Source organism: Myotis daubentonii, chromosome 21, assembly GCF_963259705.1.
Source record: "Myotis daubentonii chromosome 21, mMyoDau2.1, whole genome shotgun sequence".
Classification (NCBI taxonomy): Eukaryota; Metazoa; Chordata; class Mammalia; order Chiroptera; family Vespertilionidae; genus Myotis; species Myotis daubentonii.
In genome coordinates, this window is record NC_081860.1 from 2,264,740 (window position 1) to 2,336,828 (window position 72,089).

The window sequence follows — 72,089 nt, forward strand, 5'->3', positions numbered from 1 at the left end:
TGCAGCCTGCTCACAGCTCCCTCCACCCGTCCTGTTCAGCAGCCCACGTCTGCTGTTCACAGTCCTCCTCACCTCGGACGAGTCACAGGGACTCCGGCACAGGGCCCTTGGAGTGTCCTCCACGAGGACCTTCAGCTTTCCTCTTCCTCTGAAGACAGTGATGGCCAGTGAGACCCCCCTTGTCAGCCATGACTCGTCCCTTGGCCCCAGGCCTCCTGGCGCTGACCTTGGAGCTGGGGAGGGGACACCACCGGCTGCGCCTCTTTCAGGTGGAACACAGCCTCCCTGCTGCGCTGTGTGTTCCCATGGCGGCAAGTCCAACAAGCCTTGCTGACACAGAGTTCCAGTTGCTGCACTTATCACTGGGGGACTTGGGACACGTCAAATGGAAACATTACAGGAAGCTGTACTTGCTACTGATGGGATGGGCGAAGGAAGTAGATTTCCTTTGGCAAATTTCAGTCCATTGTGTTAGAAATTTAGCTGCCATAGTGGCCTTCAAGTCTAACCGAAATAGGAAGCCATGTCATGAAGCACTATCAAGTGTGCCCCTGTCTGCCTTGGGGGAACCCGAGGGCAGGAACCCCCTATGAGGTCTGCAGTTGCTCAGCACTGCCTGTGGCCCTGAGGCGAAACTGTGTCCCTGTGCTGTGCTATTTCAGTAGAAATCGGCACGGGGACTCTTCTGATGGCTTGGTACCTTTGCTTTAAGAAACCTTTTATTCAATGCTGTTTTGTATACTTTTTATCCCATACTAATAAAATTCTGCAAATTATGTCATGCTGTGATTGCGTTTCATTTCTGATCACTTCCAATGACTTTTGGTACAACGGTTGGACCATTTAGCTCAGGTCCCTGAGGGTAGATTGGAGTCAGATGTAGTTTGAAAAGACCATAGATTGGGCTTCACCTTTACCTTCCTCCCTAATCCCTTTTTCTACACCTGTAGCTCCCTGCCTAATCCCTTGTTCACATTCAAGCTCATCCCTACCCTAAGAGGAACTTAAAAATCGTAGGAATTCACCCTCAAAAGGATCAAGCAATCCCAAATGGAAACACAGATACTTAGTTAGATTTTATATTAGAAAATATGAGGGCCTGTGTGTTTGTGTGTACTGTGTGTGTGTGTGTGTGTGTGTGTGTGAGTGTGTGTGTGAGTGTGCCTGTGAGTGCGTGTGCCAGTGTGAACACTTCTGTAAAACAATGGGAAGTGGCAATTTCAGTCATTTTTTACAACTTTGATGTCAGTGTAATTGATTTAAAATATACATTCAAAAATATATTTTTATTGACTTCAGTGCGGAACGGAGGCGGGATTGAGAAAGAGAAACATGAATGATGAGAGAGAATCACTGATAGGCTGCCTCCTCCAGGCACCACTATATGAATCCAGCCTACCACCTGAGCATTTGTCCTGACCAGGAACTGAACAGTGACCTGCAGGGTCATAGGTAAACATTCAACCACTGAACCGCACTTGTCCGGCTCTCCTACGGTTTTCAGGGATCACAGTCAACCTGAAACCAGGGTAGCAATGAGCCGTGGCAGCTCATCCAGGCCTAGCCCCCTGAATCTGCACTCAAGGCCTCCTTTGCAGTGAATGCCCAGTGAGTTAACTGCTGTTCACTCACTTTTCTAGAGAGTTAAAGCAGCCTGCTTTAATCTCTCTGCTGCTCCCTGTCCTATCATAAGGCCTACATCTTTTTTCATTATCCACAGCTTCAATCACTGTACCCTCCCAATCTGCTGAACTTGTGTTGTGAAATAGTTTCTAACATGAAGCAATGAGCTCAAACCCTACAGATCATGCTGAGGCAGATCCGCTCCAGGCTGCTTCCTTTTCCTGAGCACAGTTCTGGCTGGGACATCCTCTATAAAGACCAACTAGGCATGATTTTGCTTAGAAGATTTGGGAGAAAACATGATGGTCCTCATTCACATTGGTGGTGTTGAGTCAAATCAATTTTCACACGATTCTTTTTTGTTGATGTTTTTAGAGAGAGTGGGAGATGCAGAAACAGCAATGATGAGAGAGAATCCTTGATCAGCTCTCTCCTGCATGCCCCCTACTGGAATGGAGCTCCCCAACCTATGCATGTGCCCTGACCTGGACCAACCAAAGAAACCTTGATTCATGGGTCCATGCCCAACCACTGAGCGATGCCATGTGGGCAAACTATGTTTTTTTTTTTATTGTTGACTCTTTTACTAATAGACCCAATTTTCCCCCATCCTCATCACCCTTTGCCTCCCTCTACCCTGTCTCCAAACTATTGGCCATCAGTCAACCCCAGTCAGTGTCTGTGGAATGAATCCATGAGCCAGGCTTCAACCTTGCCCCTCCCTAGCTTTCTGTCAATGCGTGTATTGTGCAGAGAGGCGATAATCCCTTTAGGATAAAGGGATAGAGACTGGGGATTGTGATTGGATGTTAGCACCTGAGAAGGTGTATATAAAAACCCCAGGCAGCAGAGGAGAGATTCAGAGTCCTCCAGCTCTGGAGTCAGTGTCCTGCTTCTCCACCAGGTCTGAGATCTGAGCCCCAGCCAACCGGGTCACAGCAGGAGATTCACAAGTTCCTAGCGGAGATCGAAAGACGTGAAGGTCGTAGGTGGTGTGGCCAATGGAGGCTCGTCACCCAGAACGGGGGCCCTGCAGACCCTTGAAAGTCCAGAAAGGGAAGCAGCCACAGAGGGCCCAGAAGGCACCAAGGTGTTCCCTACCAGAGGAGATTTTTGTCAGGCGTCCCACCCGGCCGATGCCCATCCCCACGAGCAAGAGGAAGCCTGTGCAAGACCCCCGTCTCAGCCCTGCGTCACCTGGCATGAAACCTGAGTTAACAACACCAGCACCTCCCTTCAAAAAAGCTGAGGGGAACGCCTGCTCACCTTCTCGGCTAGATCGTGGACGGGCAGTTCCTGTCACAGACACCCCTCAGCCAGCAGGCGCGCGCTTTGTCCAGGAGGCCACCCGCAGTGTCCAGCAGACGCACCACCAGCCCCATTCTGTCTCCAGCACCCATGGCTGGAGCCACACCCTCGTGCCTCAGGCACCAGCCAGGTTCCCTGATGGGAACTCGCCCAGCTTGCCACATCCTGCTGCACAGACTGGGTGCCAGGAATCCAATCTCAGCACCAAGGCACCACGCAAGAGAGCGGCCCCGACTTCCATCCAGGTTGGCCAGAAGGCCAGAAAGAAACCGAGACTCGGGTCCTGCCAGTCCCCCCAGAACAGCTCGCACACAGCCCACCTCCAGCCTCCACACGTGGGCCCTCTCGCCAAGACCCTGCAGCCCTGCCAGCTCCCACCAAGTCCCCCGATTCCATGCCAGCCCATCACAATGGCATTCAACAGATTACAAGGAGCCCAGTGGAGCTGCAGCCTGCTCACAGCTCCCTCCACCCGTCCTGTTCAGCAGCCCACGTCTGCTGTTCACAGTCCTCCTCACCTCGGACGAGTCACAGGGACTCCGGCACAGGGCCCTTGGAGTGTCCTCCACGAGGACCTTCAGCTTTCCTCTTCCTCTGAAGACAGTGATGGCCAGTGAGACCCCCCTTGTCAGCCATGACTCGTCCCTTGGCCCCAGGCCTCCTGGCGCTGACCTTGGAGCTGGGGAGGGGACACCACCGGCTGCGCCTCTTTCAGGTGGAACACAGCCTCCCTGCTGCGCTGTGTGTTCCCATGGCGGCAAGTCCAACAAGCCTTGCTGACACAGAGTTCCAGTTGCTGCACTTATCACTGGGGGACTTGGGACACGTCAAATGGAAACATTACAGGAAGCTGTACTTGCTACTGATGGGATGGGCGAAGGAAGTAGATTTCCTTTGGCAAATTTCAGTCCATTGTGTTAGAAATTTAGCTGCCATAGTGGCCTTCAAGTCTAACCGAAATAGGAAGCCATGTCATGAAGCACTATCAAGTGTGCCCCTGTCTGCCTTGGGGGAACCCGAGGGCAGGAACCCCCTATGAGGTCTGCAGTTGCTCAGCACTGCCTGTGGCCCTGAGGCGAAACTGTGTCCCTGTGCTGTGCTATTTCAGTAGAAATCGGCACGGGGACTCTTCTGATGGCTTGGTACCTTTGCTTTAAGAAACCTTTTATTCAATGCTGTTTTGTATACTTTTTATCCCATACTAATAAAATTCTGCAAATTATGTCATGCTGTGATTGCGTTTCATTTCTGATCACTTCCAATGACTTTTGGTACAACGGTTGGACCATTTAGCTCAGGTCCCTGAGGGTAGATTGGAGTCAGATGTAGTTTGAAAAGACCATAGATTGGGCTTCACCTTTACCTTCCTCCCTAATCCCTTTTTCTACACCTGTAGCTCCCTGCCTAATCCCTTGTTCACATTCAAGCTCATCCCTACCCTAAGAGGAACTTAAAAATCGTAGGAATTCACCCTCAAAAGGATCAAGCAATCCCAAATGGAAACACAGATACTTAGTTAGATTTTATATTAGAAAATATGAGGGCCTGTGTGTTTGTGTGTACTGTGTGTGTGTGTGTGTGTGTGTGTGTGAGTGTGTGTGTGAGTGTGCCTGTGAGTGCGTGTGCCAGTGTGAACACTTCTGTAAAACAATGGGAAGTGGCAATTTCAGTCATTTTTTACAACTTTGATGTCAGTGTAATTGATTTAAAATATACATTCAAAAATATATTTTTATTGACTTCAGTGCGGAACGGAGGCGGGATTGAGAAAGAGAAACATGAATGATGAGAGAGAATCACTGATAGGCTGCCTCCTCCAGGCACCACTATATGAATCCAGCCTACCACCTGAGCATTTGTCCTGACCAGGAACTGAACAGTGACCTGCAGGGTCATAGGTAAACATTCAACCACTGAACCGCACTTGTCCGGCTCTCCTACGGTTTTCAGGGATCACAGTCAACCTGAAACCAGGGTAGCAATGAGCCGTGGCAGCTCATCCAGGCCTAGCCCCCTGAATCTGCACTCAAGGCCTCCTTTGCAGTGAATGCCCAGTGAGTTAACTGCTGTTCACTCACTTTTCTAGAGAGTTAAAGCAGCCTGCTTTAATCTCTCTGCTGCTCCCTGTCCTATCATAAGGCCTACATCTTTTTTCATTATCCGCAGCTTCAATCACTGTACCCTCCCAATCTGCTGAACTTGTGTTGTGAAATAGTTTCTAACATGAAGCAATGAGCTCAAACCCTACAGATCATGCTGAGGCAGATCCGCTCCAGGCTGCTTCCTTTTCCTGAGCACAGTTCTGGCTGGGACATCCTCTATAAAGACCAACTAGGCATGATTTTGCTTAGAAGATTTGGGAGAAAACATGATGGTCCTCATTCACATTGGTGGTGTTGAGTCAAATCAATTTTCACACGATTCTTTTTTGTTGATGTTTTTAGAGAGAGTGGGAGATGCAGAAACAGCAATGATGAGAGAGAATCCTTGATCAGCTCTCTCCTGCATGCCCCCTACTGGAATGGAGCTACCCAACCTATGCATGTGCCCTGACCTGGACCAACCAAAGAAACCTTGATTCATGGGTCCATGCCCAACCACTGAGCGATGCCATGTGGGCAAACTATGTTTTTTTTTTTATTGTTGACTCTTTTACTAATAGACCCAATTTTCCCCCATCCTCATCACCCTTTGCCTCCCTCTACCCTGTCTCCAAACTATTGGCCATCAGTCAACCCCAGTCAGTGTCTGTGGAATGAATCCATGAGCCAGGCTTCAACCTTGCCCCTCCCTAGCTTTCTGTCAATGCGTGTATTGTGCAGAGAGGCGATAATCCCTTTAGGATAAAGGGATAGAGACTGGGGATTGTGATTGGATGTTAGCACCTGAGAAGGTGTATATAAAAACCCCAGGCAGCAGAGGAGAGATTCAGAGTCCTCCAGCTCTGGAGTCAGTGTCCTGCTTCTCCACCAGGTCTGAGATCTGAGCCCCAGCCAACCGGGTCACAGCAGGAGATTCACAAGTTCCTAGCGGAGATCGAAAGACGTGAAGGTCGTAGGTGGTGTGGCCAATGGAGGCTCGTCACCCAGAACGGGGGCCCTGCAGACCCTTGAAAGTCCAGAAAGGGAAGCAGCCACAGAGGGCCCAGAAGGCACCAAGGTGTTCCCTACCAGAGGAGATTTTTGTCAGGCGTCCCACCCGGCCGATGCCCATCCCCACGAGCAAGAGGAAGCCTGTGCAAGACCCCCGTCTCAGCCCTGCGTCACCTGGCATGAAACCTGAGTTAACAACACCAGCACCTCCCTTCAAAAAAGCTGAGGGGAACGCCTGCTCACCTTCTCGGCTAGATCGTGGACGGGCAGTTCCTGTCACAGACACCCCTCAGCCAGCAGGCGCGCGCTTTGTCCAGGAGGCCACCCGCAGTGTCCAGCAGACGCACCACCAGCCCCATTCTGTCTCCAGCACCCATGGCTGGAGCCACACCCTCGTGCCTCAGGCACCAGCCAGGTTCCCTGATGGGAACTCGCCCAGCTTGCCACATCCTGCTGCACAGACTGGGTGCCAGGAATCCAATCTCAGCACCAAGGCACCACGCAAGAGAGCGGCCCCGACTTCCATCCAGGTTGGCCAGAAGGCCAGAAAGAAACCGAGACTCGGGTCCTGCCAGTCCCCCCAGAACAGCTCGCACACAGCCCACCTCCAGCCTCCACACGTGGGCCCTCTCGCCAAGACCCTGCAGCCCTGCCAGCTCCCACCAAGTCCCCCGATTCCATGCCAGCCCATCACAATGGCATTCAACAGATTACAAGGAGCCCAGTGGAGCTGCAGCCTGCTCACAGCTCCCTCCACCCGTCCTGTTCAGCAGCCCACGTCTGCTGTTCACAGTCCTCCTCACCTCGGACGAGTCACAGGGACTCCGGCACAGGGCCCTTGGAGTGTCCTCCACGAGGACCTTCAGCTTTCCTCTTCCTCTGAAGACAGTGATGGCCAGTGAGACCCCCCTTGTCAGCCATGACTCGTCCCTTGGCCCCAGGCCTCCTGGCGCTGACCTTGGAGCTGGGGAGGGGACACCACCGGCTGCGCCTCTTTCAGGTGGAACACAGCCTCCCTGCTGCGCTGTGTGTTCCCATGGCGGCAAGTCCAACAAGCCTTGCTGACACAGAGTTCCAGTTGCTGCACTTATCACTGGGGGACTTGGGACACGTCAAATGGAAACATTACAGGAAGCTGTACTTGCTACTGATGGGATGGGCGAAGGAAGTAGATTTCCTTTGGCAAATTTCAGTCCATTGTGTTAGAAATTTAGCTGCCATAGTGGCCTTCAAGTCTAACCGAAATAGGAAGCCATGTCATGAAGCACTATCAAGTGTGCCCCTGTCTGCCTTGGGGGAACCCGAGGGCAGGAACCCCCTATGAGGTCTGCAGTTGCTCAGCACTGCCTGTGGCCCTGAGGCGAAACTGTGTCCCTGTGCTGTGCTATTTCAGTAGAAATCGGCACGGGGACTCTTCTGATGGCTTGGTACCTTTGCTTTAAGAAACCTTTTATTCAATGCTGTTTTGTATACTTTTTATCCCATACTAATAAAATTCTGCAAATTATGTCATGCTGTGATTGCGTTTCATTTCTGATCACTTCCAATGACTTTTGGTACAACGGTTGGACCATTTAGCTCAGGTCCCTGAGGGTAGATTGGAGTCAGATGTAGTTTGAAAAGACCATAGATTGGGCTTCACCTTTACCTTCCTCCCTAATCCCTTTTTCTACACCTGTAGCTCCCTGCCTAATCCCTTGTTCACATTCAAGCTCATCCCTACCCTAAGAGGAACTTAAAAATCGTAGGAATTCACCCTCAAAAGGATCAAGCAATCCCAAATGGAAACACAGATACTTAGTTAGATTTTATATTAGAAAATATGAGGGCCTGTGTGTTTGTGTGTACTGTGTGTGTGTGTGTGTGTGTGTGAGTGTGTGTGTGAGTGTGCCTGTGAGTGCGTGTGCCAGTGTGAACACTTCTGTAAAACAATGGGAAGTGGCAATTTCAGTCATTTTTTACAACTTTGATGTCAGTGTAATTGATTTAAAATATACATTCAAAAATATATTTTTATTGACTTCAGTGCGGAACGGAGGCGGGATTGAGAAAGAGAAACATGAATGATGAGAGAGAATCACTGATAGGCTGCCTCCTCCAGGCACCACTATATGAATCCAGCCTACCACCTGAGCATTTGTCCTGACCAGGAACTGAACAGTGACCTGCAGGGTCATAGGTAAACATTCAACCACTGAACCGCACTTGTCCGGCTCTCCTACGGTTTTCAGGGATCACAGTCAACCTGAAACCAGGGTAGCAATGAGCCGTGGCAGCTCATCCAGGCCTAGCCCCCTGAATCTGCACTCAAGGCCTCCTTTGCAGTGAATGCCCAGTGAGTTAACTGCTGTTCACTCACTTTTCTAGAGAGTTAAAGCAGCCTGCTTTAATCTCTCTGCTGCTCCCTGTCCTATCATAAGGCCTACATCTTTTTTCATTATCCACAGCTTCAATCACTGTACCCTCCCAATCTGCTGAACTTGTGTTGTGAAATAGTTTCTAACATGAAGCAATGAGCTCAAACCCTACAGACCATGCTGAGGCAGATCCGCTCCAGGCTGCTTCCTTTTCCTGAGCACAGTTCTGGCTGGGACATCCTCTATAAAGACCAACTAGGCATGATTTTGCTTAGCAGATTTGGGAGAAAACATGATGGTCCTCATTCACATTGGTGGTGTTGAGTCAAATCAATTTTCACACGATTCTTTTTTGTTGATTTTTTTAGAGAGAGTGGGAGATGCAGAAACAGCAATGATGAGAGAGAATCCTTGATCAGCTCTCTCCTGCATGCCCCCTACTGGAATGGAGCTCCCCAACCTATGCATGTGCCCTGACCTGGACCAACCAAAGAAACCTTGATTCATGGGTCCATGCCCAACCACTGAGCGATGCCATGTGGGCAAACTATGTTTTTTTGTGTGTGTGGTTTTTTTTTTATTGTTGACTCTATTACAAATAGACCCAATTTCCCCCATCCTCATCACCCTCTGCCTCCCTCTACTCTGTCTCCAAACTATTGGCCATCAGTCAACCCCAGTCAGTGTCTGTGGAATGAATCCATGAGCCAGGAAACCCAAGATGGCAGCATAGGTTAACGCCGGAGATTGCTGCCCCAAACAGCCACTTCAAAAAACAACTAAAAGATGGAATTGACATCATCCAGAATTACAGGAAAGCTGACTGAGTGGAAATTCTACAACTAGAGGAAAGTGAATATCATACCCAGACTCAGATGAGGCGCAGTGCTGAAGTGAAATACTAAGGTAGGGATTGCACATGGAGTGGGCTGGAGGCGGAGGGCACGGTTGTTGTTTTCAATCGACAGGTATTTTCAGTCTCTGTGCTCCAGATCCGGGCGAGTCCTAGGGACCCAGACTCAAAGGGGAGAAGCGGGACTGTCTGGCTTCTGTTGGAACTCAAAGGCAGCTTTCTCTCCGAGGTTTGCAGTGGTTGCTGCGACTCGGTGAGGTAGAGCCCCTAGGGATGGAACTGAGACCAGCCATAACTGCTCGCTCCGCACTCCCTGTAGATCCCCGGGGACCCCCTCTGCCCAAGCCCTGCGCAGAGCCATTTGCCAGATAGCCTCAGGCAAACGCTAGATTAGCACAGCACAGAAGCTCTCCCACTGCAGACACAGTGGACTCTCATAGCCAGTTAGCCTGGAGGTCAAATCACCCCCAGTATTGCCGACAACAATCAAGGCTTAACTACAACAAGAATGCACACAAAGACCACTAGGGATGGACCAAGAAAGCATAGAAAATGCGGAGACAAAGAAACAGGACAGAACTGTCAATGGAGGATATTGAGTTCAGAACCACACTTTTAAGGTCTCTTAAGAACTGTCTAGAAGCCGCCAATAAATGTAGTGAGATCCTCAAGAAATCTAATGAGACCCTCGATGTTATGTTAAAGAACCAACTAGAAATTAAGCATACAAGGACTGAAATAACGACTATTATACAGACTCCCAACAGCAGACCAGAGGAGCGCAAGAATCAAGGCAAAGATTTGAAATGCGAAGAAGCAAAAAACACCCAACCGGAAAAGCAAAATGAAAAAAGAATAAAAAAATATGAAGATAGTGTAAGGAGCCTCTGGGACAGCTTCAAGCGTACCAACATTAGAATTATAGGGTTGCCAGAAGATGAGAGAGAGCAAGATATTGAAAACCTATTTGAAGAAATAATGACAGAAAACTTCCCCCACCTTCTGAAAGAAATAGACTTACAGGTCCAGGAAGCGCAGAGAACCCCAAACAAAAGGAATCCAAAGAGGACCACACCAAGACACATCATAATTAAAATGCCAAGAGCAAAAGACAAAGAGAGAATCTTAAAAGCAGCAAGAGAAAGACAGTCAGTTACCTACAAGGGAATTCCCATACAACTGCCAGCTGATTTCTCAACAGAAACTTTGCAGGCCAGAAGGGAATGGCAAGAAATATTCAAAGTGATGAATAGCAAGAACCTACAACCAAGATTACTTTACCCAGCAAAGCTATCATTCAGAACTGAAGGTCAGATAAAGAGCTTCACAGATAAGGAAAAGCTAAAGGAGTTCATCACTACCAAACCAGTACTATATGAAATGCTGAAAGGTATCCTTTGGCTCCTGTACCCTGTCTCCAAACTATTGGCCATCAGTCAAACCCAGTCAGTGTCTGTGGAATGAATCCATGAGCCAGGCTTCAACCTTGCCCCTCCCTAGCTTTCTGTCAATGCGTGTATTGTGCAGAGAGGCAATAATCCCTTTAGGATAAAGGGATAGAAACTGGGGATTGTGATTGGAGGTTAGCATCTGAGAAGGTGTATATAAAAACCCCAGGCAGCAGAGGAGAGATTCAGAGTCCTCCAGCACTGCAGTCAGTGCCGTGCTTCTCCACCCGGTCTGAGATCTGAGCCCCAGCCAACCCGGTCACAGCATGAGATTCACAAGTCCATAGCGGAGATCGAAAGACGTGAAGGTCGTAGGTGGTGTGGCCAATGGAGGCTCGTCACCCAGAATGGGGGCCCTGCAGACCCTTGAAATTCCAGAAAGGGAAGCAGCCACAGAGGGCCCAGAAGGCACCAAGGTGTTCCCTACCAGAGGAGATTTTTCTCAGGCATCCCACCCGGCCGATGCCCATTCTGTCTCCAGCACCCATGGCCGGAGCCACACCCTCGTGCCTCAGGCTCCAGCCAGGTTCCCTGATGGGAACTCGCCCAGCTTGCCACATCCTGCTGCACAGACTGGGTGCCAGGAATCCAATCTCAACACCAAGGCACCACGCAAGAGAGCGGCCCCGACCTCCATCCAGGTCGGCCAGAAAGAAACGGAGACTCGGGTCCTACCATTCCCCCCAAAAGAGCACGCACACAGCAGGCCTCCAGCCTCCACACGTGGGCCCTCTCGCCAAGACCCTGAGGCCCTGCCAGCTCCCGAGTCCCCCGATTCCATGCCAGCCCATCAGAATGGCATTCAAGAGATTACAAGGAGGCCAGTGGAGCTGTAGCCTGGTGATAGCTCCCTCTATTCATCCTGCTGAGAAGCCCACTTCTGCTGTTCAGAGTTCTCCTCACCTCGGACGAGTCAGAGGGACTCTGACACAGGACCCCTGGAGTGTCGTCCACGAGGACCTTCAGCTTTCCTCTTCCTCTGAAGACAGTGATGGCCAGTGAGACCCCCCTTGTCAGCCAAGACTCGTCCCTTGGCCCCAGGCCTCCTGGCGCTGACCTTGGAGCTGGGGAGGGGACACCACCGGCTGCGCCTCTTTCAGGTGGAACACAGCCTCCCTGCTGCGCTGTGTGTTCCCATGGCGGCAAGTCCAACAAGCCTTGCTGACACAGAGTTCCAGTTGCTGCACTTATCACTGGGGGACTTGGGACACGTCAAATGGAAACATTAGAGTAAACTGTACTTGGTACTGATAGGGTGGGCGAAGGAAGTGGATTTCCTTTTGCAAATTTCAATCCATTGTGTTAGAAATTTAGCTGCCATAGTGGCCTTCAAGTCTAACCGAAATAGGAAGCCATGTCATGAAGCGCTATCAAGTGTGCCCCTGTCTGCCTTGGAGGAACCCGGTTCAGGGCCCCCCTATGAGGTCTGCAGTTGGTCAGCAGTGCCTGTGGGCCTGAGGCGAAACTGTGTCCCTGTGCTGTGCTATTTCAGTAGAAATCGGGACGGGGACTCTTCTGATGGCTTAGTACCTTTGATTGACATTATTTCAGATTCTATGAAGCTCAGAATTCTCCTTGAGGTGAAAACTAGTATTTCACTGATTCCTGTAGACTACACATCTAAATGTATGTATATATATATATGTATATATATATACATATAGATATATATATATAGTTATGTATTTATGATTTTATATGAATTTTATAGAAGAAAGAAGATGGAGAGAAACACTGATCAGCTGCCTTCTGCGAGCCCCCCTACTGAGTACCCTCACCAGGAATCGAACTGGCAAGGTTTTTGTGTATGAGAAGTTGCTCAACCAATTGAGTCACCCCAGTCATCAGATTTTTATTTTTTATATAAAACTGTGATATTATTAAGAGAAAATGCAGGAGGGTAGGAGAGAATATATATGATCCTGTCCTATTACTTTAAAAGTAGTATTTGAAAGGATACAGAGGGCAACAGGTTGACGTTTCCTACAGTGTCTGAATGTCTGCAGTCAGTGCACATTGTGACGCGGTGGAGCTAACAGTGACTGAATGTTCACTACGTGTGCCAGGCCATGAATTTAATGCCGTATATATATATTCATTATTATTATTTCATTTAATCCTCTCCACACCTGAGATGGTTTAACCGACTATTTTATGGGGAGGAAATCCAGGTTCAGATACTCAACATAAATTTCCTGATTGTAGAGTTAATAAAAGGCAGGGCTGGAAGTCAAACCCATGCATCTTCAACCACAGAGATCTGGTTTCTAATGTTAGGCTCTGCTGTCTGCTAGAGGGTAGAATAGGGGTTGTGTTCCCATTAGGAGAGGCTAGATGTTATTGCAGGTAATGAACAGCCCCAAAGCTTTAATGGCTTACACTAAAGAAGGTATGTTTCTCATTCATAATGCATGTCCACCCTGGTTCTCCTGGGATGGGAATAAAGGAGAAGCACTATATAGGTACCTGCTGGGTGTTATCAGAGATGGACAGAGGGGATGCCAGGCTCAGTGCTTCCAGACTCTTGTGTCAGAGGTAACAGCTTCACTCCCTCCACATTTCATTGATCACAGCACATCGTAGGCTGCAGCCAACATCCGGGTTCTGCAGCAGAACCTGACAAATTTGATGGGCCAAGTAGGTGGACCACATGGCGCCAGCCCCTTTGGGTGACTGTGCAGAGCCAAGGAGAGGCATGGGGATTGGCAGGAAATGACAGTGGAAGTCAGTCTGGATGGGTCCCTGTCTCCTCATCCAGGTAGACATTGTCCCGGAGCTTCCCTCAACTGTCACTGGCAAGATTCAAAGGCGTGAACCTCAGAAAAAGGAGTTTGTTCATATGTCATTGGCAGCAAACTCAGAACACACTGGTGAGTGTGACCCTGGTAAATCCATGGCTGCCTGGGCTCCCCACTGTGCTCGAGGTGAACACCCACATGGTGTGTAGATTGGGAAGGTACAGGACTGCAAGCACCCGGCAACCATTTTCTTTTAAATAAACATCAGGCACTACCTTGATTACAAGTCTCACCTTTTGCGTTACACAAGTGAGTGCTTCATCAGGTGGTAAAAATGCTGACATTCACATCAATGGTGAGTCTGTGGTTTCAATTCACTCTGTGCATGAACCTGTGGTGAACTAGGAACTGTTCTTATGAAGATTCACCCAGGTTTCTAATGTCAAACATCCCTGCCAGCGACACAGAAAGTCGAATGGTAGTTTTCTTAAACCAGAGAATCCGGTGGAGACCATGTGGAGGTTGTAGTTGATTTTCTAAAGATGATTTCTTGAGACAGATGTAAGGCTCTTTATTCTCTCAAATATTATTTCATCTATTGCATATCCTGCCCCGTTATGGTGACTTTTGGACAGATTTTTTGAAATTCTGTGGAAATGAACCATCATGACTGTCTCCTTGTAAATTCCTGTATTTGTCATTTACCTCTGGAGAACTATCCTTGCTGACTCTCTTAGCATTGATGCACACTGGGCCAGCCAGGGTGGATGTTTACCCATTAAGGGACATTTTTCCTCCATACATTGATAAATATCAATGTAGGGCCATTTTCTCTCCCTACATTTATAAATATCTACAATCTCCTTCACTTTCTAATCTTCAAGACACTTCCAATCCAACAGAGGACCAGGTGGCTCAGCAGCTAGCAAGTGCTTCTGCTGGGCAGACAGGGACTCAGCCTCTGCAGAGAGAGCTCCTCTCCCTCCCTGGGCAGGTCAATGGCTGGAGCACCTCATCATTGTGGACTAGGTTGGCCCTGCCTGGGTCACTAGTTTTCTTGGAGCACATGCTCACTCCCAGGAGATGACACCCCCTTCCCCAGAACTCATGTAGCAGGGCTTGCTCCATCTCCCACTAACCATGGCCCCAAAGAACAGAGCGGTCACTAGCCTGGGCTAGGACTAGAGAGGGCCTCAGAGCCACACACACGGCGCAGCACCAACTCTCCCTGGGAACTACCTGAGTTTTTCTGCCCACACCAGCTGCCCAGCTGCCACCGCTGCTCACAGCCTTGGCACCTGAGAGGAAACTGAGCTCCGCAACCACCTGAAGGTGAAATAGCCCTGGATCAACACCCAGGTGGAAAGTGCAGAGACAACAAGGGGCACGTCCAGGCCCAGAGCTTCTCCCAGCTGCTTTGGTTTCAGTCCCAGGAGAGCACACTGTGTCATCGTCCCCTGTGGGTGCTGGTGCAGCTCAGCCCAGGCCCCCCACCTGCTACCCTGATAGCCCTGGCACCGCCCATACTGCTTTCTGCATCATTGCCTGCTCGGCCCCCATAAGAACCCTGGCTGCTGGTCACCACAGGGTCCCAAGGCAGCTCTGGTGTTCACAAGTGTGTGGACTGACTGGGTGATTATAGTATATATTGATATTACAGAAAAAGAAAAAATAGGGAAATAGAGATTCATCAATTTTTTAGTTCCATTATTTTTATACCTTCTTTGGCTGATGCTTGTAATTGTCCTGACCCGAGATGAAACTTGCAACCTTGGTGTGATTGACATGATTCTCTGACATGATTCTACCTCACACAATGTCCCTCTTTTGTTCAGGACCATCCATGGACCCAGTTTCCTGAGAATGACAGCACAATTCCTCACGCAAAACTTTGCCTTTTCTTCTTTGTTGCCTTTAATCACAAAATGAGGCCTGGATTCCCAAATCCTCCTCACTCAGACACACTGCCATGTCCTTACAAGGTGGCATTGCAGCCTGTCACCCTCCTCCCCAACCACACCCTGTCATCCGCAATCGACTCGCTGTTCTGGATGCTGTGACCTGGGCTACAGGACCTGAGAGGTGCCCACACCCAGGCTGGAGGGTTACATCAGGTGAGGCGGAGCCAATCTCTGTGAGCAGACAGGAGTCTGGGAGGCACAGAGGCCCGATTCCCTGCCTGTTTGTGCTCAACAAGCCTCACACACACCACTGCACAGGGTGACAGTCTCTGATGCCTGGACTTAAGGGAGGCCTGGTGCTCTGAAGCTCCGTCTCTGTCAACAGACCAAAGCTGTCAACTTGCCCTGACCGTGTGCACCTGGATAATATGTCCCTCCCCTGGCTTTCATTGGCTAAACCCAGCCATCATTAGGTGCATCGCCTTTTGTGTAATGTACTGTTTGAGCTTCGCAGGTGGAATTCGGATCCCAGTTTTATCAGGAATGGTGAGCCGGGATTTTTCCTGCAGCCTTGTTTTGCAAAGCCGAAGAATGAAATCACAGACCAGAAAATAGCAGCAAAAGTGTGATAAATTCATGAAGCATTCAGACTCTCCGCATGGGGATGGTGCCGCAATAATAGGTAACCCATGAAGCTTTCTAGTCTAGGGGTATATATTTGCTACAAGCCTGCTGTCTATCTATCCTTGTCATCACCTGATTGATTCCCTCTATTATTATTTCCCAGCAAGGAACCCGAACTTTCCCTGTTCCTATGGCTCAGTTCACTTTATTGTTGCAGAACCTCCCTAGTTTCCCTTGCCTCCCACTGTGAGTCCAGAAACATTTCATTACCTCTGCACGGTTGGTTCCTGTCATTAGGCTTGCTCAAACTGCCCTGTCTGCCCCTGCATAAGTTCACCTGCCTTTTTTTGAATTGGAACCCTGCCCTGTGTGTCAAGCTAACGAACGTCTCTCACAGTCACTCAATGACAACTGGGAATATTGTCGTTTGGGGGCCTGAGTAGTGCTGGGAACTGAGACTGTTAGGCTTCAGTGGCTGGTGGCAGGGGTTAGGGGAGTGTCGTAGAGAGTCTCCTAAAATTCACGCAAGATTTGAATTTTGCGTGAGGAATAACACACACACAAAAAATAAAAGCCTAATTTTACTTGGTTTATTGAATCAGATTCTAATATCTGTTGCCCTTTGATTTCAATCCCTTCAATTTGATAAGCATTACCAAGTACCAATTATGGCCCAGGAGCAGGGACAATGAAGACCAATGAAGACCACGGCTTTGCGTATGCACCAGCAAAGCTGTGGAGGCCATTTCCCCGATGTGCTATTCCATACATAACCCTATACTGTATACTTTATAATCAATAAAAAAATTACAATTCTTTCTTTTTTTTTAGAATGAGAAACATATATGATTTTATTTATATACTGCAAATAGCCTCATGTATGCCAAGGACCAACATACTATAACATACTATTATTGAAACCACTTAGAGAGATTTTTACTGGAAGCTTTGGTAATGACGAAAACCAAATAAATATAATTTTCTATATTCATACAATAATAATTAAGATCTATTGTGTCAATTTAACTTCCATAATATGGGCCAACTTTATAAAAAAAAGGTTACAGGAGCTCATATATTTAAGACTCAAACACATATATTGTGAATTCTTCACAGGAAAATTCATAAGGCCCATGAATGATACATTCAATGACAAATTCTCCCTATTACTCAAATGATTTACTTAAAACAGAAAACCTAGCCCCATTGGTGTGTCTCAGTGGTTAAGTGTTGACCTATAAGCCAGGAGGTCACAGTTCAATTCCTGGTGGGGGCACATGCCCAGGTTGCAGGCTTTTTACCCCTTGGGGGGGCAGGTGTAGGAGGCAGCCGATCAGTGATTCTCTCTCATCATTGATGTTTCTGTTTCTTTCTCCCTCTACCTTCCTCTCTGAAATCAATAAAAATGTATTTAAAAAGAAAAACGTATGGTAATTTTAACATAAACACATGCTAACTATAAATGATAAAAAACAACAACAACAACAAAAAACACCCAGAAACCCGCGGAGCCCCAGCCAGAGCCCGCAGCTCCCTGCCGCTCAGCGGGCGGCCGCCCGACGGGCTCCCCCCAGCCCGGGCCTCAGGGCGGGCGCCACGGGGCCGCCAGGCGCTTCTTTTGGGGTCGGAGCCGCGAGGTGTCGGGCGCCGCGGGGCTCTCGGCAGGGAGAGCGCGAATCTCCGCCCCGGCGTTTCCCGGGAGCGCGGCCGGCGAGTGGGCGCTGGGAGGCCGCCGGGCGCCTGGGGAGGGCATGTTCGGCGGGGCGTCCGTGCCGCCCCCTCCGCGCCGCCCCGGGATACATGCGGCGGCCGCGCTTCGTGAAGGGAGACCCGCGCTCCCGCCGTCCGCCCGCCCGCGCGCCCGGGCGGCGATGACACAGCGCTGGCGGTGGCCGCGAGGCGCCGGGCGGGCCGTTGGTGGACCGTTGGCGGACCGTTGGCGGACTGTTGCCTGACCGGAGAGCGGCGGCCGCCAGCAGGGGCTGCGCCCGAGCCTCCACATTACTGAGACCCAGACCGTGGACCCGGGCGCCCGGGAGGCCGAGGACGCGCAGGACCCCGCGGCGCTGCACCCGAAGCCTTGGCCACCACCAGCGGCGCCTCCCCGCGGACCCCGACCCTGACCCGAAGAGACCAACCTCTCACGTGCATTGTGGCCCCATGAGGCTTCATGCAGATCAGCAGGTACTTGGAGCGTTTGTCAGACGATGGCCAGTGTAACGGACTCCGTAAGGTGTGAAAAAGCGGGGTTCAAGGGCACGGTGCCCGGAGGTCCAGGCTGTCCTGACCTGTTTCCTGGCTGCCGCCGCCCTGGCCTCATACCGCAGGGAGGAGCGCGGCCCGCCCCACTCGCCCGGGTACCGCCTCGTCTTCAAACCACTGGCAAAGTTCCTCAGGCGAGCAGAGCAGTCTCCGAGGTCCAGTTTCGGACAGAAGGAGCCTTCTCTATTTTGGTTCAGGAGGTGGTCGGACGCCCCGCAGCTTCATTTCATCGAGTCCTCTCCAGTATTTAAAATTGTTGTCCAGGTGCTGCGGTGACTCCTGTAGGTCTACACAGTCGTCCCAAGCAGCGTGCATGTCTGTGACGAAGGAGTCGATGGAGATCTGGGACTGGGGGATGCTGCAGGTGTTTCGGTCAAAAGCTGGCGTCGCCGCAGGTAAGTCCAGCTTCTTTCCTCTTCGGTCTGAGAAAACACTCCTCCGAGATGCGTGCGGCCCACCCGATGCACTGCTCCAGGGCCGGCAGGGGCTGGACACGTCCGCGCACTTGATCATCATCCGCTTGATCGGAGTCCGGTTCTCTGGAGACCGGAGCATCGTGTCTACGTCACGAGGGTTGGGCTCACTCCCCGCGCTTTCCTCCAGCTCTGCCAAGGGCTTGACGACGCTGTTGACAAACTTATTGATGTGCTCCAAGCGCCTGGTCATCTCTGTGGCCGAGACCATGTCGATGATGGCCTGGCGCAGCGTCCGGTAGTCATTCTTCTCCACATTCTTGAAGATGTTGCTCTTGTCCTCCCTGGTGGTCAGCTGGAAGGCCAGGGCTGCGTGGTGGCTCTCCCACACCGCACAGTCGTTGTACAGCACGGCCAGCGGGCTGCCCGTGTTACACAGGAAGAGGTTGGTCCGCCCCGGGTGGTCCAGGTCGTGGATGGCGGCTGCGATGAGGGCGGGGGCCTCGTCCATGAGTCTAACTCTAACCTAACGCTTGCTTGATCCTCTCCTGGTAGAGGCAGTAGGCGGTGGCGTGCAGCATGTCGGCAGCTGCGGTGGAGTTGTGGTAGGGGTTGGAGGAGTGGTAGTTGGCTTCCATAGTCTGCAGCCACAGCCTCAGCGTCGTCTCTGAGCACCTCAAGAATTCACAGACCCCAAAGCGAGCGAAGATTTTGAGACCAAGGAAAGTCAAAGGCCTTTTCTGAGTGGCAGTCTCCAGTTCAAAGACATTAAAGTCCCAGTCGCCATCGTTTTCCATGGCCTCAGCTATGCGCGGTGGGATATTGTGAAGGGACTCGGAGGTGAGTCAGCTGCCCGAGACATGACGCAGGTTTTTTGCTGAGAGAGTATACTCATTCCCAGATAGTCTTCGAAAACCGTCAGACATCAGGCCCCAATGAGGTCCTTGGTGTGAGGATCCTCCTCCTTCGCCCGGAACTGTGGTGAAGACAGCCCCGAGGTTCTCAGAATTTCCAGGACGCGGGCTAAGGCTTCGGTCACAGGCACGGAGCTGTCCTCCTGGGCAGCACTGATGATACTGATCACCTTGGTGATGGGCGCCTCGGTGGTCATGGAGTGGATCCGGGCCATGGAGGAGTGTCGCCTCTGGCTGGCCACTTCGCTTGCTCGTGAGGCAACACTGCTGACGTCCAGGGAGCTTTTCCTCTTGTCTTTATGTTTACCTGATGGATTATCTGTGGGAGGGTCAGAATGAACAGACTCCGTGATCTTCTCAGTCTTACTGCTGCCGTTGCTCACTCGGATAATGGACACATAGCGTCTAATTTTTCCTCCCCGTCCAATGACAGGAGTTATCTTCACATTTTGTTGTACATTATCTCCGTTTTGGGGCGGTAAACGCCTTGCCACTCCTTGCCCATCTTCATGCATGAATTTATAGTACTGAACAAGTCAGCCTTTTTCTCATTTAGAGGCATTTTTGCTAACTCCTTCCCTAATAATTCACCCGACTCATAGCCCACCGTTGTATCAAATGCTGGATTTACATACTGTATGTAGTTGTCCTCTCTCGTGATTTTAATGGCGTCTTGGCTGTTCTCTAGTGCAGTGAATACTGTATTACAAGCCCTGAGTTTCAGCTGTGACCGCCCCTCTCCAAACTCCAGCTGCAGCAGCTCGGCGTACAGGCCTGGAGGCTGGGGTTCTCCACGTACCAACTCGTAAAGCCGGCACTAATGAGGGACATCGCAGACTCTTCTCCATCCCGCCTGCTACTGCAGTAACTGTGTTTTCTGAAACTTTTGTTGCTCGAATAGACTTGTCCAGCTGCTGGGGGTTTCTTGGTCAATGATGATGATGTCGTGATTTGCAGCCAGGAAAAATTACAATTCTTAATTATAAACCTGTGCTTTCTTTGTTTTTTAAAAAATATATTTTACTGATTTTTTACAGAGAGGGAGGAAGTGGAATAGAGAGTTAGAAACATCGATGAGAGAGAAACATCTATCAGCTGCCTCTTGCACAGCCCCTACTAGGGATGTGCTGCAACCAAGATACATGCCCTTGACTGGAATTGAACATGGGACCCTTCAGTCCACAGGCCGACGCTGTATCCACTGAGCCAAACTGTTTAGGGCTAAACCTGAGTTTTCCATCAAAATTACTTCTTGCATAAATTTTGGGACACCCTATATAAAACTGTCTTTTTGTTTGGAGATGTTATTTCAGATTCTGTGAAGCTCAGAATGCTCCTTGAGGTAAGAGTATTACTGCAATTAGTCCTGAAGCCCACAAATAGCAATGGATTTATATGAGTAACATTTCAATTGACTTTTAAAGAGACAAAGTGATAGAGTAATAGGGAAATATGGATGAGAGACCTCTGCAAGCCCCCACACTGAGGACTGAGCTGGCCTGCTCCACTTACTTGTGTCATCACTGGGAGTCGAACTGCAAACATTCCTGTGAATGGGATCACGCTGAACCTATTGAGGTCGATTTTTTATTTATTATTAAAATATCACATTAGTACGAGAAAACGCAAGCTATGAGTGAATATACACAATCCTATAGTATTTAAAACCAAAATTTGAAAAGATATAAAAGACAAAACTTTGACATTGTTAGAATGTTCTTAGACAATACACATTGTGAAGCTATGGAGCTAACAGTTTGAAAGTTTACTACAGGTACCAGGACCTGGAGTCAATGCTTTATATGCATTAATCCTCTTCCTAACCTGATACAGTTTAAACATCTGTCTTATAAAGAGGAAATCCAGGGCCAGAGACTCCAGGTAGATTGCCTGATTGTAGAGTAAATAAAAAGCAAGGTTAGAAGTCAAACCCATGTGTCTCTAACAACAGAGGTCTGGCTTCTAATGTTAGGCTCTGCTGCCTCCTAGAGAGTAGAGTTGATACTTCATAACCATTGGGATGGGCCAGCTGCTGCAGTCCCAAAGCTTTAGTGGCTTAGCTTAAACAAGGTATCTATCCTGTTTATTCCACATGTCTACCCCTGGTTCTCCTGGGACTGGCATAAAGGAGGAGCCATCATGTAGATACCTGTTGACATTATCAGAGATGGGCAGATAGGGTGGCCAGTCTCAGTGGATCCAGAGTTTTCTGTTAGTGGTGACAGGCTTCACTCCCACCACATTTCATTGGTTAAAGCACATCACAGAGCTGCAGCCAACCTCAGGGGGTGAGCAGCAGAACCTGGTATACTGGATGGGCCTCATTAAGGTGACCATATGGTGCCAACCTCTTTTGGGCTGTGCAAGGGCAAAGGAGAGGAGTGGGGACTGGTAGGAAATGGCAGTGGTAGTCAGGATGGTTCATTTTCTCCTCACCAAGATGGATTTTCTACCCAAGCTGCCCAAAACCATCTCTTTCAAGATTCAGGGAAACCAAGATGGCGGCATAGGTTAATGCCGGAGATTGCTGCCTCGAACAACCACTTCAGAGATATAACTAAAGGACAGAACAGACATCATCCAGAACCACATTAAGGCTGGCTGAGTGGAAATTCTACAACTAGGAGGAAAGAGAATATCATACTCAGACTCGGAGGAGGCGCAGTGCTCAAGTGAAATACTCAGGTGCAGAGTGCGCGCACAGAGCGGGCTGGAGGCGGAGGGCGCAGTTGTTGTTTTCAATCGGAAGGGAGTTTCAGACTCTGAGCTCTAGATCCAGGCGAGTCTCTGGGGACCCAGACTCAAACGGGAGAAGTGGGACTGTCTGGCTTCGGTCGGAACTCCAGGGCAGCTTTCTCTCCGAGGTTTGCAGCAGTTGCTGGGACTCTGAGAGGCAGAGCCCCTAGGGACGGAACTGAGACCAGCCATAACTGCTCGCTCAGCCCGCATGTAGATCCCCTGGGACCCGCCCCGCCCAAGCCCGGCAAAGAACCATTTGCCGGATAGCCTCAGGCAAAGGCTAGATTAGCACCGCCCTAGAGATCCAGCACAGAAGCTCTCCCACTGCAGACACAGCTGACTCTCATAGCCAGTTAGCCTGGAGGTCAAATCACCCCTGATATTACCGACAACAATCAAGGCTTAACTACAAGACTGCACACAAAGACCACTAGGGGGTGCACCAAGAAAAGATAAAAAAAATGCGGAGACAAAGAAACAGGACGCAAATGTCAGAAATGGAAGATATAGAGCTCAAAACCACACTTTTAAGGTCTCTCAAGAACTGTCTAGAAGCTGCCGATAAACTTAGTAAGGCCCTCGAAAAGACTGGTGAGACGGCCGATAAATGTAGTGAGATCCTCAAGAAATCTAATGAGACCCTCGATGTTGTGATAAAGAACCAACTAGAAATTAAGCATACACTGACTGAAATAAAGAATATTATACAGACACCCAACAGCAGACCAGAGGAGCGCAAGAATCAAGTCAAAGATTCAAAACGCGAAGAAGCAAAAGACACCCAACTGGAAAAGCAAAATAAAAAAAGAATCCGAAAATACGAAGATAGTGTAAGGAGCCTCTGGGACAGCTTCAAGCACACCAACATTAGAATTATAGGGGTGCCAGAAGATGAGAGAGAGAGCAAGATATTGAAAACCTATTTGAAGAAATAATGACAGAAAACTTCCCCCACCTGGTGAAAGAAATAGACTTACAGGTCCAGGAAGCACAGAGAACCCCAAACAAAAGGAATCCAAAGAGGACCAAACCAAGACAAAGAGAGAATCTTAAAAGTAGCTAGAGAAAGAAACCGAGTTACCTACAAGGGAATACCCATACGACTGTCAGCTGATTTCTCAACAGAAACTTTGCAGGCCAGAAGGGAATGGCAAGAAATATTCAAAGTGATGAATACCAAGAACCTACAACCAAGATTACTTTATCCAGCAAAGCTATCATTCAGAACATAAGGTCAGATAAAGAGCTTCACAGATAAGGAAAAGCTAAAGGAGTTCATCACCACCAAACCAGTATCATATGAAATGCTGAAAGGTATCCTTTAAGAAGAGGAAGAAGAAGAAAAAGGTAAAGATACAAATTATGAACAACAAATATGCATCTATCAACAAGTGAATAATCTGATGAACAGAATGAACTGGTGATTATAATAGAATCAGGGGCATAGAAAGGGAGTGGACTCTCTATCTTGGGGGGGAAAGGGGTGAGAGGAATGTGGAAGAGACTGGACAACAATCGTGGACCTATGAATGTGGACAGTGGTTTGGGCGTGAGGGAGGAGAGTGGGGTGGGAACTGGGTGGAGGGGATTTATGGGGGGAAAAAAGAGGAACAACTGTAATAATCTGAACAATAAAGATTTAATTAATCAAAAAAAGGGGGAAGAAGAAGAAAAAGGTAAAGATACAAATTATGAACAACAAATACACATCTATCAACAAGTGAATCTGAAAATCAAGTGAATAATCTGATAAACAGAATGAACTGGTGATTATAATAGAATCAGGGGCATAGATAGGGAATGGACTGACTATTCTTGCCGGAGAAAGGAGTGAGGGGGATGCGGGAAGAGACTGGACAAAAATCGTGCACCTATGGATGAGGACAGTGGGTGGGGAGTGAGGGAGGAGGGTGGGGTGGGATCTGGGTGGAGGGGAGTTATGGGGGGGAAAAAGAGGAACAAATGTAATAATCTGAACAATAAAGATTTAACTAATCAAAAAAATTCAATAAAATATGCATTCAAAAATATATTTTTATTGATTTCAGTGGGCAAGGGAGGGGGGATAGAGAGAGAGAAACATGAATGATGAGAGAGAATCACTGATAGGCTGCCTACTCCAGGCACCACAATATGAATTCAGCCCACCAGCTGAGTATGTGTCCTGACCAGGAATCGAACAGTGACCTGCATGGTCATAGGTTAACACTCAACCACTGAACCGCACTTGTCTGGCTCTCCTAAGATTTTCAGGGATCCCACTCAACATGCAACCAGGGTGGCAGTGAGCAGTGGCAGCTCATCCTGGCCTAGCCCCCTGAGTCTGCACTCAAGTCCTCCTTTACTCTGATTGCCCAGTGAGTGAACCGCAGTTAACTCACTTTTCTAGAGAGTTAAAGGAGCCTGGTTTAATCTCTCTGCTGCTCCCTGTCCTATCATAAGGCTTACATTTTTTTCATTATCTCCAGCTCCAATTAATGTACCCTCAAAATGTTGTGAACTCGTGTTGTGAAATATTTTCAAACATGAAGTAATGAACTAAAACACTACAGATCAAGATGAGGCGGACCTGCTCCAAGCTGCTTCCTGTTCCTGAACACAGTTATACTTGGGGCATCCTCTTTGAAGACCAACGAGGCATGGCTTTGCTTAGAAGACTTGGGAGAAAACATGATGGTCCTCATTCACATTGGTGTTGTTCATTCAAGTAAATTTTAACACAATTATTTTTTATTGATTGTTTAGAGAGAGTGTGAGATGGAGAAACATCAATTATGAGAGATAATTGTTGATCAGCTCTTTCCTGCATGCCCCCTACAGGGATGGAGCTCCCCAACCTAGGCATGTGCCCTGACCTGGACCAACCAAAGAAACCTTGATTCATGGGTCCATGCCCAACCACTGAGCCATGCCATGGAGCCAAACTATTGTTTTTTATTGTTGACTCTTTTACAAATAGACCCAATTTCCCCCATCCTCATCACCCTATGCCTCCCTCTACCCTGCCCCCACCATTTCTAGGCACTCAGCACATTATTGCCTATGACCATGGACTATGCATATATGGATATACTTTTAAAAATATTTTTTATTGATATTGGAGAGAGGAAGAGGTGGGAGAGATACATACATCAATGATGAGAGAGAATCACTGATTAGCTGCCTGCTGTGCATCCCCACCCTTACCCAACTGAGAATTGAACTTAAAATCCATGTATGTTCCCTAATCTGCAATAGAACCATGACCTCATGGATCAGAGGTCAATGTTCACTCAGTGAGCAATACCAGCTGGGCTATATTGTTCTGGTTTTTTTTTAATTAATATGTATTTATGATCATTGATAATATTACAGATGTCTCCCATTTTTTTGCTTGTGCATATATTCTTTGGGGGATCTCTCCCGGTTCTCCCCACACACCACACAGCTCTTCTGGGAGATCTGTCAGTCTGTTCCAGTTAACCAGACTCTGGCCCCATATTGTCCTTCCCCAGGGCTATTTGCTGAACCACATCCCTTTATTCACCAATGTCATTGGCTGGGATGCTAGTCCTCCCCTGGGTGTTGAGAAAACTTCAATACCCAGAAAGGAATGCGCCCCCCCATGGGCGGAGCTAAAGGGCAATTTTGGATTCAGCGCATTTTGTTAGGGCGGGACTTCCGCCTTCCTCCTCCTGGCGGGCATTTTGACCTCTCGGTTTCTCCAAGGACTCACAGGCTTCAGCCCACCGGTCGTGAGGAGGAGGAGGCCTTTGAGGCAGCGTCCTTGCTGTGCTTGGTGTGTCTCAGGCTAATTGAGCACCAACAGGCGGGGATTGGGTCCTTCGTGCCTCCGGGACTGCTCTCTGCCCACAGCACTCAGTCAGCCTGACACCATTAAACCTCCAGCCTTGGGGACCGGCGCCTCTCTGGTCCTGCCGCCCAGGGTGCAGCCTTCAGAACAGTAAGTCACTCGGGGGTGACACGCGGTTGATGGGGAAAGAGGGTGAAAGGCTGCAGTGCCACCTTGTAAGGACACGGGGGAGGGGCTGAGCCTGGAGGATTAGGAAAACCCGGGACTCTTTGGGTCCAAAGGCAACAAAGAGATGAGGTGTGGTTTTGCACGAGGAGTTTTACTTTCACTCTCAGGAAGCTGGGAGGTAGATGGTTGTGAAAGAAAAGAGGGACATTTTCTGAGGTAGGTTCTACGTTTTGCTAAATTTGCTCAGAGGAAGAACAGACTAGAAGACAGGACAGCAGCTGTGGACAGGAAGGGGAAGTCCTGCAAATGGTAAGGTAACTGGCAAGAGTGAGCACTGAGGACTGAGCCCTGAGATAACACAGGCATCTGGAGGGCACCTGGCCTCTGGGCTGGGCAAGGGCACTGAGCAGCCTAAGCCTATAGATCCCAGCGGTGTTTGCCAGGCTCTCAACCGACCATTTTCATTCCACAAATTCCTGCAAATGCAGAATGAATTAGATGTACCGGACGGTGAAGCTTATTCCAGAGCCTCACACGCTTGTGGCCTCTGAGAGAGTGGTGTCCTGGGACTGTCAGCCGCTCTTGTAGCCCTTGGACCTGGGTACTTTGAACAGATACTAAGCCCAGAATCCTAAGGCCATGACGAGGGCTTCAGGAAGTGGACCTTGTTTCTGCAACCAGTGTAATGAGTGGGAGGTCCTATAGGACATAGGTTCCAGAATGTGCAAAGGCTTGGAGTGAAGAGTGAGCTGATTCAGGAACTGGCAGGTATGTTTTTGGGAAAATAAACAAACAAAATGTATATCTATCTATCTATCTATCTATCTATATCTATATATATCTATATATGTCTATATATGTCTATATATATATCTAAATATATCTATATATGTGTGTATATATAGATATAGATATAGATGATATAGATATATGTTGATTTTAGATATAGGAGAGGGAGAGAGACAGAGAACAGTGATGAGCCAGAAACAAGGTTTGGTTGCTCCCTGCACAACCCCTACTGTGGATCCAGCCTACAATCCAGGCATGTGACCTCACCAGTGCATGGGTCTATGCTCAACCAACTGAGACACATCAGCCAGGTCTGTGGATCACTTTAATACAGGGAGTCATGGTCAGGTTGGTAATGGTAGTATTAGCTCAGAAGGGACAGCGTGAGCCTGGGGGCTGGCTTTTCTGCTGGGGCCACTGTTTGTGGGAGGTTGGTGTCCAACAAAGCATAGGGACAGAAGTTGTCATGTAGAGTTCTGGGAGAGATAATGGTTTTGTAGTGGCCAGGGCCTTTAAAAGATGAGTTGACTTGAGATTAATTGGAGGCTGATGGGTAATTCAAACAAGATGAGATGGGTTGGTACATACTTACTTCTCTAAACACTCACCAGGATTTTGTTGTGACCCTTGATGTGGCCTGGCTATGGGGAGTTGCAGTCAGCTTTGTGGATTAGCTCAGAGGCTTGAGTGGGCATCTGTGAGACTCCCTGGGCATCGTGTAGAGGGCCATAGGGGCTGTGACTTGAGTGAAGGTTAAGTAGACAGATGTTGTCTGTGACTAGTGAAGTGACATGAAGTGCGGCACCAGGGGAGGTGGGCTTTGGATATCTCAGATCAGATTGTGGTTATTCAGAGGTTAGATTAAAGGATAAAAACAGTCATGGAGAGAGGCCTTCATAGCAGAACTCAAGCCTGCTTTTATGAGGTGGACGATCAGAAACTGGGCAGTACTTGATATTGTTTGAATTTGGCAAACATTGTCTGGACCACACATGCTGAGTAAGTAAGAGGGCGAGGACATGACTATGGGGGCTGTGACGTAGGAGTGCAGGTGTGAGAGACGTGTAGTAGAAAGGGGGATGTGAACTTGAGGGAGTGTGACTTCATGGTCAGAGCACCCTGACATTGACATAAGAATGAATGAAGAGCCCTAGCTGGTTTGGCTCAATGGATAGAGCGTTGGTTTGCGGACTGAAGGGTCCAGGGTTTGATTCCGGCCAAGGGCACATGCCTGGGTTGCTGGCTCGATCCCCAGTAGGGGCCGTGCAGGAGGCAGCCAATCAAAGATTTTCTCTCATCATTGATATTTATATCTCTCCCTCTCCCTTCCTTTCTAAAGTCAATAAAATATATTTAATAAAAAAGAATTAATGGAGCGTTGATTTCCCGTGGAGTCTGGATGATAAAATAAGGGTAATTTTTGGGTAATTGCCTAAAAAGAGGGGTGTTTTGGTGCTATCTGCCAGGTTCAGGGCTTAGATGACATTTATGTACACACCTGCCTTTTCCTGGGGGTGACACCCTGATTGTTAGGAATGAGATAGCATTCATCAGTGTTGCCTAGGCTCGACAATCTCCACAGGCATGGGTAAGGGAGAAGGCAAAGAGAGAAATGGATTATGGAGGTGCTAATCTATAATTTTGGAAAATAAGGTAATTAGGAAACAACCCGTCCTCACCATGGCAAATTTGTGTTACCGTTGAAGTTGTGCATCTGGGAATGAAGCTGTGAGAGATAGGTGTTTTTCAAAGAACTATGTGCAGCAGGTAGTACAAAGCTATGGCCTCAAGCACCCTGGGATTTTGGTTGTAGGGATCAAGTGTGGTGTCATGTTCTTGGTATCTTTGAGGAACAATCTGAGGGACTACAAAGGTATTGCCTGACAAGACCATATCAAATCACTCACACTCCCTTTCTGGCCAACATCTCTTCCTACCCTATATTCTAGAAACTCACTCTACTGTCAAGAGGAAATATGGCGTATGTGTGAATCCCAGAGCTCAGTTATCTTTTATCTGCTCAACTGCCTTTATTGTGGGAAGACCAAATATCAGTAGAAATATAAGATGACAGTGACTTTCATGTGATAAAGCCCTGGTATCTTCTCTGGTGTGTGCAGTGGAGGGGGCAGACTAATGTGGAGGGTGGGACTATGACAGATTTGGAATCTTAGGACTGAATCTGGTTCCGGGCTGTACTGTCCCCATTATGACGGGATATGAACTTCGAGGACATGGACATTGTCTTCTCTCAGGAGGAATGGGGGCTCCTTGATGAGCCTCAGAGACTTCTCTATTGTGATGTGATGCTGGAAGTTCTTGCACTTTTATCATCTGTAGGTAAGACCTTCACATTCTCCCATGTCCTGAGATGATCTCCGCTCTTCCTTTATTCCTCTGACGTAGCTTTCACTCCTCTACAGCCAGACCATGGGCTCTGCTGCTTTCCCCAATGTCTTGTCAGATGTGCTGTGGCTGCCATGGGTGAGGTCTGTGGAGAGCCGTGAGCCAGGGACTCCACAAACATCCCTAACACTCATTGCCTCAGACAGTGCAGGATGTGTCTCAGAGTCAGGAATCTTACAGACAACTCAGTGCGTCCCATCTAATATTCCTCTCCCTGGCAGGGTGACTATGTCCAAATCCATGGCTTCCATTTCTACCTCCTTCCTCTAGCCAAAGGTCCTTGGTGACTGCCTCTTCCAGGTTATGGTCTTTACTTACATGAACCTTGAACTGTTCTTACCAGAGCACACTTCAGTTGTTTGTAATATTATCTTCTGTAAATACGATTGCAAGCCAAATTGCTCTAGGCCAGTGCTGGCTGCCCATCTCTGTCATCTTTCATTAACACTTGGAATATTTCTGTTGTACGTATTTGTAGAGAAGAGGGTGCAGGATGAACCCTGATTTTTTTTACAGGGTGAACATGCAGGATGGTCTCAGAAGATGCCTGCCCTGTTGAGTTGCAACTGCGGGCTGGATATGATGTAAGGGTGGTGTTTAGACGGTACCAAGCACCTACTCATTTCCATCATTGTTTAGGTGCAAGTACCATGGGCAATAGCACATTTCTACCTTTTCTTTGTCATACTTGACACTATCCTAACTTGTCATTTCACCTGTGACTTCCTGGCATATGACTACCTTTAACTGTGTGGCCTTTTTGCATCACCTGTTCCTCTGCATTGCCCCATCTTCAATATTCTCTAACATTGACCTGTACATGTGTTATGAGATGCACATATAAGCTTAAATAGTTCTTGAAAACCAGCTACTAATTTATTGAATACTAGAGGCTCCGTGTCTGAAATTTGTGCATGGGTAGGGTCTCTATGCCTGGCCGGCGATCAGGGCCAATCAGATTCCCTACTTCCCCACCTCCTCCATCCTTTCCATCACGCGCTCTGCCACCTCATGGTTCCCCTTGCCTCCTCACCTCCTCCTTAGCTCCCTCCCTCCCTCCCTCAGCGCCCTGCTGCTGCCATTGGTCACCCACCATGTTCCACACCGCCCCCTGGTGGTCAGTGCACGTCATGGCAAGCGATCGTTCTCCTGGTCGAACTCCTGAGGGGACACTTCATATATATATAAATTTAAAAAATATATAATTAAAAAATTTTAAAAAATATATAATTTATTGGAATGAGAGACATGACTATATTTCAGCACAGCTTTCCATGTCACAGCAGACACTCCATGCTGAACACTCTTAGCAGAAGAATCAGCTGACGATCCTGCTTCTCCTCCACGTGCTGCTTGCCACGTGTGTGATATTTTGTTTGAGGTCTTCCTTGTTTTGTGATCTCGAGTAGCCCAGACCTTCATGGCAGTATCTTATAATCCTTCCTACAGATCTTTTATTGTCAGTCAATTGCACAGAACCAACGTGTTAAGTGCCACACATTTTTGTAAAGGGACTTCCACCTGTCACTGCAGTCAGCATTCAGTTCCTCACCATTTATTTTATTTTCACGTTGTTGGCATAAAACGGATGATGAGGAGACCAATTCTGAGCAGAGTGTGTACGTTCCAAGAGAGTCACAGGTCAGGACATTTAAGAGAGCTCCTGCAACCCAGACTACCCATCTTTTTCTCAGTCTTAAAAGATATTTAGCACCTGACTGAGTTACAAGCAGCATACTTTGAGCAGAAAGCCTTCATTAGTGATACATGTGTGAGAATCTTCTGTTTCAGTGCGAACCCACACCAGCAACAGAGAGATGCCAGTTGACAGAAGCCCTGGAAAGAAGATATGGACAGGGCCTCATTTGTGTCCCAGTGCAGCTTTTACTTAACGTGGGTGCCTTCAACCAATGGGATGTTGGGAAACTTGCCAGCCATCTCAGGCATTCTCCAGCAGCAGGCCACTTTTATTTCATTTTATTTTTTAAAATATATTTTTATTAATTGTTTACAGAGAAGAAGGGAGAGGGATAGAGAGTTAGAAACATCAATCAGCTGCCTGCTGCACACCTCGCACTGGGGATGTGCCCGCAACCAAGGTACATGCCCTTGACTGGAATCGAACCTAGGACCTTTCAGTCCGCAGGCCGACACTCTATCCACTGAGCCAAACTGGTCTGGGATAGGCCACTTTTAACACTGGGAAGCCACACAGTGGTAGTGACATTTCACAGGAATTTCTCAGTGGAAGAGGTCATGACGAGTGGGGTGAATGTGAAAAAGCTGCCAGCCACAACCAGAAAGTTATTCAACATCAGGTTGTCTGCTCCAGAGAAGTGAATTATAAGTGTAAAAAATATGGGAAAGCTTTTAGATAAATCTTTAACCCCATTCATCATAGAAGAGTTTACACTGTAGAAAAACCATACAAGTATAGTGATGGTGGGATGTCCATCATCCTGAGGTCCCATCTCATTCAACAACACAAAGTCCACACTGGAGAAAAGTTGTATGAGTGTCCTGATTGCAGGAAGCCCTTCAATCAAAGCAGTATCATCACTCCACACCGGAGAGTTCACACTGGTAAAAAACCTTATGAGTGTACTGCATGTGGGAAATCTTTTACCCATAATAAGTACCTCCTTATCCACAGGAGAGTTCACACTGGAGAAAAGCCCTAAGAGTGTAGTGATTGTGGAAAATCCTTTAGGTAACACAGTAACTTCGCTCAATACCAGAGAGTTCACAGTGCTGCAAAACCTTATGAGAGAAGTGAATGTGGGAAATATTTTACCTGCAATAATCACCTCCTTATCCATAAGAGAGTTCACACTGGAAAAAAGCTATATGCATGTACTGATTGTGGGAAGTTTGTAATCTTTATTAATATCCTGGTGTAAATACTCTCATCGTTGTGGGGTTCAAATGGCCAAAATGATGGCTCTCAACATGGACATGATAAGATATTTCAGTAGCACCTCATTATATTTTATTTCCAATATGCTGATACAGTGTGTTCAAATATGTTCAAAAATTTTCACAATAAAACAGTAAAATTATTGGGAAGCATCAAGTTTAAATCTTTTTTTAAAGATTGATTTCAGTAGAATTGATTTAAAATGGACATAAAAAAGTACAATTTTGGTGTTTCCCTGCATGCCTGCATTGCCGATACCAAGTTCCTCCTGCCCTTATCAGTTCCTCATTCTCGGCCTCTAAAATAATTAATGCAATAATTCAGTCTGACATTGAAATAGCTTACTTTATTTTCTTGTAAAAAAGACACTTATGAAATCCCAGGAAACCTAATCTAGCCTTCCTAGTAGCCCGGTGCACCACTATCTGTCATCAAGATGGTTTCTGTATCTGCCTCTTCTCAGGTACATTATTGGGTTATTTTACTAAAAATGTCACATATGTCGGACCGAGACCAAACAGCTAAGTGGGTCAGCGAATAATTTCAATAATGGAAGGGTGCAAGTTCCAATGCTGGTCACATCAATTACAAGAGTTACTCAAAGAATGTATAAAATTAATGGAACAAAAAAACAGATCTCTCCCTTTCTCTCTATACAGACAGTCCTCGGGTTACTTCGGACTGGACATGTGTTGTTTCGTGGTTACGTCGCCATCTGCAATTTATTGAGATAAAAAAAGTTCCGTCATTTCAATGTAAGGCGTTTGCAGGAAGTTCACTGGGGAACTGGTTGGCCAGCGGAGCGGATGAATAAGTCCTCCCGCGGCGCTACAGGAGGAAGACGCTGTCCTTCAGTCGCCATTCATAAGCCATTTAGGACTGTGCTTCATTTGCTCTCTTTCTTTTGTGTTATTTTGAATACTTTTTGCCCTTCCTTATGGCTCCTAAGCGAAAGGCAGATTCTTCTGATGGCAGTGCTACGAAAAGAAGGAAAACCACAATGGAAGTGAAAGTAGATGTAATGAGACGCTCGGAAAAGGGTGAAACACCGACAAACATCGGCCGGTTGCTTGGCCTCAGTCCTACGACTGTCTCGAAGATCATCCGCGATAAAAAGCGTACACTTGACCATGTGAAAGAATCCGCTCCTATGAAATCAACTGTGATTACAGAGCAGAGCAGCGATCTCATGATTGAGATGGAAAGATTATTAGTGCTTTGGCTGCATGACCAGCATCAACGGCGTATCCCAGTGAGCCTGATGGTGATTCAGGAGCAGGCTAAAAGATTGTTTGAGGCCTCGAAAAAAGAAAAGGGGGAAGGGAGTGAAAGTGGAGAGTTTGTGGCTAGTGAAGGCTGGTTTATGCGTTTTAAGGCTCGTGCTAATTTGCATAATCTGAAGGTGCCAGGGGAAGCTGCTAGTGGTGATGCAAAAGCAGCAGGTGCTTTTCCTAGTGCGTTGGCTGAGATAATTAGGGAGGGGGGTTACTGTGATAAACAAGTGTTTAACGTCGAGGAGACAGGCTTGTTCTGGAAGCCTATGCCTACACGTACGCACATTGCCAAGGAGGAGAAGACAGCATCAGGCCATCAAGCCAGCAAGGAGAGACTGACTTTGCTACCTGGGGCGAATGCTGCTGGTGACTTCAAGCTGAAGCCCTTAGTGTGTCTGGCCGAGAATCCAAGGGCCCCCAAGGGCATATGGAAGGGTCAACTACCTGTCATCTGGAAATCTAACAAGAAGGCCTAGGTGACACCTAGCGTATTTGAGGACTGGTTCACCAACCATTTGGTGCCAGAAGTGAAGGACTACTGTGCTTCCAGGGGGCTGCCCTTTAAGGTGCTGCTAGTGCTGGGCAGTGCCCCTGGTCACCCTGCCGATCTGAATGACTTTCATCCAAGTGTCAAGGTGGTTTACCTTCCACCTAACACCACCTCCCTTTTACAGCCTATGGACCAAGGTGTCATTGCCTCTTTCAAGGCCTACTACCTCCGAAGGACATTGGCTATGGCTTTTAGGGCAACTGAGGATAAAGAGTTGACTCTCAACGACTTTTGGAAATCTTACAATGTTCTTGCTGCTGTAAGGAACATTTCTGATTCTTGGGATGAAGTTAAGCAGACGAACTTGAATGGTGTTTGGAAAAAATTGTGTCCCCAGTTTGTGAATGATTTCCATGGCTTTGAGGATTCAGTTGAGGTTGTCATCCAGAATGTTGTTGAGCTGAGTAAGCAGCTTGATTTGGAGGTGGAGGCTGAGGATGTCACAGAGCTGCTGGCATCTCATGGAGAGGAGCTATCTACCAAGGACCTCATTCAACTGAAACAGCAGGTAATTGAAGAGGAAGACACACCAACCCCACAGCCCAAGAGATTTACAAGCCAGGAACTGGCAGGGGCCTTTGCCATGATAGAGGATGCCTTGGCAAGGTTTGAGGCTCAGGACCCCAACAGTGACAGGTACACTAAGGTTGCCAGAGGGGTCATGGATAGCCTGCAGTGTTACAAGGAGATTTGGGAGGACAAGAAGAAGGCATCCTTCCAGACTAGCCTTGAACATTATTTTAAGAAGGTAGAGAGGCCTGCAACAGATCCTGTACCCTCTACCTCATTTGCCTCTCCAGACTCACCTGACCCAGTGTCTCCAGCACCTTCTGCAGGTTCTGCCTCTCCAGACTCACCTGGCCCAGTATCTCCAGCACCTTCTGCAGGTTCTGCCTCTCCAGACTCACCTGGCCCAGTATCTCCAGCACCTTCTGCAGGTTCTGCCTCTCCAGACTCACCTGACCCAGTATCTCCAGCACCTTCTGCAGGTTCTGCCTCTCCAGACTCACCTGGCCCAGTATCTCCAGCACCTTCTGCAGGTTCTGCCTCTCCAGACTCACCTGACCCAGTATCTCCAGCACCTTCTGCGGGTTCTGCCTCTCCAGACTCACCTGGCCCAGTATCTCATTCACCTTCTCCAGGTTCTGCCTCTCAAACCTCCTCCCCCCAGCAGCCCAGTGTAAGCCTGTCTCTCCCTCCTTTACAACGTCCAGTGTGCAAGCCAACAACAGTAGTAAAGGTAAGGATAATACCGTATTTACCCTTGTATGTACATATGTGCTTTATGTTTTTTTATTATTTACTTACCACAAGTAAAGGTCAGTAATTATCTTTCTTTTAATATATTTTTTTAATATTTTACTTCATTACTGCTGTGTATGTGTGCCATGTGAGTGACATAGGTGCTTATGTAGTTGGGTTCTGACTTACGGCGAAATTGCATTATGTCACGCCGTAGGACTGGATATATATATCTATCTATCTATCTATCTATATATATATATATCTCAACAGTTAGTCTAAGAATGTATAAAGTTAATGGGACAAAAGATAGATCTCTCTCTCTCCGTGTGTGTGTGTGTGTGTGCGCGCGCGCAAATATATATATATCCCTATTTCTCTCTCTCTCTAAAATCAATATCTGTGTTTTAATCACCTAGGCAGTCCACAGACATGTGAACACCAGCACAGCCTAGGGGCCTGTGATGACAAGCAGCCAAGGTTCTCTTGAGGGCAGAGCATACAGTGACCCAGAGAACAGTATGGGAGGTGCCATCTGTGTCAGTGTGGCAGGTGGGGAACCCGGGCTGAGCTGCACAGTCACCCATGATGACATCAGTGTGGTCCCTGGGACTAAAAGCAAAGCAGCCAGGCACTAACATTGACAGACGAGTGAATGAAAAGGGAGTCCATTTCTTTTTTTAAAATTTCTTTATTGATTAAGGTATTATATATGTGTCCTTATATCCCCATTACCGCCCCTAACCGCCCCCCACACACTGGTGCTCTCACCTGCCTGTTGTCGGTTTCCATTGGTTAGGCTTATATGCATGCATACAAGTCCTTTGGTTGATCTCTCCTCCTTACCCCCACCCTCCCCTACCTTCCCTCTGAGGTTTGACAATGATCGATGCTTTTCTGTATCTGGATCTGTTTTTGTTCATCAGTTTATGTTGTTCATTGTATTCTATAAATGAGTGAGATCATGTGATATTTATCTTTCTCTGACTGGCTTATTTCATTTAGCATAATGCTCTCCAGTTCCATCCATGCTGTTGCAAATGGTAAGAATTCCTTCATTTTTTTTTTAAATATATTTTATTGATTTTTTACAGAGAGGAAGGAAGAGAGATAGAGAGCCAGAAACATCGATGAGAGAGAAACATCGATCAGCCGCCTCCTGCACACCTCCCACTGGGGATGTGCCCGCAACCCAGGTACATGCCCTTGACCGGAATCGAACCTAGGACCCTTCAGTCCGCAGGCCGACGCTCTATCCACTGAGCCAAACCGGTTTCGGCAGAATTCCTTCATTTTTATCGCAGTTTAGTATTCCATTGTTTAGATGTACCACAGTTTTCTAATCCATTCATCTACTGATGGGCCCTTAGGCTGTTTCCAAATCTTAGCTATGGTGAATTGTGCCACTATGAACATAGGGGTGCATATATCCTTTCTGATTGGTGTTTCTAGCTTCTTGGGATATATTCCTAGAAGTGGGATCACTGGGTCAAATGGGAGTTCCATTTTTAGTTTTTTGAGAAAACTCCATACTGTTCTCCACAGTGGCTGCACCAGTCTGCATTCCCACCAGCAGTGCATGAGGGTTCCTTTTTCTCTGCATCCTCACCAACACTTGTTGTTTGTTGATTTGTTGATGACAGCCATTCTGACAGGTGTGAGATGGTACTGCATTGTCGTTTTGATTGGCATCTCTCTGGTAATTAGTGACTTTGAGATGTTTTCATATGTCTCTTGGCCTTCCTTCTGTCTTCTTTCGGAAAGTATCTATTTAGGTCCATTGCCTATTTTTTGATTGGATTGTTTATGTTCCTTTTGTTAAGTTGTATGAGTTCCCTGTAAATGTTGGAGATTAAACCCTTATTGGTGATAACATTGGCAAATGTGTTCTCTCATGCAGTGGGCTTTCTTGTTGTTTTGTTGATGGTTTCCTTTGCTGTGCAAATGCTTTTTATTTTGATGTAGTCCCATTTGTTTATTTTCTCTTTAGTTTCCATTGTCCTAGGACAGTGATGGCGAACCTTTTGAGCTCGGCATGTCAGCATTTTGAAAAACCCTAACTTAGCTCTGGTGCTGTGTCCCATATAGAAAATTTTTGATATTTGCAACCATAGTAAAACAAAGATTCATATTTTTGATATTTATTTTATATATTGAAATGTCATTTAACAAAGTAAAATCAACCAAAAAAATGAGTTCGCGTATCACCTCTGACACGCATGTCATAGGTTCGCCATCACTGCCCTAGGAGCAGTCTCAGTGAATAAATTCCTTTGGCATATGTCTTAGATTTTGTTGCCTGTGGATTCCTCTAGTATTTTTATGGTTTCCAATCTTATGTTTAAGTACTTTATCCATTTTGAGTTTATTTTTGTGTATGGTGTATGATGGTGGTCTAGTTTCATTTTTTTGCATGAAAATTGTTGCTCCAATTTTCCCAACAATATTTATTGAAGAGACTGTCTTGATTCTATTGTATGTTCATGCCTCCCTTGTCGAATATTAATTGGGCATAGTGGTTCAGGCCGATATCTGGGTTCTCTATTCTATTCCATTGATCTATATGTCTGTTCTTGAGCCTGTACCAGGCTGTTTTGAGAACAATGGCTTTGTAATACAGCTTGATATCTGGTATTGAGATCCCATCTACTTTGTTTTTTCTCAGGATTGCTGCAGCTTTTCGGGGTCTCTTTTATTCCAGATGAATTTTTGGAAAGTTCGTTCTACGTCTGTTAAACATGAAGTTGGTATTTTAATGGGGATTGCATTGAATTTATAGATTGTTTTGGGTAGTATGGACATTTTAATGATATTTAGTCTACCAATCCATAAACAAGGTATGTTCTTCCATCTGTTTATGTCTTCCTCTATCTCTTTTTTCAGTATCCTATAGTTTTCCGCATATAGGTCTTTTACCTCCTTAGTTTAGTTTATTCCTAGGTGTCTTAATTTTTTTGGTGCGATGGTAAATGGGATTGTTTTTTTTAGTCTCTCTTTCTGTAAGTTCACTATTGGTGTATAGAAATGCCATAGATTTCTTGGGGTTAATTTTGTATCCTGCTACATTGCCCAATTTATTTATTAACTCTAATAATTTTTTATGGAGTCTTTAGGGTTTTCTTTGTACAGTATGTCGTGAAAAAAATGACAGTTTTACTTCTTGTTTTCCAATTTGGATGACTTTTATTTCTTCTTCTTGTCTGATTTCAATGGCTAATACTTCCAGTACTAGGTTGAACAGGAGTGGTGAGAGTGGGCATCCCCCTCTTGTTCCTGTTCTTAGGGGAAATGGTTTTAGTTTTTGCCCACTGAGTATGATTTTGGCTGTGGGTTTGTCATATATGGCTTTTATTATGTTGAGGTATGATCTTTCTATTCCCACCTTGCTGCGAGTTTTTATCAAGAAAGGGTGTTGGATTTTGTCAAATGCTTTTTCTGCTTCAGTTGATATGACTGTGATTTTTATCTCTCAATTTGTTGATGTATCACGTTTATTGATTTGCAGATATTGTACCATCCTTGCATCCCTGGGATAAATCCTACTTGATCATGGTGTATGATCTTTCTGATGCACTGCTGGATCTGATTTGCTAGAATTTTGTTGAGTATTTTGGAATCTATGTTCATGAAGGATATTGGCCTATAATTCTCTTTCATTGTGTTGTCTTTATCTGGTTTTGGTATTAGGGTGATGCTGGCTTCATAGAATGAGCTTGGAAGTGTTCCTTCCTCGTGAATTTTTTGGAATAGTCTGAGGAGGATAGGTTTTAGTTCTTCCTTGAATGTTTGGTAAAACTCCCCTGTGAAGCCATCTGGCCCCGGGCTTTTGTTTGCTGGGAGCTTTTTGATGACTGCTTCAATTTCTTCCATAATTATCAGCCTATTGAGATTTTTAGAATCTTCCTGATTTAGTTTTGGAAGGCTGTATTTTTCTAGGAATATGTTCATTTCCTCCAGGTTGTCTAGTTTGTTAGAATAGAGTTGTTCATAGTATTTTTAACAATTCTTTGTATTTCTGTGGAGTCTGTTGTTATTTCACCTCTTCCATTTCTGATTTTGTTTATTTGGATCCTCTCTCTTTGCTTCTTGGTGAGCCTGGCTAGAGGTTCATCGATCTTGTTTATCCTTTCAAAGAACCAGATCTTGGTTTCATTGATATTTTGTACTTTTTTTTTTTTTTTTTGGTCTCTATGTCATTTATTTCTGCTCTGATCTTTATTATCTCCTTCCTTCTGCTCACTCTGGGCTTTTCTTGTTGCTCTCTTTCTAATTCTTTGAGATGTTGAGTTAGATGACTTACTACCATTTTTTATTGTTTGTTGAGTTAGGCCTGTAAAGCTATAAACTTCCCTCTGAGGACTGCTTTCATTGTGTCCCATAGATTTTGGATTGTTGTGTTTTTGTTGTCATTATTTTGCAGGATGTTTTTAATTTCTTCTTTGATCTCATTTGTAACCCAATCATTGTTTAATAGCATGCTTTTCAGCTTCCAAGTGTTTTTGAGTTTTTGGGATTGTTTTTATTGTAGTTTATTTCTAATATTATGCCATTGTGGTCTGAGATGATGCTTGGTATGATTTCAATCTTCTTGAATTTGGAGAGACTTTGCTTGTGACCCAATATGTGGTTTATTTTTGAAAATGTCCCACGTGCACTTGAGAAAAATGTATATTCCATGGCTTTGGGGTGAAATGTTCTGAAGATGTCAATTAAGTCCATCTGATCTAGTGAGTCATTTAGGATTGCTATTTCTTTGCTGAATTTCTTGTGTAGAGCTGCAGTTCTCAACCTGTGGGTCGTGACCCCTTTTGCGGTCGAATGACCCTTTCACAGGGGTTGCCTAAGACCATCCTGCATGTCAGATATTTACATTACGATTCATAACATTAGCAACATTACAGTTATGAAGTAGCAATGAAAATAATTTTATGGTTGGGTCACAACATGAGGAACTGTATTTAAAGGGCCAGAAGGTTGAGAACCATTGGTCTAGAGGACTTATCCAGTGATGTCCGTGGTGTATTAAAGTCCCCTACTATGATTGTATTGTTGTCTATCTCTCCCTTGATATCTTCCAGGATTTAGGTTTCTTTTAATGTATTTAGGTGCTCTTGAGGTGGGTACATATATGTTTATCAGGGTTATATCCTCTTGTTGTATCAATCCCTTTAGTATTATGAAGTGGCCTTCTTATCTCTTGTTATGGCCTTCACTTTGAGGTCTATTTTGTCAGATATAAGTATTGCTACCCCAGCTTTTTTTTTTTTTTTCATTTCCATTTGCCTGAAAGATATTTTTCCAATCCTTCACTTTCAGACTATGTGAGTCCCTTGTTCTGAGGTGGATCTCTTGTAGACAGCGTATATATGGGTCGTGTTTTCTTATCCATTCAGCCACTCGATGTATTTTGATTGAAGCATTTAGTCTGTTTGCATTTAAAGTTATTGAAAGGTACTTGGTTGTAGCCACTGTTATTTTTTTGTGCCTGTGTTCCTGCTTACCTTTTTATTTCTTCTTTTTGCAGCATTCCCTTTAGCAGTTGTTGCATTGCTGGCTTGGTAGTGATAAAGTCCCTTAGCCTTTTTTTTGTCTGTGAAGCTCCTGATTTCCCCTTTAATTTTGATTGATAGTCTTGCTGGATAGAGTATTCTTGGATTCAGTCCTTTGCTTTCCATCATTTTGTATGCCTCCTTCCATTCCCTTCTAGCTTGATATGTTTCTGTTGAGAAATCTTTTGTTAACTGATGGGGGATTCTTTGTAGGTAACTCTCTGTCTCTCCCTTACAGCCTTTAAGAGTCTCTCTTTGTCGCAAACATTTGCCATTGTGATTATGACATGTCTTGGTGTGGGTCTTTTGGGATTCATCTTGGTTGGTACTCTCTGTACTTGTGTCACTTTTTCTTCCCCACATCAGGGAAGGTTTCTGTCATTATTTCTTCAAATAGATTTTCTAACCCTTGCTGCTCTTCTTGTCCTTCTGGCAGCCCTATTATGCAAATGTTACTTCGTTTCATGTTGTCCAAAGCTCCCTTAGGCTCTCCTGCTTTTTAATTTTTTCTCTCGTTGCTGTTCAGATTGAGCTTGTTTCTCTACCTTATCTTTTAACTCACTAATTTGGTCCTCTGCTTCTTGTAGTCTACTGTTGAAACCTTCCATGGTGTTTTTGATTGCAGCTATATCACTTTTCATTTCTTCCTGATTTTTGCATAGGTTATTGATTTTCTCATCCATCAGGTGTATGAACTCTATGACCATTATTCTGATTTTTTTTTGGTCATGTTCCATGCTTCTGTTTCACTTATTTCCTTTCTTGGCGATCTGTCTTTTTCTTTCCTCTGGGGATTGTTTCATTGTCTCTCCATTCTATCACCAGAAGGTTCACATGTCAAGTAATGGGCCATGTGTAGTGGGAGCTTCACACCCTGCAAGTGTCACTGAAGAGCTCGGACACCAAGATGTGTGGCTACCTTGGGTTGGTGGGAGCCACGCTCACCCAGGATTACATTCACAGGCACTTAATGTGGCCTCAGGTGCGCTCCTAGAATTAGGAACCCTGCCTGCGCCATCCTGAAACAGATCCCGCTGGCATGTGCCAAAAATCAAAGTCCCCTAGCGCAAGGCAGGAGTCAGAGACCCCCTGTGTCCGCACCGAGAATCGAGTATCAGAGTCTCTGTTGCTTGGTGTGGTCTCGCACCGAGAATCTGGGTCCCTGTGTGTGCATGTGCCATGAATTGCAGTTACTGGCTCTTAGTGTGAATGCACTGGGAATCAGGGATCCCAGGTGCGTGCAATGAGAAACAGATTCAAGTCACTGGTGCTGCCTCTTGCATGGAAAATCAGCGTCCCCGGTCTGCTTGGGGGACCGAGGTGCACAGTCGCACTGTGTCAGAAGAAGGTGCACTCCTGCCCTGCGGAAAAAGCCTTCCGTGTGTGCTTGCCCTGAATCAAAGTCAGGTGGCACTGCCCCTCAGTGTGGGCCTGCGGTCTGGTCACGTGAGTGTGCACTGCAAGAAACAAACTCCCGTGTCCGTCACCCTGACTCACATTCAGCACTGCCTCCCTGTGTGGGCACAGGGTCTGATCGCTGGAAACAAACTCCCAGAGTTTGCGCCCCCAGGCTCAGATTCAGCTCTACCTCCCTGGTTGGGTGTAGAGTCTCATTGTGGGAAACAAGTTCCCTGAGTTCATGCCCCCAGGCTCAGATTCAGCGCTGTCTCCCTGCATGGGTGTGGGATCTGTTTGCCGAAAACAAACTCCCCAAGATTGCGCACCAAGGCTCAAATTCAGCACAGCCTCCCTGTTTGGGCACGGATTCTGGTCACGGGAAACTAACTTCCCGTGTCCACACACCCAGGCCCAAATTCAGGTAGAGCTGCCGCTGCAGTGTTTGGGCAAGACGCCTGTTTGAGCGGAGAGGGTGTGGCAGTTCCTATGCCACTGCCGTGGGGTGGCAGGGAGGGGGATTGGCTCTGTAACTCACAAGAATCTTTGGCCTCGGTGCCTGGGTTCTTGGTGCTGGTGCGTCTGCAGCTGTGGTCACAGATCTCTTACCCGAGTGGCTGTAGGCTCCTGGTTTGCAACTGAGACCAGATTGGGTAATAGCGAGGCTAGGATCCTAGTCTCAAGCAGTTCTGTTCTTCAAGATGGTGCAGTCTCTGTGCCGGGGGTGTCCTCCCCGGAGTGTTTGTGGTGGCAGCAGGTTTTGCCGTCTAAGACTGCCAGGTTTGGCAGCCCCTTGAAAAACCTGTAGGATCTAGCTGTCCCTAGCTCGCACTCACACACACCACACACGTCCACCTACTCCTCTATCCCTCCCTCCCTCTCTCACAAACCCTCCTTACCTTCTTGCTGGCCGCCATCTTTTTGGGGGGAGTCCATTTCTGATGGCGTCTTTATGATACGATATGGGGAATTTTAGGATAATTCCTAACAATATGGGCTGCTCTGGTGCTACATGGCAGGTCCAGAGCTTAGGCGCCATATATGTGCCCACCTGCCATTTCTTATTGAGGGCTGACCCAGTGAACAATAAGGACGAGAGCATACCTCAGTGTCACTTGCACTTGAAAATTCCCACCAGGATGGGGAAAGGAGAAGAGAGAAGGGTGAGAGAGAAATATGTTATAGAGGTGGTGAACTAGAATTTTAAGAAAGAATCTTATTAGAAAACACCCTGTCCTTGTCATGGCTTATTTGTGTTCCCAGTGAAGTTGTGCCTTTGAGAATGACGCTGTGAGAGAAGTGTGGATCAAAGAACTATGGGCAGCAGGTAATGCAAAGTGATGGCCCCAGCAAAGTGGGATTGGAGTCAGAAGTGTAATTGGCATTACCATGTTGTTTGGTGTCTTGGAGGCACAATTTGAAGGACAACATGGGTATTGCCTGACAACACCAGTATCAAATCCATCACATTCCCATTATGTGCAGCATCTCTTCCTCCCCTGTGTGCCTAACACCCACTGTTATTAAAAGGGGGCAGTGTGACTCACATTTGAGGATCAGAAGACAGGTATCTTGTATCTCTTCATCTGCCTTTATTGTTGTGAGAGACACAGCATCTGTATAAGGAGAGATTGACTTTAATGGCATCAAGGCCTGCTATCTTCTCTGATGTGGAGAGTAGGGGGACATATGGATGTGCAGGGTGGGGGGTATGGCAAACTTGGAATCTCAAGAGAGAATCTTATCATGGGATGTACTGTCTCCATTATGACAGGATATGAACTTTGAGGACGTGGCCATTGCCTTCTCTCAGGAGGAGTGGGGGCTCCTTGATGAGGCTCAGAGGCATCTGTACTGTGATGTGATGCTGGAAGTGTTTGCACTTGTATCATTCGTAGGTAAGACATTCCCATCTCTCCTAGATCCTGAGGTAATGCCCACTCTTTATTTATTCTCCAGACTTAGCACTCTCTCTCTCTAAGCCAGACCATGGGCTCTGCTAATTTTCCCCACTGTCTTGTCTAATGGGCTGTGGCTGCCAGTGCTGAGCTGTCAGAGAGCCCTGAGCAATAGACTCCATAAGCCTCCCTAACACCAGTTGCCTCAGAAACTGCAGGAAGTGTGTGGGTGTCAGCAGTATTACAGACAGCTTAATGGGTCACCTCTCCGAGGGAGGGTGAGTATATCCAGATCCATGGCTTCCACTTCTGCACCTTCCCTTAGATAAGGACCTTGGTGAATGCCTGTGCCAGGTATGGTCTTTACGTACATGCACCAGAGACTCTTCTTGTAAGACCCTCCTTCCATTGTTGTTTGTAATATTACCTTCTGTGAATACTATTGCAAACCGAATGCTATGGGCAAGTGATGGCTGCTTACCTCTGTTATCTTTCATTGATACTTGGAATATTTATTTTGTACGTATTTCTAGAGAAGGAGGAGCAGGGAGAGCCTCAGTTTTTTCCAGAGTGAACATACAGGACGGTCCTAGAGCATGCCTGGCCTGGCTGAGTGGCAACTGGGGGGAGGTATGACATAAGGATGGTGTTGAGATTGTACCAGGAACCTGCTCCTCTCCAACAGTGTTTGGTGCAGGTTCCCGTGGCCACACCTCATTTATACCTTTCCTTTTCCACACGTGACACTTTGCTGACTTGTCATTTCATCAATGACTTCTCAGTTTGGCTATCTTCTCCTTTGTGTCATTTTTACATCACCTATTCCTCTACGTATCTCTTTCTGCAGTATTCTACAACATTGATCTATGCAAGTGTTATGAGGAGCACATGCATGCTTAAACACCCCTCAAACACCAGCTACTTATGTATTGAATTTTACTTGGAAAGTGAACCAACCTTCTGCACAGCTTGCCCATGTCACAGGCAGAGAAGATGTACTGAATGCTGTTAGCAGCAGAATGAGCTGGACAGTCCACTTATCTTTCATGTGGTGCTCGCCATGTTTATGCTCTATTTCTGCCGGGGTCCAACCCCAGCGGGTCCAGGGGTCCCCAAAGGTGTGGACGGAGTCGGCGAAGAAGGAATGACACAGAGGCAGCGTTCAGTTGATCAGCAGCCTAGCCAGGATCTCTAGCCCGGATCTCCAGCCAAGTTCTGGTCTGGATCTCCAGAGAGGTTCTGCTTCAGATTTCCAGCGAGGTTCTGTAGCCATGTTCCCTCGCTAGGTTCTCCAGCCAGGTTCTGTCCAGGCTCTCCAGTCAGGTTCAGTGTCCAGGTTCCAGTCAGGTTCTCCTGCCAATCTCTGTAGTCAGGTTCAGTCCAGGATCCCTTGCCATGTTCTCCCGCTAGGCTATGTCTCTAGGCTCTGAGGCCAGTCCCTCTCCAGGATCCTCCAGCATGCTCTCTCCAGCGAAGTTCTTCTGTCTCTAGGCTCCGTGTAGGTTCTGTCTTCTTGATTCTGTTCTAAGTTCTGAGTGTTTCTGTCTTGTTACAACTGTATTTATACCAGTTGATTCGATCCTATCAATCTCTATTACAAAGGTTAGGGCGTTTCTTATCTCCATTCCAGGGAGAAAAGATTATGTAGTTTAAGCATGATTGTTCGTAGTTAAAGGGATTAATTACCCGCCTGGCACTTAGTTGAGGGGAAAATCCCTACCTGGGGATTCAACCTTTCTCTGAGAGGTGACCTTGGTTAAAACACAGCGCCAAGAAGGTGAGCAAACATATTAAGAATCGTATGCCATATATGCCAGGTCCCTTGAAACAGCAAGGATGGACCGGCTCCCGGCAAATTTCTGTTGAAATCTCCACTGTTTTGTGATCTTCAGTGGTCAAGAACTTCACAGGGGCCTCTTATTAAGCCATCCTATAGGTCTTTTATTTTCAGCCAATTGTATGAAACCAATGTAGTATGTGCAACACACTTTTATCATGGGACTTCACCCTGTCTCCAGAGTCACCATTCATTTCTCATCATTTCTCTGTTTTCAGGTCATTGGCATAAAATAGATGATGTGGAGGCCTATTCTGAACACAGTGTATCTGTGGGAGAGTCTCAGGTCAGGGCTTCCAAGACAGCTGCAGCCACCCAGAGGACCCATCTGTGTAAGCCGTGCTTCTCAGTGTTAAAAGATATTTTGCACCTGAGTGAGTTACAAGTGGTTTACTTTGAGAAGAATGTGTTCTTAAGTGATGCGTGTGTGAGAGACTTGTGTTTCAGTACAAACCCTCACCAGCAACAGAAGGATGCCAGTGGAGAGAAGCCCTGGAAAGAAGATATGGAGAGTGCCTCGCTTGTGAAAAGTTGCTGCTTCTACTTATCTGGGGTGCCTGAAGCCAAAACGGAGGGTGGTGAAGACTCCCCAGTCATCTCCGGGTTTCTGCAGCACCAGGCCACTCTTAACACTGAGGAGCCACACAGTAACAGTGAGATTTCACAGGAATTTCTCAGTGGAAAAAGACATCCCCAGTGGGTTGAATGTGAAACAGCTGTCAGCCAGAAACAGAAAGTTGCTTATGAGAAAGGTCTCTGCTCTGGAGATATGATTGATGAGTATAATAAATGTGGGGAAATGTGTAGACGAACCTTCAACCACCTTCAACACAGGAGAGTTCACACTACAGAAAAGCCCTACGAGGGTACTGATTGTGGGAAGGTCTTCAGTGAAAGCACTGCTCTCATTAAACACCACAGAGTTCACACTGGAGAAAAGCCATATGAGTGTAGTGAATGTGGGAAGTCCTTCAGTCAAAGGTGTCACCTCACTCTACACCACAAAGTTCACAGTGGAGAAAAGCTATGTGAGTGTAGTGAATGTGGGAAGTCCTTCAGTGAAAGATATCACCTCACTAGACACCACAGAGTTCACACTGGGGAAAAGCCATATAAGTGTAGTGAATGTGGGAAGTCCTTCAGTGAAAGGTCTGACTTCACTAGACACCACAGACTTCACACTGGGGAAAAGCCATATGAGTGTAGTGAATGTGGGAAGTCCTTCAGTCGAAGATCTCACCTCACTATACACCACAGAGTTCACACTGGAGAAAAGCCATATGAGTGTAGTGAATGTGAGAAGCATTTCAGTGAAAGTGCTGGCCTCACTAGACACCACAGAGTTCACACTGGAGAAAAGCCATATGAGTGTACTGATTGTGGGAAATCCTTCAGTCGAAGGTCTTACCTCATTCTACACCACAGAGTTCACACTGGGGAAAAGCCATATGAGTGTAGTGAATGTGGGAAGCATTTCAGTGGAAGGGTTGCCCTCACTAGACACCACAGAGTTCACACTGGAGAAAAACCATAAATGTCTAGGGAATGTTTTTATTTTTCTCACTTATTGTAAGAACCCTTAAGGGGCTCTATGGGACCCTTTATATGTATGTAAACCCCTTTTATGGGAACGTACACTCTGCTAGATTCTCAGAAATTTGAGATACAAGTGAGACTTGAAGGAGCTGCACTGTAATTTTTAAAATGCCCAGACCTACGACCCAAATGTTGTCACCGTCTCTTTGTCACTGAAGAGATTCCACCTCTAACACCTGGCTCACCTGAGGAGTGTACATTGGTCATCATCCCTGGCTGCTCAGGGGACTGTATTCTGTGCTCTCGCTTCTGCTTGAAGTAATTATGCTTCCTCCAAGCTCTTGGCAGTATCTTCATTCATTTCTCTATGACTAGAAAATTGACCTGACCCAGGATTCATCCAAAGGACTCCTTTTCAGCTAAGAAGTGCTACCTTTTTCAGGATCATAGTGGTACTCACATTATGTTTTGATAAATTTGGGGGAACCTTAGTCACCAACCCGCAAACCCCTTGCTCTCCTGTGCTCTGGTTTACGATCTTTTTTAAAAGGTGTTTTTACATTTGTTCCTTTAATTTTGGTTTTATTCAATATGGCCACAGATGATTTGCAAACACAAATGTGATCTGTCAGCGTGCAGAGATGAATAGATGTTGTGTTTACCCCAAAGTTTATGTGGTTTGGAAGGGAGAGCATAATGGCAGGAAGTCACTTTTTGTCCAATATTGGCTTATTAATTACTGCAGCCCGTGGCCTTGAAATAAAGACCACATGACTGTGCATTTAATCTGCAGGCTAGTGCCTCGATTATTGGTGAGGGCAAAGGTCACTCTGAACGTCGCTCTGCTTCTGTGACCGATATGAATCATGTTCTCTGTTCACAATATGTATTACATAAGCCTCAGCAATGTTTAAGGAGCCTGCTCTCCATGTACCGCAAAGGAGCCATGTGCTAGGAAGTATGGAATTTCATAGGCTGGGGTCATTTTTTGAAAGACTCTGAGTTGGAACCACAATTAAGGCAGAAAACCTGTTTCAATAGTGAGTGGGAAAGCCTGCAGTAAATTAGATGAAAAGGGCCTCTTCTGAACATAAGGCCACGAATGTCCCAGGGCCTGTGGCTTGTGTGACCTTTATGTACAGACATTCTCAGGACCTCCAAAACTGTTTCATGTAGCTGAGATCATTGGCAGATAAAATAACCTTATGCTATTGTGTATTCCCTGGCCCCTCTAGAGTGTTTACATAAGGTAGTTGCTCACCAGGCAAGAAGTCAAAGCTAGAGGAAGGTTAATCCTGCCATCTGTCCCAGGATGTGTCTTTTGTAAGCAGTCAGCATTCCTGTTGAATTTCATGGCCATAGTTGTTTGTTTTTTTTAAATATATACTTTTATGATTTTGGAGAGAAAGGGAGAGAGAGAGCAAAATATCAATGAGAGAGGATCATTGATCGCTTGCCTACTGCACGCCCTGCTCTGGGGATCGAGCCAACAACCTGGGCATGTGTCCTGACCAGGAATTGAACCTTGACTTCTTGATTGATAGGTCGATGCTCAACCACTGAGCCACGCCAGCTGGGCTGATGGCAATAGTCTTCACTGCTTATCAATATTTGATGCCACTGAGGCTAGGCTGGTCCTCCCAAGAAATGAGGAGAGAGATGGTCCTGTCTGTATAGGGTTGCCATCTTAATTTTCTAACAACAGAGGGATATCTAGGATTTATATGAAACCACCTTTCAAGACTTTACTTAGGTATATGCATAAATGACGAGCAAGGGAATGCAGGTTTCTAATGTGCAGTATTTGGTGAGGTTGAACACTCAGATAAAGCTGAGAAACCGTCACAGGTAAAATAGGCTGCTCTGTTACCCACATCCATGTTGGGGAAAAAGTAGGCTTACTGTTGTGAGTATGCCAAACACAGAGTTAATTCTCTTTTTCAAGTCACTGTCTTCTGTATTTTAAAATGTATTTTTATTAAATTTTGAAGGAAGGGAGAGGGAGAGAACAGCAATCATCTGCCTCCCGTATGACCAATTATTGGGGATTCAGCTAGGCATGTGCCCTGACCTGGAAGCAAACCACTGGTTTCAGTGAACATGATCACAGCCAATAAAATGAGGCACCAAAGGCCATGGAGAGTTTATATTTGTGTTGTTATTTATTAATCATTGTATTATTTCCATCCCAACAACTCTAAACCTACTTTGCCACACCGGATATTTACCTCCAGCCCTTTTGTAAGCTTTCTGCCTTCCCAGCCCTCCATGCAGGCATCAATTTACCTTTCTTTACAGTAGAGTAGTTCATATTGTTCATAATTTTATTGGCACTACAGTGGGGCCTTGACTTATGAGTGTCCTGACTAACGAGTTTTTCGAGATACGAGCTGTCTCTCGGCCAAGTTTTTGCTTTGAGTTGCGAGCTAAAATTCGGGATACGAGCCAGCTTCAGATACCCAACCGCTAGTTGGTGAGGAGGACATCACAGTGAACGCCACACTGAGTAATGGCATTTCAATTCATTGTAATGGTGAAAATTGATTTGACATAAGAGTAATTTGAGTTACAAGCTCCATCACGGAACGAATTAAACTCGTAAGTCAAGGCCCCACTGTATAAGGTGAATTGCCTTTAACAAGCACTGGCTTCCTTCATGCTACACAGATATTTTGAGATTCAACACTATTGTTTATGTAAATAGTTAATTTTTCATTTCCAGGAAATAATGTATTCTGTGGATAACCACTTTATTGAGCAGTCTATGGTTTCAGTTACTTGGAGTTTTATAAATAAAACGCCTGGGCCCTAACTGGTTTGGCTCAGTGCATAGGACCAGTGTGGAAAACCATGCAGCGACCCTTTAGCACGGGTTCATACACAGAACAAATGGAAAGCACAGGATCACCACTGAATTTAACGTCAGCATTTTTCACCATCATCCTCACTGGGAGCACTCACCAGGGCCATGCAAAAGAAAGGAGACTTGGAAGCAGGTACTGACTGATGTTAATTGCAAAGAACAGGGATGCTGGAATGCTCACAGTGCTGTACCCTTCCCAGTAAATATTCTTAACATGTGGGTCTTCCCCTTGACCATAGTAGGGGAATCCAGGCAGCCAGGGATGTTCCCGAAGTCACACTCAGAATTGGTGTGGAGTTTTCTGCCCATGGAATCTTACCAAACTCCTTTTTTTTGGAAGTTCATTCCTTTGAATCTTGAAAGAGATGGTTTTGGGCAGCTTGGGTAGAAAATCCATCCAGATGAGGAGAAACTGAACCATCCTGACTGGTTACCACTGTGATTTCCTACCAGTCCCCACTCCTCTCCTTTGCCCTTGCACAGCCCAAAAGATGTTGACACCATATGGTCACCTTCATGACGCCCATCCAGTATACCAGGTTCTGCTGCTCACCCCCTGAGGTTGGCTGCAGCTCTGTGATGTGCTTTAACCAATGAAATGTGGTGGGAGTGAAGCCTGTCACCACTGACAGAAAACTCTGGATCCACTGAGACTGGCCACCCTCTCTGCCCATCTCCGATAATGTCAACAGGTATCTACATGGTGGCTCCTCCTTTATGCCAGTCCCCGGAGAACCAGCGTGGACATGTGGTATAAACAGGATAGATGCTGTCTTTACGCTAAGCCACTAAAGCTTTGGGACTGCAGCAGCTGGCCCATCCCCATGGTTATGAAGTACCAACTCTACTCTCTAGGAGGCAGCAGAGCCTAACATTATGAGCCAGACCTCTGTTAGAGACACATGGGTTTGACTTCTAGCCTTGCCTTTTATTTACTCTACACTCAGGCAATCTACCTTGAGTCTCTGACCCTGGATTTCCTCTCTATAAGACAGATGTTTAAACCATATCAGGTTGGGGAGAGGATTCATGCATGTAAAGCATTGAATCCAGGTCCTGGTACCTGTAGTAAACATTCAAACTCTTAGCTCCATAGCTTCACAATGTGTATTGTCTAAAAACATTCTAACAATGTATGGAATGTCAAAGTTTTGTCTTTTGTATCTTTTCAAATTTTGTTTTTAAATAAATAGGATAGGATTATGTATATTCTCTCATAGCTTGTGTTTTCTCATACTGTTGTGATATTTTAATAAAATAAAAATCAACCTCAATAGGTTTAGCGTGATCCCATTCACAGAGAGGTTTCCAGTTCAACTCCTTGTGATGACACAAGTAAGTGGAGCAGGCCAGCTCAGTCCTCAGTGTGGGGGCTTGCAGAGGCCATCTGATCGGTATTTCCCTATTGCTCTGTCACTTTGTCTCCCTTTAAAAGTCAATTAAAATATTACTCATATAAATCCATTGCTATTTGTGGGCTTCAGGACTAATTGCAGTAATACTCTTACCTCAAAGAGCATTCTGAGCTTCACAGAATCTGAAATAATATCTCCAAACAAAAAGAGAGTTTTATACAACACTCCCTAACCCCTGCCACCAGGCACTGAAGCCTAACATTCTCAGTTCCAGCACTACTCAGGCTGCCAAATAACAATATTCCCAGTTGTCAATGAGTGACTGTGAGAGACATTAGCTTGACACCTAGGGCAGGGTTCCAATTCAAAACAAAGGCAGGTGAACTTTTCCAGGGGCAGACATGGCAGTTTGAACAAGCCTAATGACAGGAACCAACCGTGCAGAAATAATGAAATGTTTACTGGACTCACAGTGGGAGGCCTGGGAAAGTAGGGAAGTTCTGCAGCAAAAAAAGTGAACTGAGGCATAGAAACAGGGAAAGTTCGGGTTCCTTGCTGGGAAATAATAACAGAGGGAATCAGTTAGGTGATGAGAATGATAGAGAGCAGGCTTGTAGCAAATATATACCCCTAGATAGAAAGCTTCGTGGGCTACCTATTATTGGGGCGCCCTCCCCATGCGGAGAGTCTGAATGCTTCAGTGAATTTATCACACTTTTGCTGCAATTTTCTGGTTTGTGATTTCATTCTTCGGCTTTGCAAAACAAGGCTGCAGGAAAAATCCCGGCTCACCATTCCTGATACAAACTGGGATCCGAATTCCACCTGCGAAGCTCAAACAGTACATTACACAAAAGGCGATGCACCTAATGATGGCTGGGGTTAGCCAATGAAAGCCAGGGGAGGGACATATTATCCAGGTGCACATGGTCAGGGCAAGTTGACAGCTTTGGTCTGTTCACAGAGACGGAGGCTTCAGAGCACCAGGCCTCCCTTAAGTCCAGTTATGAGTGACTGTCACCCTGTGCAGTGGTGTGTGTGAGGCTTGTTGAGCACAAACAGGCAGGGAATGGGGCCTCTGTGCCCCCAGACTCCTGTCTGCCCACTGAGATTGGCTCTGCCTCACCTGATATAACCCTCCAGCCTGGGTATGGGCACCTCTCAGGTCCTGTAGCCCAGGTCACAGCATCCAGAACAGTGAGTCAATTGTGGATGACAGGGTGTGATGGGGGAGGAGGGTGACAGGCTGCAATGCCACCTTGTAAGGACATGGTAGTGTGTCTGAATGAGGAGGTTTTGGGAATCCAGGCCTTGTTTTGTGACTAAAGGCAACAGAGAAGATGAGGCAAAGTTTTGCATGAAGAACTGTGCTGTCATTCTCAGGAAACTGGGCCCGTGGATGGTCCTGAACAAAAGAGGGACATTGTGTGAGGTAGGTTTCTAAACTTTTCCCCAAGCAGCTCAGGAGAAGAACAAACTAGAAGAGAGAGGACAGCAGTTGGGGACAGGATGGGGAAGTTCCGTAAAAAATGAGATACCTTGCAGAAGTGTGCACTGAGGATTAAGTCCTGAAGTAATGTGGTCATCTAAAGGATATGTAGCCCCGTTGGCTGGGCAAGAGTACTGAGCTGCCTGAGCCCGTGGATTCTGGCAGTGATGGCCAGGCTCTCAATAAATCTTTGTTCCACAGATTTCTACATAAATGCTTAGGAGTACTGGATTATGCGCTGATTTCAGGGCTTCACACCCTTATGACCTCTAAAATAGCAGTACCCTGGGACTGTCTTACAGCTTTCCTAGTCCTTGGACCTGGGGACACTGGAACCTCTCAATCTTTCTTGCACCACCACTTACTTTCAGACAATTGCATGAAAGCAGTGTATTGTGTGGAACACACTTTTTTTTTATGGCACCACAGTCAAAATTCATTTCCTTATCATTCTCTGTTTTTAGGTTTTTGTCAGAAAATGGAAGATAAGGTGGCACCTTCTGAGCAGAGTGTATCTGTGGAAAGACAGTCACTGGTCAGGGCTTCTAAGACAACTCCAGCAAACCAGAAAGCCCTTCTGTGTAAGCATTGTTTCTCGGTGTTAAAATATATCCTGCACCTGATTTAGATAGAAACAGCATACACTGTGTAGGAAGCATTCTTCAGGGATTCATGTGACAGTGACTCCTCTTTGAGTGCAAATTCCCACCAGCAACAGAGGGATGCTAGTGAAGAGAAGCCCTGGAAAGTGTATGTGGGCAGAGCTTCATCTGAGTTCCAGATCAGCTTCTCCTTACCTTGGGTGCCTTCAACCCATATAAGGAGATTTAGGAAGACTTTTCAGCCATCACCTATCATCCCCAGCACCAGGCAACTCTTAACACTGAGGATTCACACTGTGGCAGTTAGATTTCACAAGATTTATTGATGGAAATAGTGTTCATCAGAGTGGTAATGTGAAAGTAATGCCAGTCACAACCAGAAAGTTGTTCAACAGCAGGATGTTTGCTCTGGAGAAGTGAATTATGAGTATAAAATGGAAAAGTTTTTAGGATAACCTGTAATCTAATTAGAAATAAGAGAATTTACAATGACTAAAAGCCCTATAAGTGGACTGGTTGTAGAAATTTTTTTAATGAGAGCACTGTTCTTATGAAACACTGGAGAATTCACACTGGAGAAGAGCCATATGAATATATCGATTGGGGGAAGGGCTTCAATCAACATGACACCATTCACACTAGAAAAAAAGGGGTATGTGTGTAGTTAATGTGGGAATTCCTTCTTCAGAAGGTCTGATTTCATTAACCACCACAGAGTTCACCCTAGAGAAAACCCATATGAGTGTAGAGAATGTGGGATGTCCTTTCATCAAAAGGTTCTCACTAACCACCACAGATTTCACCTTGAAGAGAAGCCATATGAATGTAGTGATGTGGGAAGTCCTTCAATCAAAGGTCTACCCTCATACAATACCAGAGAATTCAAAGTAAAGAAAAGAAGTATGATTTTAGTAAATGGGGGAAATATTTCAGCCAAAGACCTGACCTCAATGATCACCACTGAGTTCACACTAAAAAAAGCCATATGAATGTACTGATCGTAGAATTCCTTCAGTCATAGCTTTATCCTGACTCAACATCAAAAATTCACACTGGAGAAAAACTGTATGAGCGTAGAGTATGTGGGATGTACTTTCATCAAAGCTCTCACCTCACTAAACACCACAGAGTTCACAATGAAGAAAAGCTAAATGAATGTAGTGATTGTGGGAAATCTTGCAATTGGAGGTCTCACTTGTCTGAACATCTCCGAATTCCCACTGGAGACAAATGGTTTAAATAGTGTGTGGTGGGCCCTATCCGGTTTGGCTTGATGGATTGAGTGTCAGCCTGCGGACTCAAGGGTCCTAGGTTTGATTCCAGTCAAGGGCATGTACCTTGGTTGCGGGCACATCCCCAATGGGGAGTGTTCAGAAGGCAGCTGATCAATGTTTCTAGCTCTCTATCCCTCTCCCTTCCTCTCTGTAAAAAAATCAATAAAATATATATTTTTTAAAATAGTGTGTGGTGGGAAGTATTTGAGGTGCTATATTAACCCCTTAACCACATGAGAGTTCACAATAGAGAAAATCTATGTGAGTGTAGTGATTGTGGGAAGTACTTTAACCAATGATCGAAGTTCATGGAACACCACAGAGGTCACACTGGGGAAAGATCTCATGAGTGTAGTGAATGCAGAAAATCTTTTAGCCACAAACCTACCTGCTTATACCCCCAAGAGTTCACACTGGAGAAAATCTGAAATGTGCAGGGAATGCTTTATATTTTTTCACTTAGAATAATAACACTGAAGGAGATTCTTTGTGGAACATTTACCTGAATTTAAATTCATTTTAATGGCACATACTCTCTGCTAGATTCATCATAAGTTTCAGTGCAGGCGAGACTTGAAGGAGCTGCATTACACTAGCTAACATGCACAGACCTATTGATGTCACAGCGAGTATTCGTGGCTGAAGAGATTTTAGCTTTAACACCTGGCTCACCTGAAGCATGTGCATCAGTCACAAACCCTGTGTGCTCAGGGGAAATGAATTGTGTGTTCTCACTTGTTCTTGACAAAATTATGATTACTCTGAGCTGTTGGCAGTATATTCATTCCTTTATCTCTGACTAGGTAGTGCAACTGACGCAGGCTTCATCCAGAATACTCATCCTCAGCTAAAAAGTGTTAACCCTCTCAGGGACATTGTGGTTCTCACATTAAGCTGTGATGAATTGTTTCCGGTTCTAGCTAACCGACTTACAAACCACTTGCTGTCCTCTGTTCTGGTTTATGATCTTTCAGTAAAAGTGTTTTTTTTGTTTGTCCCTTTAATTTTGGGGCTCATATTCAGTGCCTGGGATGACTAGAAAGAAAGTTGTGATCTCTCAGCATGGAGAGGTGAGCAGATATGATGGGGTCCTAAACTTTCTGTGGTTTGGAAGGCACATAGTAATGACAGAAAATCACTATTTCTCCAATATTGCCTTTTTTTGAATTGCTGCCCAAGGCCATGCAAAAATGTCTGCATAACTGGTTCTAATTTGCAGCCGCGGCTCTCTATTAATGGTGAAGTTAACGGTCACCCTGGAAAGAAGTCCTTTGTTGTGTTTCTGTGGACAATATTAATTATAATCTCTGGCCACAGTATGTATTACATAATTCCCAACGATGTTTTGGGGAATTCTTCCCCACATACTGCCAAGCCGGCATGCGCTGAGATGTATGAAATGTCATACCATGGTTTCATTTTTTTGTATGGCTCTGAGGTTTAAATAGAACCACGACTAGGACCTAACACTGTAGTCATAGTGAGTGGGAAAGATTGCATTACATGATAAGTGCCTCCTATGAATGTATTCCACATTTGATCAATGGTTTTTGGCTTTGTGATCTTTGCATACAGTCATTCTCAGGGCTTCCAAAATGTTCCTGTGGCTGAAGTCATTGGCAGAAAAAATAAACTCACAGAGTTTTGGATTCCTCTGGACCATCTAGGGCAGTGGTCGGCAAACTCATTAGTGAACAGAGCCAAATATCAACGGTACAACAATTGAATTTTCTTTTGAGAGCCAAATTTTTTAAACTTAAACTATATAGGTAGGTACATTGCTATTAACTTAATTACGGTACTCCTAATGCTTAGGAAGAGCCACACTCAAGGGGCCAAAGAGCCACATGTAGCTCACGAGCCGCAGTTTGCTGACCACGGATCTAGGGCATTCACCTCAAAGTTTTCTGATATCAAAATCTCAAAGCTAGAGGAAGGATAATCCTCTACTCAGTCCAAGAATGTGTCTTTTGTCACCAGTCAACATCCTCATTGATTCCGATGTCAATAGTCTTCACTGCTTGCAAAATTTGCTGCCAATGAGGCAAGGCTGGTCCTACCAGGAAATTAGGAGAGAGATGGTAGAGCCCATTCAGGGGTCCCGTTTTAATTTTCTAGCAAGATAGAGATATCTAGGGCTTCATTTGGAAGCACTTTTTAAGGCTTTATTTAGATATATTTATAACTGACATGCAACAAAATGAACTTTTCTAATGTGTACTATTTGTTGAGCTTGGAGAAATGGATCAAACTTTAAAACCATCATATGTGAAATAAATTTATCTCTCACCCATATACAGGTTAGGGCAAAAGCAGAGTTACAGAAGTGAGTATATAAAACAAAGAGCTTACTCTCTATTTTAAATAAATATTTTATATATTTAAAAATATATTCATTGACTTTCTAAAAAGAGAGGATGGGGAAGAGAGAAAGAGAGAGAGAGAGAGAGAGAGAGAGGGAGAGAGATAGAGAGAGAAATGATGACATGAGAAACATCAAATAGCTGTATGCCACCTACAGGGCATCCAGCCAAGTATGTTCCCTGTTCTGGAATGGAAGCAGTGACCTTTCAGGGCAAGGGTTGGTGCCCAACCAACTGAAGGACAATGGCCAGGGAAGAATGTATACTTGTATTATTATTTATTTATTATTGAATTAATTTCCATACAACTCTAAAGCTACTTTAGCACACCCTATATTTACCTCCTGCCTTTTATAATCTGTCTTCTGCCTTCCCCATCCCTAAATGCATTCATTGATTTTCCTTCCTTTACACGATTAGTTCATATTTTCCATAATATTGTAAGCGCTATAAAGTGTCTATTCTTTCACAAATATTGGTCTCTTTCATGCTACACCGTTATTTTGAGATTGAACAATAATGCTTATGTGAAAGGCTATTTTTTATTGCTGAGTAGTATTGTGTTCTGTGTATAAAAACTTTATCTAGAGGAGAAACCAAGATGGCAGAATAGGTTAACGCCGGAGATTGCTGCCTTGAACAACCAATTCAAGGGTACACCTAAAAGACAGAATGGACATCATCCAGAACCACAGGAAGGCTGGCTGAGTGGAAATTCTACAAGTAGGAGTAAAGAGAATATCATACTCAGACTCAGAGGAGGTGCAGTGCTGAAGTGAAATACTCAGATCCCCGGGGACCCGCCCCGCCCAAGCCCTACGCAGAGCCATTTGCCGGATAGCCTCAGGCAAACGCTAGATTAGCACCGCCCTAGAGATCCAGCACAGAAGCTCTCCCACTGCAGACACAGCGGACTCTCATAGCCAGTTAGCCTGGAGGTCAAATCACCCCCAGTATTGCCGACCAACAACAATCCGGTGAAGGGTCGTTTTCAGAAAATCTCTCTCTCGAGGATCCGCACTGTCATAGAGCTCTAAAAGCTGCAATACAAACTTCTGATCAATATATTTCTTCGCTATATAAGTTTGGAAATCTGGAGACTCTAAAAATCTTAGGAAAAATTCATAAACAAGCTGTAGGTGAGGCCAGGCTGCTTCTAACATTGGTTCGTCTTCCTCTGGGTCAAATTCTGCTGCCATAGGATTGGAGGAAGGTGGTAATGTTCGAAACATATTAACTGCAAACATATGGACCACTTCTGGGTAGATGGGCTCTGTGATCACATTCCGATTGTGGGTGATATATTCCACCATCTCACTTAAAGCAGCTCGTTTTACTTCCTTCCACTTTAGGTCACTTAGTGGATCGGAAACAAAGTCAAAGAGGACACAACACTGACATAACTTCTGGATAAAAAGCTTCTCTTGTTCAGGAGGAGGAACATCTTTTAAAGATGGTAGTTTTTGAAGTTCTCTATCACTGCTGGCGCTAAACCTGGAGGAACGTTGCCGTTTGTCTTTCTTCACTATGGGCTGAACGGCTGGCACCTTAATTTTACTAGATACTGTAGACGAGACAGAACCAACACTGCTTTTCCTGCTGGAAATCTCTGGTTCTATGGTGTCTTGTGCTTCTTTTGAACCTCTTCCACTTTTTCCTGCTTTTGGTACTTCTTTCTCCTTCTTGTTTTTATTCGGCATGGCTGGTGCGGGCCGCCGCCGCCACCGCTCCTGCTGCCGGCCCCTCAGCAGCAGTAGCGCTGCTGCCCGCCCAGGAGACTGAGCCTTTCGCTCGCTCCCGCTTCCCCTTTTCCAGGCTCCCAGAGGCTGAGGCAGCCGTGGCAGTGGCGGCGTCTCTCCGCCTGTCTTTCTTAATGAACTGAAATTCTTCATCCTCCTCATCTGAGGACTCCATAGGGGCAAAGTCTGGTCTATTTCCCGACACATAACGTTTCACTTTCTCCATCGAAATCTCACCTTGCTCATTGCGGACCGGGAAGGCCCAGGCCGTGGACTGAATGGGCCGCTGATTCATGAGTGAGCTGGGGGCCGACATGTCCATGGCAGCGGCAGGACTCCGGGCACTTCCCTGATTCCAAGTAGTAAACAGCTATCAACAGTAGAGCATGAGACTCTTAATCTCAGGGTCTTGGGTTCGTGCCCCACGTTGGGCGCCAATTGTTGGGGTCCAACCCCAGCAGGTCCAGGGGTTCCCAAAGGTGTGGATGGATCAGCGAAGAAGGAATGACACCGAGACAGTGTTCAGTTGATCAGCAGTCTAGCCAGATTCTCTAGCCAGGTTCTAGCCAGGATCTCCAGCCAGGTTCTGTCTATAACTGTATGTTTTACTTATCTAAATGTTACGTTGTAGGTGAGTGTTTTGCTTTTGAAGATATGCAAAACTGTGATCTAAAATATGCCGGGAGCCGGTCCATCCTTGCTGTTTCAAGGGACCTGGCATATATGGTGTACGGTTCTTAATATGTTTGCTCACCTTCTTGGGGCTGTGTTTTAACCAAGGTCACCTCTCCGAGAAAGGTTGAATCCCCAGGTAGGGATTTTCCCCTGAAGTTAGGGAGGGAATAAAACCCCTCAACTAAGTGCCAGGCGGGTAATTAATCCCTTTAACTACGAACAATCATGCTTAAACTACATAATCTTTTCTCCCTGGAATGGAGATAAGAAACGCCCTAACCTTTGTAATAGAGATTGATAGGATTGAATCAACTGGTATAAATACAGTTGTAACAAGACAGAAAGACTCAGAACTTAGAAGAGAATCAAGAAGACAGAACCTACACGGATCCTAGAGACAGAAGAACTTCGCTGGAGAGAGCATGCCAGAGGATCCTGGAGAGGGACTGGCCTCGGAGCCTGGAGGCGGAGCCTGGCGAGAGAGCATGGCAGGGGATCCTGGACTGAACCTGACTGTGGAGATTGGCAGGACAGCCTGACTACAACCTGGTGACTGAACCTGACTGGAGTACCTGTACAGAACCTGGCTGGAGACCCTGACAAGCGAACCCGGCTATGATGATCAACTGAACGCTATCTCTGTATCGTTCCTTCTTTGCCGACTCCGTCCACACCTTTGGGGAACCCCTGGACCTGCTGGGGTTGGACCCCGGCAAAAATAGTCATTTGCTTTGCTTCCCAGTTACACACAATAATGAAAATTCTAGGTTTTTTTAATCCCTATAAACACATGCAGTGTTTAATACTTTTTTATCCTTATAAACACATGCAATGTTTAATATTTTTGTAGGTCCAAAAATCAGTATAGTGTTAACTTGTTTTAAATCCATTTCCATAAGAAATTTTTATGGTGAGCATTTCTTTATGCATTTATTTACACTGTCTTTATTTTGTTGACAGTTTTGGTCAGAAACTTTTGCAATTTTTAAAATGAATTTAGGATTTAACCAATAGGAAGACAATTCAGCGTTAAGAAATCTGTATTCACTACACTCATTCCTTAAAGACCCAACTGATTTCATTGGCAATTGGAACTATATGTTTTGAATACTGGAAGCAAAATTGTTTTTCTCAACTTTTATCTTATGCACAATTTAATGCCCACTTGCATGATACACTTTTAAGTTAAATCTATGTTGCTAACATTCTCCACCATTTTTTCAAGTCAAAGCATTCTACAGTAAATTAAGTGAAGTTGTGAACTATTTGTCAGTTTTCCTGTGGTAAATACTCTCATCATGATCAGTTTCAAAATGGGAAAATGTTGGCACTGATCATGGGACTGCTAGGATATTTCAGAAGGACATCATTATATTTTATTTCAAACATGCTGATGCATGTAGGTAAAAATATACTCAAGGACATTCAAGATAAAATAGTGAAATAATGGGAAGTGGCAATTTTTAATCATTTTTTAAAACTTTGATGTAAGTGTAATGGATTTAAAATATGTATTCAAAAATATATTTTTATTGAATTAAGAGGGCAACGGAGGGGGGATAGAGACAGAGAAACATGAATGATGAGAGAGAATCACTGATAGGTTGCATACTCCAGGCACCACAATATGAATCTAACCCACAGCTGAGCATGTGTCCTGACCAGGAACCAAACAGTGACCTGCAGGGTCATAGGTTAACACTCAACCACTGAACCACACTTGTCTGGATCTCCTAAGATTTTCAGGGATCCCACTCAACCTGCAACCAGGGTATCAATTAGCAGGGGGAGCGCATCCTGGCCTAGCACCCTGAGTGTGAGCTCAGGTCCTCCTTTACTCTGAATGCCCAGTGAGTTAACAGCAGTTAACTCATTTTCTAGAGTGTTAAAGTAGCCTGGTTTAATCTCTCTACTGATCCCTGTTCTATAATAAGGCATACATTTTTTTATTATCCCCAGTTCCAATTAATGTACCCTCAAAATCTGCTGAACTTGCGTTGTGAAATAGTTTCTAACATCAAGCAATGAACTCAAACCCTACAGACCATGCTGAGGCAGGTCCGCTCCAGGCTGCTTCCTTTCCCTGAGCACAGTTATGTCTGGGAGATCGTCTATAAAGACCAACTAGGCATGATTTTGCTTAGAAGATTTGGGAGAAAACATGATGGTCCTCATTCACATTGGAGGTGTTGAGTCAAATCAATTTTCACACGATTCTTTTTTGTTGATTTTTTTTAGAGAGAGTGGGAGATGGAGAAACAGTAATGATGAGAGAGAATCCTTGATCAGCTCTCTCCTGCATGCCCCCTACTGGAATGGAGCTCCCCAACCTATGCATGTGCCCTGACCTGGACCAACCAAAGAAACCTTGATTCATGGGTCCATGCCCAACCACTGAGCAATGCCATGTGGGCAACCTATGTTTTTTTTGTGTGTTTTTTTATTTTGTTATTTTTGACTCTTTTACAAATAGACCCAATTTCGCCCATCCTCATCACCCTTTGCCTCCCTCTACCCTCTCTCCAAACTATTGGCCATCAGTCAACCCCAGTCAGTGTCTGCGGAATGAATCCATGAGCCATGCTTCAACCTTGCCCCTCCCTAGCTTTCTGTCAATGCCTGTATTGTGCAGAGAGGCGATAATCCCTTTAGGATAAAGGGATAGAGACTGGGGATTGTGATTGGATGTTAGCACCTGAGAAGGTGTATATAAAAACACCAGGCAGCAGAGTAGAGATTCAGAGTCCTCCAGCTCTGGAGTCAGTGTCGTGCTTCTCCACCAGGTCTGAGATCTGAGCCCCAGCCAACCCGGTCACAGCAGGAGATTCACAAGTCCCTAGCGGAGAGCAAAAGACGTGAAGGTCGTAGGTGGTGTGGCCAATGGAGGCTCGTCACCCAGAACGGGGGCCCTGCAGACCCTTGAAAGTCCAGAAAGGGAAGCAGCCACAGAGGGCCCAGAAGGCACCAAGGTGTTCCCTACCAGAGGAGATTTTTGTCAGGCGTCCCACCCGGCCGATGCCCATCCCCACGAGCAAGAGGAAGCCTGTGCAAGACCTCCATCTCAGCCCTGCGTCACCTGGCATGAAACCTGAATTGTCAACCCCAGCACCTCCCTTCAAAAAAGCTGAGGGGAACGCCTGCTCACCTTCTCGGCTACATCGTGGACGGGCAGTTCCTGTCACAGACACCCCTCAGCCAGCAGGCGCGCACTTTGTCCAGGATGCCACCCGCAGTGTCCAGCAGACGCACCACCAGCCCCATTCTGTCTCCAGCACCCATGGCCGGAGCCACACCCTCGTGCCTCAGGCACCAGCCAGGTTCCCTGATGGGAACTCGCCCAGCTTGCCACAGACTGGGTGCCAGGAATCCAATCTCAGCACCAAGGCACCACGCAAGAGAGCGGCCCCGACTTCCATCCAGGTTGGCCAGAAGGCCAGAAAGAAACCGAGACTCGGGTCCTGCCAGTCCCCCCAGAACAGCTCGCACACAGCCCACCTCCAGCCTCCACACGTGGGCCCTCTCGCCAAGACCCTGCAGCCCTGCCAGCTCCCACCAAGTCCCCCGATTCCATGCCAGCCCATCACAATGGCATTCAACAGATTACAAGGAGCCCAGTGGAGCTGCAGCCTGGTCACAGCTCCCTCCACCCGTCCTGCTCAGAAGCCCACGTCTGCTGTTCACAGTCCTCCTCACCTCGGACCAGTCACAGGGACTCCGGCACAGGGCCCCTGGAGTGTCCTCCACGAGGACCTTCAGCTTTCCTCTTCCTCTGAAGACAGTGATGGCCAGTGAGACCCCCCTTGTCAGCCATGACTCGTCCCTTGGCCCCAGGCCTCCTGGCGCTGACCTTGGAGCTGGGGAGGGGACACCACCGGCTGTGCCTGTTTCAGGTGGAACAGAGCCTCCCTGCTGCGCTGTGTGTTCCCATGCCGGCAAGTCCAACAAGGCTTGCTGACACAGAGTTCCAGTTGCTGCACTTATCACTGAGAGGTGGGACACGTCAAATGGAAACATTACAGTAAGCTGTACTTGGTACTGATAGCATGGGCGAAGGAAGTAGATTTCCTTTGGCAAATTTCAATCCATTGTGTTAGAAATTTAGCTGCCATAGTGACCTTCAAGTCTAACCGAAATTGGAAGCCATGTCATGAAGTGCTATCAAGTGTGCCCCTGTCTGCCTTGGCGGAACCCGGGGCAGGAACCCCCTATGACGTCTGCAGTTGCTCAGCACTGCCTGTGGCCCTGAGGCGAAACTGTGTCCCTGTGCTGTGCTATTTCAGTAGAAATCGGCACGGGGACTCTTCTGATGGCTTGGTACCTTTGCTTCAAGAAACGTTTTATTCAATGCTCTTTGGTATACTTTTTATCCCATACTAATAAAATTCTGCAAAATACGTCATGCTGTGATTGCGTTTCATTTCTGATCACTTCCAATCACTTTTGGTATAACGGTTTTACCATAAAGCTCAGGTCCCTGAGTGTAGATTGGAGTCAGATGTAGTTTGAAAAGACCATAGATTGGGCTTCACCTTTACCTTCCTCCCTAATCCCTTTTTCTACACCTGTAGCTCCCTGCCTAATCCCTTGTTCACATTCAAGGTCATCCCTACCCTAAGAGGAACTAAAAAATCGTAGGAATTCACCCTCAAAAGGATCAAGCAATCCCAAATGGAAACACAGATACTTAGTTAGATTTTATATTAGAACATATGAGGGCCTGTGTGTTTGTGTGTACTGTGTGTGTGTGTGTGTGTGTGTGTGTGTGTGTGTGTGTGTGAGTGCGTGTGCCAGTATGAACAATTCTGTAAAACAATGGGAAGTGGCAAGTTCTGTCATTTTTTAAAACTTTGATGTCAGTGTAATTGATTTAAAATATACATTCAAAAGTATATTTTTATTGACTTCAGTGCGGAACGGAGGCGGGATAGAGAGAGAGAAACATGAATGATGAGAGAGAATCACTGATAGGCTGCCTCCTCCAGGCACCACTATATGAATCCAGCCTACCACCTGAGCATTTGTCCTGACCAGGAACCGAACAGTGACCTGCAGCGTCACAGGTAAACATTCAACCACTGAACCACACTTGTCCGGCTCTCCTACGGTTTTCAGGGATCACAGTCAACCTGAAACCAGGGTAGCAATGAGCCGTGGCAGCTCATCCAGGCCTACCCCCTGAATCTGCACTCACGGCCTCCTTTGCAGTGAATGCCCAGTGAGTTAACTGCTGTTACCTCACTTTTCTAGAGAGTTAAAGCAGCCTGCTTTAATCTCTCTGCTGCTCCCTGTCCTATCATAAGGCCTACATCTTTTTTCATTATCCGCAGCTTCAATCACTCTACCCTCCAAATCTGCTGAACTTGTGTTGTGAAATAGTTTCTAACATGAAGCAATGAGCTCAAACCCTACAGACCATGCTGAGGCAGATCCGCTCCAGGCTGCTTCCTTTTCCTGAGCACAGTTCTGGCTCGGACATCCTCTATAAAGACCAACTAGGCATGATTTTGCTTAGAAGATTTGGGAGAAAACATGATGGTCCTCATTCACATTGGTGGTGTTGAGTCAAATCAATTTTCACACGATTCTTTTTTGTGGATTTTTTTAGAGAGAGTGGGAGATGGAGAAACAGCAATGATGAGAGAGAATCCTTGATCAGCTCTCTCCTGCATGCCCCCTACTGGAATGGAGCTCCCCAACCTATGCATGTGCCCTGACCTGGACCAACCAAAGTAACCTTGATTCATGGGTCCATGCCCAAACCACTGAGCAATGCCATGTGGGCAACCTATGTTTTTTTGTGTGTGTTTTTTTATTTTGTTATTTTTGACTCTTTTACAAGTAGACCCAATTTCCCCCATCCTCATCAGCCTTTGCCTCCCTCTACCCTGTCTCCAAACTATTGGCCATCAGTCAACCCCAGTCAGTGTCTGTGGAATGAATCCATGAGCCATGCTTCAACCTTGCCCCTCCCTAGCTTTCTGTCAATGCCTGTATTGTGCAGAGAGGCGATAATCCCTTTAGGATAAAGGGATAGAGACTGGGGATTGTGATTGGATGTTAGCACCTGAGAAGGTGTATATAAAAACACCAGGCAGCAGAGTAGAGATTCAGAGTCCTCCAGCTCTGGAGTCAGTGTCGTGCTTCTCCACCAGGTCTGAGATCTGAGCCCCAGCCAACCCGGTCACAGCAGGAGATTCACAAGTCCCTAGCGGAGAGCAAAAGACGTGAAGGTCGTAGGTGGTGTGGCCAATGGAGGCTCGTCACCCAGAACGGGGGCCCTGCAGACCCTTGAAAGTCCAGAAAGGGAAGCAGCCACAGAGGGCCCAGAAGGCACCAAGGTGTTCCCTACCAGAGGAGATTTTTGTCAGGCGTCCCACCCGGCCGATGCCCATCCCCACGAGCAAGAGGAAGCCTGTGCAAGACCTCCATCTCAGCCCTGCGTCACCTGGCATGAAACCTGAATTGTCAACCCCAGCACCTCCCTTCAAAAAAGCTGAGGGGAACGCCTGCTCACCTTCTCGGCTACATCATGGACGGGCAGTTCCTGTCACAGACACCCCTCAGCCAGCAGGCGCGCACTTTGTCCAGGATGCCACCCGCAGTGTCCAGCAGACGCACCACCAGCCCCATTCTGTCTCCAGCACCCATGGCCGGAGCCACACCCTCGTGCCTCAGGCACCAGCCAGGTTCCCTGATGGGAACTCGCCCAGCTTGCCACAGACTGGGTGCCAGGAATCCAATCTCAGCACCAAGGCACCACGCAAGAGAGCGGCCCCGACTTCCATCCAGGTTGGCCAGAAGGCCAGAAAGAAACCGAGACTCGGGTCCTGCCAGTCCCCCCAGAACAGCTCGCACACAGCCCACCTCCAGCCTCCACACGTGGGCCCTCTCGCCAAGACCCTGCAGCCCTGCCAGCTCCCACCAAGTCCCCCGATTCCATGCCAGCCCATCACAATGGCATTCAACAGATTACAAGGAGCCCAGTGGAGCTGCAGCCTGGTCACAGCTCCCTCCACCCGTCCTGCTCAGAAGCCCACGTCTGCTGTTCACAGTCCTCCTCACCTCGGACCAGTCACAGGGACTCCGGCACAGGGCCCCTGGAGTGTCCTCCACGAGGACCTTCAGCTTTCCTCTTCCTCTGAAGACAGTGATGGCCAGTGAGACCCCCCTTGTCAGCCATGACTCGTCCCTGGGCCCCAGGCCTCCTGGCGCTGACCTTGGAGCTGGGGAGGGGACACCACCGGCTGTGCCTGTTTCAGGTGGAACAGAGCCTCCCTGCTGCGCTGTGTGTTCCCATGCCGGCAAGTCCAACAAGGCTTGCTGACACAGAGTTCCAGTTGCTGCACTTATCACTGAGAGGTGGGACACATCAAATGGAAACATTACAGTAAGCTGTACTTGGTACTGATAGCATGGGCGAAGGAAGTAGATTTCCTTTGGCAAATTTCAATCCATTGTGTTAGAAATTTAGCTGCCATAGTGACCTTCAAGTCTAACCGAAATTGGAAGCCATGTCATGAAGTGCTATCAAGTGTGCCCCTGTCTGCCTTGGCGGAACCCGGGGCAGGAACCCCCTATGACGTCTGCAGTTGCTCAGCACTGCCTGTGGCCCTGAGGCGAAACTGTGTCCCTGTGCTGTGCTATTTCAGTAGAAATCGGCACGGGGACTCTTCTGATGGCTTGGTACCTTTGCTTCAAGAAACGTTTTATTCAATGCTCTTTGGTATACTTTTTATCCCATACTAATAAAATTCTGCAAAATACGTCATGCTGTGATTGCGTTTCATTTCTGATCACTTCCAATCACTTTTGGTATAACGGTTTTACCATAAAGCTCAGGTCCCTGAGTGTAGATTGGAGTCAGATGTAGTTTGAAAAGACCATAGATTGGGCTTCACCTTTACCTTCCTCCCTAATCCCTTTTTCTACACCTGTAGCTCCCTGCCTAATCCCTTGTTCACATTCAAGGTCATCCCTACCCTAAGAGGAACTAAAAAATCGTAGGAATTCACCCTCAAAAGGATCAAGCAATCCCAAATGGAAACACAGATACTTAGTTAGATTTTATATTAGAACATATGAGGGCCTGTGTGTTTGTGTGTACTGTGTGTGTGTGTGTGTGTGTGTGTGTGTGTGTGTGTGAGTGCGTGTGCCAGTATGAACAATTCTGTAAAACAATGGGAAGTGGCAAGTTCTGTCATTTTTTAAAACTTTGATGTCAGTGTAATTGATTTAAAATATACATTCAAAAGTATATTTTTATTGACTTCAGTGCGGAACGGAGGCGGGATAGAGAGAGAGAAACATGAATGATGAGAGAGAATCACTGATAGGCTGCCTCCTCCAGGCACCACTATATGAATCCAGCCTACCACCTGAGCATTTGTCCTGACCAGGAACCGAACAGTGACCTGCAGCGTCACAGGTAAACATTCAACCACTGAACCACACTTGTCCGGCTCTCCTACGGTTTTCAGGGATCACAGTCAACCTGAAACCAGGGTAGCAATGAGCCGTGGCAGCTCATCCAGGCCTACCCCCTGAATCTGCACTCACGGCCTCCTTTGCAGTGAATGCCCAGTGAGTTAACTGCTGTTACCTCACTTTTCTAGAGAGTTAAAGCAGCCTGCTTTAAGCTCTCTGCTGCTCCCTGTCCTATCATAAGGCCTACATCTTTTTTCATTATCCGCAGCTTCAATCACTCTACCCTCCAAATCTGCTGAACTTGTGTTGTGAAATAGTTTCTAACATGAAGCAATGAGCTCAAACCCTACAGACCATGCTGAGGCAGATCCGCTCCAGGCTGCTTCCTTTTCCTGAGCACAGTTCTGGCTCGGACATCCTCTATAAAGACCAACTAGGCATGATTTTGCTTAGAAGATTTGGGAGAAAACATGATGGTCCTCATTCACATTGGTGGTGTTGAGTCAAATCAATTTTCACACGATTCTTTTTTGTGGATTTTTTTAGAGAGAGTGGGAGATGGAGAAACAGCAATGATGAGAGAGAATCCTTGATCAGCTCTCTCCTGCATGCCCCCTACTGGAATGGAGCTCCCCAACCTATGCATGTGCCCTGACCTGGACCAACCAAAGTAACCTTGATTCATGGGTCCATGCCCAAACCACTGAGCAATGCCATGTGGGCAACCTATGTTTTTTTGTGTGTGTTTTTTTATTTTGTTATTTTTGACTCTTTTACAAGTAGACCCAATTTCCCCCATCCTCATCAGCCTTTGCCTCCCTCTACCCTGTCTCCAAACTATTGGCCATCAGTCAACCCCAGTCAGTGTCTGTGGAATGAATCCATGAGCCATGCTTCAACCTTGCCCCTCCCTAGCTTTCTGTCAATGCCTGTATTGTGCAGAGAGGCGATAATCCCTTTAGGATAAAGGGATAGAGACTGGGGATTGTGATTGGATGTTAGCACCTGAGAAGGTGTATATAAAAACACCAGGCAGCAGAGTAGAGATTCAGAGTCCTCCAGCTCTGGAGTCAGTGTCGTGCTTCTCCACCAGGTCTGAGATCTGAGCCCCAGCCAACCCGGTCACAGCAGGAGATTCACAAGTCCCTAGCGGAGAGCAAAAGACGTGAAGGTCGTAGGTGGTGTGGCCAATGGAGGCTCGTCACCCAGAACGGGGGCCCTGCAGACCCTTGAAAGTCCAGAAAGGGAAGCAGCCACAGAGGGCCCAGAAGGCACCAAGGTGTTCCCTACCAGAGGAGATTTTTGTCAGGCGTCCCACCCGGCCGATGCCCATCCCCACGAGCAAGAGGAAGCCTGTGCAAGACCTCCATCTCAGCCCTGCGTCACCTGGCATGAAACCTGAATTGTCAACCCCAGCACCTCCCTTCAAAAAAGCTGAGGGGAACGCCTGCTCACCTTCTCGGCTACATCGTGGACGGGCAGTTCCTGTCACAGACACCCCTCAGCCAGCAGGCGCGCACTTTGTCCAGGATGCCACCCGCAGTGTCCAGCAGACGCACCACCAGCCCCATTCTGTCTCCAGCACCCATGGCCGGAGCCACACCCTCGTGCCTCAGGCACCAGCCAGGTTCCCTGATGGGAACTCGCCCAGCTTGCCACAGACTGGGTGCCAGGAATCCAATCTCAGCACCAAGGCACCACGCAAGAGAGCGGCCCCGACTTCCATCCAGGTTGGCCAGAAGGCCAGAAAGAAACCGAGACTCGGGTCCTGCCAGTCCCCCCAGAACAGCTCGCACACAGCCCACCTCCAGCCTCCACACGTGGGCCCTCTCGCCAAGACCCTGCAGCCCTGCCAGCTCCCACCAAGTCCCCCGATTCCATGCCAGCCCATCACAATGGCATTCAACAGATTACAAGGAGCCCAGTGGAGCTGCAGCCTGGTCACAGCTCCCTCCACCCGTCCTGCTCAGAAGCCCACGTCTGCTGTTCACAGTCCTCCTCACCTCGGACCAGTCACAGGGACTCCGGCACAGGGCCCCTGGAGTGTCCTCCACGAGGACCTTCAGCTTTCCTCTTCCTCTGAAGACAGTGATGGCCAGTGAGACCCCCCTTGTCAGCCATGACTCGTCCCTGGGCCCCAGGCCTCCTGGCGCTGACCTTGGAGCTGGGGAGGGGACACCACCGGCTGCGCCTGTTTCAGGTGGAACAGAGCCTCCCTGCTGCGCTGTGTGTTCCCATGCCGGCAAGTCCAACAAGCCTTGCTGACACAGAGTTCCAGTTGCTGCACTTATCACTGAGAGGTGGGACACGTCAAATGGAAACATTACAGTAAGCTGTACTTGGTACTGATAGCATGGGCGAAGGAAGTAGATTTCCTTTGGCAAATTTCAATCCATTGTGTTAGAAATTTAGCTGCCATAGTGACCTTCAAGTCTAACCGAAATTGGAAGCCATGTCATGAAGCGCTATCAAGTGTGCCCCTGTCTGCCTTGGCGGAACCCGGGGCAGGAACCCCCTATGACGTCTGCAGTTGCTCAGCACTGCCTGTGGCCCTGAGGCGAAACTGTGTCCCTGTGCTGTGCTATTTCAGTAGAAATCGGCACGGGGACTCTTCTGATGGCTTGGTACCTTTGCTTCAAGAAACGTTTTATTCAATGCTCTTTGGTATACTTTTTATCCCATACTAATAAAATTCTGCAAAATACGTCATGCTGTGATTGCGTTTCATTTCTGATCACTTCCAATCACTTTTGGTATAACGGTTGTACCATAAAGCTCAGGTCCCTGAGTGTAGATTGGAGTCAGATGTAGTTTGAAAAGACCATAGATTGGGCTTCACCTTTACCTTCCTCCCTAATCCCTTTTTCTACACCTGTAGCTCCCTGCCTAATCCCTTGTTCACATTCAAGGTCATCCCTACCCTAAGAGGAACTAAAAAATCGTAGGAATTCACCCTCAAAAGGATCAAGCAATCCCAAATGGAAACACAGATACTTAGTTAGATTTTATATTAGAACATATGAGGGCCTGTGTGTTTGTGTGTACTGTGTGTGTGTGTGTGTGTGTGTGTGTGTGTGTGTGTGTGTGAGTGCGTGTGCCAGTATGAACAATTCTGTAAAACAATGGGAAGTGGCAAGTTCTGTCATTTTTTAAAACTTTGATGTCAGTGTAATTGATTTAAAATATACATTCAAAAGTATATTTTTATTGACTTCAGTGCGGAACGGAGGCGGGATAGAGAGAGAGAAACATGAATGATGAGAGAGAATCACTGATAGGCTGCCTCCTCCAGGCACCACTATATGAATCCAGCCTACCACCTGAGCATTTGTCCTGACCAGGAACCGAACAGTGACCTGCAGCGTCACAGGTAAACATTCAACCACTGAACCACACTTGTCCGGCTCTCCTACGGTTTTCAGGGATCACAGTCAACCTGAAACCAGGGTAGCAATGAGCCGTGGCAGCTCATCCAGGCCTACCCCCTGAATCTGCACTCACGGCCTCCTTTGCAGTGAATGCCCAGTGAGTTAACTGCTGTTACCTCACTTTTCTAGAGAGTTAAAGCAGCCTGCTTTAAGCTCTCTGCTGCTCCCTGTCCTATCATAAGGCCTACATCTTTTTTCATTATCCGCAGCTTCAATCACTCTACCCTCCAAATCTGCTGAACTTGTGTTGT

General features: G+C 46.6%; 1 protein-coding gene and 1 pseudogene across 1 annotated transcript; one reads left to right on the forward strand and one right to left on the reverse strand.

The window, feature by feature from the left end:
• Positions 1 to 18,331: 18,331 nt before the first annotated feature.
• On the reverse strand, positions 18,332 to 20,288 carry LOC132222728 (high affinity cAMP-specific and IBMX-insensitive 3',5'-cyclic phosphodiesterase 8A-like; annotated as a pseudogene).
• Positions 20,289 to 35,283: 14,995 nt separating this feature from the next.
• LOC132222897 (zinc finger protein 551-like) lies at positions 35,284 to 47,633 on the forward strand. Its single transcript, XM_059678251.1, has 3 exons — positions 35,284 to 35,409; positions 44,130 to 44,253; positions 46,309 to 47,633. Exons 2-3 carry the CDS (start codon positions 44,133 to 44,135, stop codon positions 47,622 to 47,624), a joined length of 1,437 nt encoding a protein of 478 aa, XP_059534234.1. The 5' UTR covers positions 35,284 to 35,409; positions 44,130 to 44,132; the 3' UTR covers positions 47,625 to 47,633.
• The last annotated feature ends 24,456 nt before the right edge of the window (positions 47,634 to 72,089 follow it).

Coding starts and splice junctions, on each gene's coding strand:
- LOC132222897 (XM_059678251.1), top strand. CDS start 44,133: ATGAACTTTGAGGACGTGGCCATTGCCTTCTCTCAGGAGGAGTGGGGG. Junction 44,254..46,308: donor TGCACTTGTATCATTCGTAG/GTAAGACATTCC, acceptor CTCTGTTTTCAG/GTCATTGGCATAAAATAGAT.